The sequence below is a fragment of the Bos indicus genome, chromosome 17 (genome assembly GCF_029378745.1).
Source record: "Bos indicus isolate NIAB-ARS_2022 breed Sahiwal x Tharparkar chromosome 17, NIAB-ARS_B.indTharparkar_mat_pri_1.0, whole genome shotgun sequence".
NCBI classification, from domain to species: domain Eukaryota; kingdom Metazoa; phylum Chordata; class Mammalia; order Artiodactyla; family Bovidae; genus Bos; species Bos indicus.
Window position 1 is genome coordinate 13,031,677 of NC_091776.1, and position 60,948 is coordinate 13,092,624.

The 60,948-nt window shown below is 41.6% G+C and overlaps 1 protein-coding gene across 2 annotated transcripts; it reads left to right on the forward strand.

Annotated features, from left to right (window-relative positions):
* Positions 1-17,103: 17,103 nt before the first annotated feature.
* OTUD4 (OTU deubiquitinase 4) lies at positions 17,104-60,711 on the forward strand. Of its 2 annotated transcripts, none has more exons than XM_070769047.1 (21): positions 17,104-17,380; positions 21,810-21,893; positions 24,369-24,419; positions 29,271-29,317; positions 29,862-29,934; positions 30,999-31,080; positions 33,880-34,012; positions 37,392-37,449; positions 37,694-37,811; positions 37,906-37,970; positions 41,420-41,514; positions 42,545-42,645; positions 42,749-42,935; positions 48,105-48,267; positions 50,216-50,339; positions 50,639-50,694; positions 51,385-51,465; positions 52,339-52,477; positions 53,034-53,294; positions 54,323-54,363; positions 55,719-60,711. In XM_070769047.1, the coding sequence occupies exons 1-21, from the start codon at positions 17,222-17,224 to the stop codon at positions 56,928-56,930; spliced, it is 3,330 nt and encodes a 1,109-aa protein (XP_070625148.1). In that variant the 5' UTR covers positions 17,104-17,221; the 3' UTR covers positions 56,931-60,711. The 2 variants fall into 2 exon arrangements, with proteins under 2 accessions (XP_070625148.1, XP_019832720.2); XM_019977161.2 differs by lacking the exon at positions 17,104-17,380 and adding an exon at positions 17,567-18,898.
* Positions 60,712-60,948: the final 237 nt, after the last annotated feature.

Sequence of the window (60,948 nt, forward strand, 5' to 3'; positions counted from 1 at the left end):
CGCATGGAAATATATTACTAAGTGACCTTTAGCTCTACAGATGCAATGGAAATGACGTACTGCTAAAATAAATTTTAGTTTTATAAAAATGTGTGACATACTCTAAGGAAAAGAAGCTCAAATGTTTATATGGGAATTCATTCACTAGCAGTGGAAGCTGTTTAGGTGGTATACATGTTGAAAAAACATATAGGGCATGTTCAAACTGAGATGAATTCAAAATTGAAGGAGGAAAATGATGTAGGTTGAGCTACTGAAGGAACGAAACTTGCCAGTTTTCCTTTTCTTTTTCAGTTCAGTCTTTCCATATCTTTGTAAAGGAAGAGTTGGGTGGCTCTTCATGTTACAGCTAGCAGCGCTTGGTATTGTATCAGTCGGAGTCCAGTTAGGGAAAGAAAGATAAAAGAAAAACACTAGGAAATTTCACAGATGGAGATACCCAGAGCTGACAGTAGAGGCAGCAATTGCCTATGGGTCAGGGGAGACAGAAGGGAGGCTATTGGGATTACCATTCACCTCCCAGGAGAAAGGGTCCCTCTAGAACTGGGGATCCAGCATCTGAGAAGTGCATGATGCCTGGCTAGCTCTGTATATGTGTGTGTGTGTGCACGCACTCAGTCTCTCATGTGTCCAGCTCTCTGGGACCCCATGGACTGTAGCCCGCCAAGCTCCTCTGTCCATGGGATTCTCCAGGCAAGAACACTGGAGTAGGTTGCCATTTCCTTCTCTTCCCAACTCAGGGACTGAACCCACATCTCTTGTGTCTCCTGTGTTGGCAGGCAGCTTCTTTACCACTGAGCCATCTGGGAAGCCCGGCTACCTCTGAGGGGACCGGAAAGCTGAGGGTGCTGAAAGAAGCTAGGTTAGCACAGCCAAGAACAGGAAAAAAAGAAGTCAGGAAAGCAGTCTCCTTTTCTTTCTCCCACCTTCTAGTCTCATTCTAGCGCCTCCTACTGGCAGAATTTAGCAGCCGGCTGGCAAAGGAGTCTGGGAATTCACAAAGTTCTAGTTCTGGCATCGTTACAGAAGCTATGAAAGGGTCACTTTGGGATTGAGAGACTATGGGTAAATAATCAATCCAGTAAGGTAGCTAAAATGCATCATTTAAGAATTTTTTTTTCTTCTTTTTTATTTTGTCTTTTCAGGTGTTGGGAAAGGAAAGGGTAGCCATCACTACATGTCAGAGTAGAGCACGGAATGTGGCTTTTTCTTAAGCTAGCACCCTCATTACTCTGGGTGGTGGCCAAAGGCCCTACTGGGACCTTGACAAAGCTTATGCCATGGAGTGAAACCTCTGCATTCAGTTCGTAGTCAGCAGTCAAGCTGGGGCACTGCCAGCATGCCCGCCAAGGGAATCTGTGTGTGTAGGGGCCTGAAGTTTACCTCTTTGAAGGCTTGGGGAGCTGGCTGGCCATAGGGCCTCCCAGTAATCCTTAGTCCATTTATCTGGCATTTTGTGGGCACGAGAATCCTACTTTCTATGCCATTTTTTTCTATGTTTGTATCCCAAGAATCAGCCCCTATCTCACCTCTCCCCACATGTTTTCAGCTTTTATTTACATGTGCTTAGACACTCAGTCATGTCTGATTCTTTTCAACCCTATAGACTGTAGCCCACCAGGCTCCTCTGTCCATGGGATTCTCCAGGTGAGTATACTAGAAAGGATTGTCATTTCCTACTCCAGGGGATCTTCCTGACCCAGGGATTGAACCCACATCTCCTGTGTCTCCTGCATTGGCAGGTGGGGTCTTTACCCGCTGAGCCATCTGGGAAGCCCACATATATTTATTTATATAGTCACACAAATCAAATGTCCTATTCTTAAATTTCTTTCAACATAGACCTTGATGCCCTGTTAAAACCCAAGCTTAAGGACTTCTCTGGTGGTCCAGCAGCTAGGATTCCTCACTGCCAAGGCAGGGTGCCAGGGTTCAACCCCTGGTCAAGGAACTAGATTAGATCCCATGTGCCACAACTAAGATTCTGCCTGCCACAGGATGGACCCGGCACAGCCATATAAATAAATAAAATATTTAACAACAACAACAAAAAGCCCCATGCTTAGATCAATAGCCCATGGGTCTCTAGTGAGTTTTTTCACAGATTAGGGAAATACCGTGTTCATTTGTTCTCAGCAGTGGCAGTGAAAGTACCTTCTTCCTGGAATGTGTTTGTTGCAAAGAAAGAAAAGATATTAAAACAAATAGGAAGTTCATACACTGTTACATTTTTCTCATTCTATTAGCATTACGTTTTTAATTTTTCTTGGCACTCTATTTTCCTGTTCTGCGTCTTAGATTAACTGTGGATAAGATTTTCTTTAAAATGGCTAATTAGAAGACTGAACGTGTTATTAGTAAAGTTACAAATATTTTTCTGAGAGGAATAATACCCAATAAGCTTATTATATGACCTAACTTTTCAGTCTAAGTATTTCAACTGCTTTTGCTAATTGAGGAAAAGGAAACCGACACTAATTGAATTGACTGAACGCATAGTAGATTTTGGCCCAAGAAAATGTTCCTCCGTTTGTAGAATTGAACCTTGTAGCTGATGTGAAGGCAAAGAGTAAAATGCATTTGTTTTTATTTAAATAAAATGGAGTGCAATAGCTGAAATAAACTTAAAAACCCCCAAACAAATGCATTTTACTCTTTGCCTTCACATCAGCTACAAGGTTGAGTTGCATTGAAGTATAATTCACACGCCATAAAATTCACCCTTTTAAAGCGCACAATTTCATGATTTTTAGTATAGTCAGAGATCTCTGAAACCATTACCATGATCTAATTTTAGACACCTCCATCTCTCCTCAAGAACTGTACTATTTTTACTCCCATTTTTTCCCCACCACTGCAGCCTGTGGCACCAATAAATCTGCTCTCTGTCTCTATGGATTTGCTTATTCTGAACATTTCATATGAATGGAATTACACATGTGCATTTTGTGACAGACTCTTTTCATTTAGCGTGTTTTCAAGGTTCATTTATTTTGTAGTGTGTATCAGTATTTTTTTCATTTTTATTGCTGAATGATATTCCATTAAAGGACTCTACCATATTACTTACCCATCCATCATTTGAGTTATTTCCACCTTTTGTCTTGTTTTTGAACATTAGTTATACAAGATTTTGTGTGGGCATGTGTTTTTAATTTTCTTGAACATATACCTTTAGAGTAGAATTGAATTGCTAGATAATGTGGTAACTCTAAGCTTAACATTTTGAGAAACTGGCAAACTGTTTTTCTAAAGTGGCTGCACTATTTTACAGCCCCTTCAGCAGTGTGTGAGGGTCTCACTTTATTTATATCCTCACCAAAATTTGTTGTCTGTCTCTTTAATTGTAACCATCCTGTCTGGTTTGTACGGAGCATCTCATTGTTCTTCTGATTTATATTGTGGTTCAGTCACCAAGTTGTGTCCAACTCTTTGTGACCCAAAGGACTGCAGCACTCCAGGCTTCCCTGTTCTCCACTATCTTTAGGAGTTTGCTCAAGTTCATGTCCATTGAGTCAGGACATGATTGCATGGGTATGATTTACATACCCATGATTAATGAAGAACATTTTTTTTCATGTGCCTATTGGCCATTTGTATATCTTTTTGGAAAAACAAATAAGGTACGTTGAATGTGTAGATCAATTTGAGGAGAATTGCCATCTTAACAATATTAAGTTTTCTGATCCATAAATATGTGATGTTTTCCTGTGAATTTATGTATTTAATTTCTTTCAACAAACAATATAGTTTTGCACAAGTTCTTGAGCTTCTTTTGTTAATTTATTACTAAGATTTTACTTTTTGATGTAGTTTAAATAGAGTTGTTTACTTAATGTCATTTTTAGATTGTCCATTGCTAATGTGTAGAAATACAATTGATTTTTTTTTATTGATCTTGTATCCTGCAAACTTGCTGAATTGTTTCTTAATTCTTAAAGTTTTCTGGTGGATCCTGTTGTATTTTTTCAGAGTGAAAATGTATCTCTGGTATGTGTCACATATATACACTTCTTTTACTTTTAGAAAAGCTTTCTCTTCACTTACAATTATATTGTCAACTTTTGTTTAAACTCTTGCTCCTCTGATAGTACTGCTGCATTTGTGTAGCCTGTAAATTCAGCCACTGCACAGATTTGCTGAACAAATCTTCAAATAAAAGTATATCCACACAAGCAGATTAACAAACATAGATCAGTATGTAAAAGTGATGAGATAAACAATTTCTTAAAGTTATGCTATTTATGAAGAATGATCTTGGTGTATATCGGTTTGTGGTTGTCCTTTGCCGCATGGTGGGAAGAAGGCACAGGGCATCTTCTAAAAGATAGATCACAATTAGAACCAGACACGGAACAACAGACTTGTTCAAAATTGGGAAAGGAGTATGTCAAGGCTATATATTGTCACGCTGCTTATTTAATTTACATGCACGATACATCATATGAAATGTTGGACTAGATGAATCACAAGCTGGAATCAAGATTGCCAGAAGAAACATCAACAACCTCAGATATGCAGATGATACCACTCTAATGACAGACAGCAAAGAGGAACTAAAGAGCCTCTTGATGAAAGTGAAAGAGGAGAGTGAAAAAGCTGGCTTAAAACTCAACATTCAAAAAACCAATACTGTGGCATTCAGTCCTATCACTTCATGGCAAATAGAAGGGGAAAAAGTGGAAACAGTGAGAGACTATTTTCTTGGGCTCCAAAATCAGGCTGGATGGTGACTGCAGCCATGAAATTAAAAGATCTTGCTCCTTGGAAGAAAAGCTATGAAAAACGTAGATAGAGTAGTGAAAAGCAGAGACATTACTACTTTGTTGACAAAGATCCATCTAGTCAAAGACAAAGATCCATCTAGTCAAAGCTATGGTTTTTCCAGTAGTCATGTATGGATGTGAGATTGGTCCATAAAGAAGGGTTAGCGCTGTATAATTGATAATTTTGAATCGTGGTGCTGGAGAAGACTCTTGAGAATCCCTTGGACAGCAAGGAGATCAAACCAGTCAATCCTAAAGGAAATTACCTTGAATATTCATTGGAAGGACTGATGCTGAAGCTGAAGCTCCAATACTTTGGCCATCTGATGGGAAGAGCCAAGTGATTGGAAAAGCCCCTGATGCTGGGAAAGATGGAGGGCAGGAGGAGAAGGGGGCAGCAGAGGATGAGATGAATGGATGACCTCACCAACCCAATGGACATGAGTTTGAGAAAACTCTGGGAGGTAGTGAAGGACAGGGAAGCCTGGTGTGCTGCAGCCCATGGGGTTGTAAAGAGTCGGACATGACTTAGCGACTGAGCAACAACATCTCAGTAAGACAGGAGAGATAAAGATACAGAGTTGACTGGATCAAAGAATCTTCAGTAGGAGTCAAGATAGTACAGCAGCCCTGGAGGCAAAATCAGAGAAATTCAGACTTATTTTGTGATCCCTAATTGAAAAAAACCTGTGAAAACAATCATTATGTTGTTCTGAATTTATTTTTAAAGCATTACTTCAGACTTCTGTTATTCCACTCAAGAGGGAATAACAGGGAGTTTATTTACCTTCTTTCCTGAAATAACCAAAAGTCCAGGCGAAATATATGAAACAATGGTTTTCAAGACAATGGATGTTAGCAAACAAAGGACAGTAATGACTGAAGGTGAGAAACAGATGTTGTGAGTTCTACGCTCATCCCAGCTTAATGTCTGGAGAGAGGCTTTAGGCCGTGATTGCTTCCCAGGTAACTCAGTGGTAAAGAATTCGCTTGCCAACATAGGAGACTCAGGTTTGATCCCTGGGTCAGGAAGATCCCCTGGAGGAAGAAATGGCAATCTGCTCCAGTATTCTTGCCTGGGGAATGCCATGGACAGAGGAGCCAGGTGGGATACAGTCCATGGGGTCACCAGGAGTCAGACGTGACTGAGTACGCTTGCATGCACAGAGAGAACCCAGGCAAAGTCTTGCAAAAGCCAAGATATGGGGAGTGGAGCATGGAGTTCCGACCTCCTCTGAGTGCTCCACTCTCCCTGAATCTCCCAGTGTTAATCAACCCAGAAGCTCTCCACATTTTGTCCCTGTGGAATTTTATGGAGGCTTCAGTACATAGGCACAGTTGATTAAATCACTGGCCATCTGTGATTGAACTCAACCTTTATCTCTTCTCTCCTCCCAGGAAGTTGGGGTAGGACTAAAAGTCCCAACCCTTTATTCATTATTGGTTCCCCAGGCAACCAGCCCATCCTTAGGTTACTTAGGGATTTTCCAAAAGCTGCCTATTAACAAAGACGCCTCTATCAATCTCTTCATTTAGGAAATTCCAAGAGTTTAGGAGCTCTGTTCAGCAACTGAGAGGAAGAAAGACCATATATATATTTCTTATTATAAGTCTCAATTTCACTGGCAGTTTCTTATGAGGTTATATGCATGCCTAACAAATGACCTAGCCATTACATTCCTAGGTAATTTGCCCAAGAGAAATAAAGAGTTCACAGCAGCTTTATTTTTAATAGCTTCAAATTGGAAATAACCCAAATGCCCATCAACAGGTGAATGGATAAACAATGTGTAGTGTGTCCAGAGAATGGAATATTACTCAATAATGAAAAGAAATGAACTACTGATACATGAATGGATCAATCTCATGATGAATTTGCCCCACAAATGAAGTCAGGCAAAAAGAGGGTTCATTTTGAAAGAGTTTAATTCGTGTAAAATTGTAGAAACTCCCCAAAACTTACGTGTTGAAGTTCTAACACTCAGTACCTCAGGATATAACTATTTAAGGAGATAGTATTTTGATTTTCCCTGGTGGCTCAGATAGTCTGCCTGCAATGCAGGAGACCCAGGTTTGATCCTTGGGTTGGGAAGATCCCCTGGAGAAGGAAATGGCAACTCACTCCAGTATTCTTGCCTGGAGAACCCCACAGACAGGGGAGCCTGCTGGGCTGCAGTCTGTGGGGTCACCATAGTCTGTGCAGTTGCAAAAAGTCAGACATGACGGAGAGACTAACACTTTCAGTACTTTAAAGGGGTTGTTGTTGTTCAGTCTCAGTCGAGTCAACTCTTTGCGACCCCAGTTAAAATGAGACCATTTGAATTAGTTCTAATCCAATCTACCTGGCATCCTTTTAAGAGGACATTTTTAGTCAGATGGATGCAAAGAAAAAAATCATGTGAAGTCTCGTGGAAAAAATTTCCATCTACAAGCTGAGGAAACAGTACTCAAATCAACTCTGAGAACACTTTGATCTCAAACTTCTACCCTTCAGAATTGTGCTAAAATAAATTTCTGTTAAGTCAGCTGTGTGTGTGCTAAGTTGCTTCAGTCATGTCTGACTCTGTGAGACCCTGTGGAGTGCAGCCTGCCAGGCTCCTCTGTGCGTGGGATTCTCCAAGCAGGAATACTGGAGTGGGTTGCCATGCCCTGCTCCAGGGGATCTTTCCCACCCAGGGATTGAACCTGCATCTCTTGTGTCTAACTTGTATTGGTAGGTGGATTCTTTACCACTAGCACCACCTAGGAAACCCTGTATTAAGTCACCCAGTCTGTGGTATTTTATTATACAGTCCTAGAAAATCTGCTTGCAAAGCAGGAAACTGGGGTTCAATCCCTGGGTTGGGAAGATCCCTTGGAGAAGGGAATGGCTACTCCAGCATTCTTGCCTGGAGAATTCCATGGACAGAGAAGCTTGGTGGGCTAATGGGATTGCCAAGAGTCTGAAAGGCCTGAGTGGCTAACACTTTAACTTTTCACTTTCAGCAAACTAAGGCAGTGACAGAAAACAGAGTATGGAGAGCTGAGGATGGGGGAAGGCTGGGTCAAACCGATTACATAGAGGGACAGGAAACTCAGTGGGGTCATGGGTATGTTCATTATCTGGATTTTGGTGATGATTTCATAGACAGAGACATATATCAAGGCTTCTTAAATTGTATACTTTAAATATATATATATTTTATTGTGTGATCTGAATTCTCAAGAAAGCTATTAAAATGATTTAACTTTTACACTGCTTTTTGCAGTAGTATGTTCCATATCTTTGTTAGTTTTAATTATGATGGTACACTTTTGTATTTTTATTAATAATTCCTTATTATAACTTTAATTTTAAAATATTGGTATTTTTATGTTGTAATAATCTTAAGCAATACAATTTTATTTTTCTGTGTCTTTGTCTCATGGTGTGATAGGCATACCTCATTTTATTGTATTTTCCTTTATTGCATTTTACAGATACTGTGTTTCTTACAAATCGAAAACTCATGGCAATCCTATGTTGAACAAGTCTTTTGGCATCATTTTTCCAAGAACGATTGCTTACTTCATGTCTCCAGGTCACATTTTCACAATTCTCACAATATTGCAAACATTTTTGAGACATGGCCCTCCAGCAAAAAAGATTACAACTGACCGAAGGCTCAGATGATGGTTAACAGTTTTTAGCAATAAAGTAATTTTAAACTAAGGTACATACATTGAATTTTTTTAGACGTAATACTATTGCACATGTGATAAACTACTGTATCGTATAAGCATAACTTTTATATGCCCTGCTGCTGCTGCTAAGTTGCTTCAGTCGTGTCCGACTCTGTGTGACCCCATAGACAGCAGCCCACCAGGCTCCCCCGTCCCTGGGATTCTCCAGGCAAGAATACTGGAGTGGGTTGCCATTTCCTTCTCCAATGCATGAAAGTGGAAAATGAAAGTGAAGTTGCTCAGTCGCGATCCCATGGACTGCAGCCTACCAGCCTTCTCCATCCATGGGATTTTCCAGGCCAAAAAATTCATGTGACTTACTTTATGGTAAAGGTCTGGAAGCAAACCAGCAATATCTCTGAGGTGTACTTATGTACATAAATAGGCAGTACAACCTAAAGATTGGAATCTTTAAGAATTTTTTTGTGGTGATTTAGAACAGGGATTATGGGCTTGAATACAGGTCAGTTGTCTGTTTCCTCCTCTCTTGCTAATTTAAAGATCCATAATTTCCTTTCTCATGTGTAGTAGGCACTGCCTCTCTCCTGCCATCCGAATTTTCGGATGTTCCCAGATATGCTGGATGATCTTCAGAATCACCTGGGGAAATTCATAAAACATAGATTCCTCTGTCCTATCTGTTGCTATTCTGGTTCAAGAAACCTGGAGTAGGATTCACAAAATTAACCTTTTAAAAAATGTACTTATTTGGCTGGGCTAGTTCTAGTTGTGGCGTGCAGGATCTTCAATCTTCGTTGTAGCACGTGGGATCTTGTTTCCCGAACAGGGATTGAACCCAGGCCCCCTGCACTGCGAGTGGGAGTCTTAGCTACTGCACCACTAGGAAAGTCCCTAACCATTTTTTATTATAGAACATTTCAAACATGTACAGAGTGGAAGGAATAGTATAATGAACACTCATACACACGTCTTAATTTCAACAATAATTATCTCCACGACCCAGTCTTTATCCCCATCTTCTCCCTTTAATAAAGTCTGACACTGTTTCCACTGTTTCCCCATCTATTTCCCATGAAGTGATGGAACCAGATGCCATGATCTTCATTTTCTGAATGTTGACTGCAGTCATGAAATTAAAAGACGCTTACTCCTTGGAAGGAAAGTTATGACCAACCTAGATAGCATATTCAAAAGCAGAGACATTACTTTGCCAACAAAGGTCCATCTAGTCAAGGCTATGGTTTTTCCAGTGGTCATGTATGCATGTGAGAGTTGGACTGTGAAGAAGGCTGAGCGCTGAAGAATTGATGCTTTTGAACTGTGGTGTTGGAGAAGGCTCTTGAGAGTCCCTTGGACTGCAAAGAGATCCAACCAGTCCATTCTAAAGGAGATCAGCCCTGGGTGTTCTTTGGAAGGACTGATGCTAAAGCTGAAACTCCAGTACTTTGGCCACCTCTTGCGAAGAGTTGACTCATTGGAAAAGACTCTGATGCTGGGAGGGATTGGGGTCAGGAGGAGAAGGGGACGCCAGAGGATGAGATGGCTGGATGGCATCACTGACTCGATGGACGTGAGTCTGGGTGAACTCTGGGAGTTGGTGATGGACAGGGAGGCCTGGCGTGCTGCGATTCATGGGGTTGCAAAGAGTCGGACACGACTGAGCGACTGAACTAACTAACTCTCCCTTTAATACCATTGATCTGTTGTTTTTCAGAATTTCTCTGGGTGATTGTGATCAACACATAGACCCACACACATAGTTAAGAGGCTCGATAGTATTCTAATTGTGCATATTAAAATGTAGTCAATTTTCTATTAACATTTAGATTATCTTCAATTCTTTGTTTATAAAGAAAAATATGTACAACTAGACACACAGTCTTGGCAAAATACTTAGGTCTCAACTACAGGTTCAAGAATTACACATTTTCTTTTCTTTAAAAAAATTTATTTATTTGGCTGTACCCACCTTAATTGAGGCACTCGGGATCTTTGATCTTTATTGCAGCATGTGTGATTTTTAGTTGTGGCATGTGAGATCTAGTTCCCTGACCAGGGATTGAACCCAAGCCCTCTGCACTGGGAGCATGGAACCACTGGACCACCAGAGAAATCCCTACACTTTCATTTGAAATGTTTTTCTCATTGAGAGATTTATTGGAAACACAGGAAAATATTTAATGACTATTCATTAAACTGCTGATCTGAATATATAAAAGCGAATACACTCTTAGACACGTGGGAAATACAAAATAATCATAAATTCTGCAAGCCTACAAAGACTTTACAATCCCACACTGGGAGATATAGTAAATTCCTTGTAAGGTGACTTTGTAAATTTGCTTGGGTCAGAGTGAGAATTGAGAAGTGGTAGTGAAAGGAGGGCCTTCCCAGGTGGTACAGTGGTGAAGAATCCACCTGCCAATTCAGGAGACACAAGAGACTCAAGTACGATCCCTGGGTGGGGAAGATCCCCTGGAGGAGGGCATGGCAACCCATTCCAGTATCCTTGCCTAGAGAATCCCATGGACAGAGGAGCCTGGCAGCTACTGTCCGTGGAGTCACAGAGAGTCAGACACGACTAAGCGCGCACGCTGTGAGATGAGTTAGAGGTAAAAGCCTGAAAATAGGTGGGGTTTATTTACAGAGATGATGGATTCTGACTAGCTGTTTGTACAAGAGCCTCAGTCTATGTGAGGTTTTTTGTCTTTCCAACTTGAGCATAGCAATGTGCTGACCTCATAAGGAAGTGACAGCTGCTGAGAGAAACTAAACCATAGTTTGACTCCTCCAATCACACTGGGAATAGGGTGTCAGGACTACAGTCTGAGCTCTGGGGTTTAGAACTGACTCAGTTCATTCTGTTTCACAATGAGGAGGTAGCCAACAGTGGCAACGCGGCAGCTGAAGGCGAATGTGGGTTGGTGATGAAGAAATAACATCAGAAAACCTTTTTGGAAGTCCTTTAACATTTGGGATTCCCAAATTTTCAGAAAAAGAAAAAATTTCGAGCTTTCTAGGAAAAAAAAAATGTTCTGTGCAACTAAGGAAGTAACTCTTGTAAATTAAATTCTATTTGGCCCCAAATAGCTCAGCTGGTAAAGAATCTGCCTGCAATGCAGGAGACCTTGGGTTCAATTCCTGGGTCAGGAAGATTCACTGGAGAAGGGATAGGCTACCCACTCCAGTATTCTTGGGCTTCCCTGGTGGTTCAGCTGGTAAAGAATCGCCTGCAATATGGGAAACCTGGGTTTGATCCCTGGGTTGGGAAGATCCCCTGGAGAAGAAAAGGCTACCCACTCCCGTATTCTGGCCTGGAGAATTCCATGAACTGTATAGTCCATGGGGTCACAAAGAGTTGGACACGACTAAGCAACTTTCACTCACCATTATTTAATATTGAAAGAAAAATATGCCAGGATACATAGACTAAGTAGTTGTAACAAGAACAACAACAAAAAATGCTTGGTTAAGTAAGTTTATTTTTCTCTCATAAAACAGTCCACGCCTTCCGGCCTTGAAGCATTGAGGGACTCTGTTTTCTTTCAACTTCTTCATCTGTTCTCTTAAGAGTATTGTCTTTGTAGTTAGTATTGGCTTTGTTTCAACCATGTTTTCAAATGAGCAGAAGGAAAGCAGGAAAGACTGTCGAGGGCAGGAGGCTTCATCTTTAAGGAAATGAACTAGAAGTTAAGAGCTTCGCTGGTGGCTCAGATGGTAAAGAATCTGCCTGCAATGCAGAAGACCAGAGTTCAGTCCCTGGGTCAGGAAGATAACCCCGGAGAAGCGAATGGCTACCCACTCTGGTATTCTTGTCTAGAGAATCCCACGGACAGAGGAGCCTGGCGGGCTACAAATACATGGGGTCACAAACATGCTCAGACATGACTGAGCAACTAACACAAATAGACTGAAAGTTAAACTCATCTATTCTGTTCGCATCTCACTGGCCTACATTAGTGACATGGTCACATTTAATTCCAAGATAGGAAATATGTGCATGACCATGCAGGTAATATTCAGGAGCAATAAAGTATAAACTGGAGGACAGTTAGTAGTCTAGCATATAGAGTCTGAGAGAAATAGTTCTTTCTTTGAAAACAGGTTTTTTGTAGGATTTAATTACTTGATTTTTTATAGAAAACAAACCAAAATGTTATGTGGCAATAAAGCTCAGACGTTCTTAGGATTTTGTAATTTTGTAAAGGATTTTATGAATTAGGAAAAAAAAATCTGTTTACTGGCAACTTTGCTTAGCACAAAAGATATTAAATTAGTGATTATTTTCATGAATTATTGACATATATTCTATGTCTACCTAGTAAAGGGGCTTCCCAAGGTGGCTCAGTGGGTAAAGAATCTACCTGCAATGTGTTTGACCCCTGGGTTGGGAAGATCTCCTGGAGAAGGGAATGGCAACCCATTCCAGGATTCTTGCTGGGAAGTCCAATGAACAGAGGAGCCCGGCGAGCTACAGTCCATGGGGTCACAACTGAAGTGACATACACACCTAGGAAAGAGAAACAGTGGAGTGTTATGTTTGTCTTATTTACTTTTGGAACCTTATTCCAACGTTTAGGAGCTTAACACAAGAAAAAAGCATCAACTCACATAGCTTGTGAGATCAAGAATCTTAGAATTAAGCAGCTTAGCCCTGGGGAATTCCCCGGTGGCCCAGTGGTTAGGGCTCTGTGCCTTTCACTGGCAGGGCTTGGGTTGCATCCTTGGTAGGGGTGGGGGGCGGGGCGCGGGGGTTGAATTCAAAGAAAAAAATAATCTCAGACCTTGGCTGGATGAGGGGTTTCTCATGGAGTTGCAGTCATCTGAAAGCTTGATTTGGTTGGAGGACTCACTTCAAAGCTGACTTATGTGGCTGTTGGCTGAGGCTCCATTTCCCCACCAGGAGACGTCTAAGTTTTCCCCATAGCAACCAGCTTTCACTAGAGTGAGTCACCCACAAAAGAGGAAATATAAGAGAACAACCAAAAACATCTCTTATAACCTGATCTCAGCAGCAATATATTAAATTTGTACAATTTGCTCTATTCTATTGATCACAGAGACCAATCCTGCTATAAAGTGGAGGCAACTACACAGGAGAGTGAATACAGGAGGCAGGGATCACTGGGGGCCATCTTTGAGAATGCCTACGGTAAATGAATACTGGAGAATGCCTACTTGGAGAAGGAAACGTCAACCCACTGAAGCATTCTTACCTGGGAAATACCATGGACAAAGGAGCCTGGTGGGCTATAGTCTATGGGGTCACAGAATTGGATACAACTGAGTGACCAAACACCACCACCATAACACCTAACTTTTTCTTGGAAAAAAAGCTGCACAAAATCTATCATTTTTAAAACAAAAATGATTATTAGCTCCAAAGTTTGTCAGAGCAAGCAGACTTGAGGTATTTAACTGTGTACAAGAAAAACAGTTGACACATTTGCCTGGGATGACTAATTTCGTTAACTTCTCAGGAGCGTTGAATCCTTCAGATTATATTTGATTAAAATGTCTGCTCTTCACTTTTGCTGATCAGAAACGGCTTCCTCAGAGCGAACATGGTCAGTCAGATGTAGTTTTTGGAAAACTTTCAGAGGTTAAGGTTAGCAAGTGAATTTCTATAAGCATTGGTTCAGTTTAAAGTCACAGGATCCTTTAATGTTGTCTAAACAGGGAGCTATATTTGGGGATTTGGCATACAGAGGGTCTGTCTTGGATCAGGTCTCAAAATACCTAAAGGATTTCCTTAAACAGGCCCCTGGTCAGATACAACAGGTGTTTTACTTCTAATTTTGGAAGCAGAAGCAGGCAGTTTAGAGTGAGGCTGATCTGCACTCATTTAGCAGGAATGAGGATAATAAGTAATTTTGTCAGGACATCAAGTGTAGAGATGACTGGAAATGTGTTATTCTTCTAGTACTCTGATAACAAACCACATTTTTATAAGATTACATAGAATGGTGATGAAGTCTGATTAGAGCCTCTGTTTTCTTAGTATTTAATGATTCGTTTAAAAAATACTCTAAGTCAACTGTAGTGTCAACTAGAGTACTTATTTAAATGATTGTATTCATTTATTTGTACAATTGTGAGTGAATTACATTTTTGTAAATGGAAAATAAAGACATGGTAGTGTTAATGATGTATTTGGTTTCCTTTTCAAAGTGTTTCAAAGGAATCTGGAGGCTTTAAAAAATAGTGATATTCCATTAAAAAAATGTATGTATGTAAGCACATTCAAATAAGATTAAAATATAGATAAAGCTTAAGATAGAAAATATGCTTGAAACAGTATTAGCCACTCAAAATGGAATTATTGCACATATAAAAGGTGAGCAAAGCTTTTTAATGACTTCTAAAAATTAATGTAATCACGAACAATGTAGTCATAAACATTTCAATTACAAATAAGGCTTGATAAATTTTCAAACGTGAGGCCCCTGGAAATATGTTTCTAATATGTTCTCAAGATAATTAGCAATGCAGTTGTCTAGCATGCTAGACACAGTAGATTTTCCAAATACCTATTGATTTGGAGATTAGCTTCAGAACTCTTAATTCTAAATTACATAAATGTTAGGAAAGGCATGGTTTTCTTTTGGCATATATGAAAGTCTGTTGCTTATTAATACTACAGAATCTACTCATTTTAAGAATTCGATATTTAAGCTATTGTTTAGATATTACTTTACTTTCCATTCCTCTGTGGGTTTAAAAGGCAAGTCATATTTATAAAAAGAAAATGCCATATTGTAAGTAGTGGCAAAACTGGGCAGTTCTTTTTGAGTGGAATGAGTGCAATCATATATTTTAAATTATATATTTTTGAAGAAGGAAAAGCAACAGGTTTGATTTGAAACTAGATTTTTCTAAAAGGGATTCTGAAGTGTATTTCTCTACAAAATGTACAAAATTCAATAGTGGGACAAGAAAATTCATTTAGGTCAGAATCCTTTTTTTGCTTTCTCTAAAAACAGCACCATTGGATATTTGAATCTTTAAACCTTAAGAGATCAAATCTAAACGTTCCAAGGAGAGTGAACACACGAGTCATTGTTTGCACCAAGTACTGAAAACAGATTTCTCAAATAGAATTTTCAGTAATTTGCACTGGACTCTCACCATCTGGCCTGCCTTGCCCCCCTATTCCAAAGAGTCTGTTTGACCACATGTCTAAATCTACAGTAACTAACTCGTCAGTCTCCCCAGCCCCACCCTGCTGCACCATGGCTTCAAGAGTAGATTTTATGATTAACCGTGTATTTAAAAGACTGGGATACCAGATGCTGTTGTACTTGAATAAAAATAAAATTCTGGTGTCACAAAAACAAGCTGGATAAATTCTAGGTTGTAAAGGCATACAATGTCATTCAACTTCGCAGGGTGGGAAGTTGAACAGGAATCCTCCAGCAAACACCGCTGGAACCCAGGGCACGTCCAGCACGCTATCAAACAATTACAAGATGGTTTTTTAAAAAGGGAAAAAAAAAAAAATCTTAAGTTTTTCCGACTAGTGACACCCCTTTGTGCTGGGGTGGGCAGCTATAGTGGCAGGGTGAACCAAAATGTCTGTGGCAAAGACATCATCTTGCTATATACCGCCAGAGCTGTACTTCTAGTCTTGAATAGGAATCAGCAGTCCACGGCTGATTTATGGACAGCCTGTATCGCCCCGCACGATGCGAGTTCCAGGAGCCTTCGCCAATTAGGTCTATTTTCTGCTTAAGCCGTTAAAGCCACCTCCATGGAAACGTCAGGGGAAGAGGCCGCGGAGGGGGTGGGGGGGGTGGGGGAGGGGAGCAGACAGGTGCGCCCTCTGTTTGGAAATACACAAAGGGCCGACCCAGCGGCCTCCGTGTCCCTGGCAACTCCACGCATGCAGGGCGCGCGCACATCCCGCAGGCCCGCGGCGCAGAGGGCGGGCGGCCGGCCGGGCGGGGCGGCGCGCGCAGGTCTCCGCGCGTCTGCAGGCGGAGACCCTCGGCCTGCTGGAGGACGCGCGGTGCCCGGGAAGCCTGAAGCCGGCTCCGGGTGGCGGCGGCGGCGGCCGCGCTGTAGGGACTTGTAGTCCGCGCGCCTCCCGGGCGCCTCCCCCCACCGCGTAGGCCGGCCGCGCGTCCCCGCCCGCCGCAGGCCGACTTCCTGCCGCTGCCGAAACTACACCTCCCGCCGTCCTCTCCGCGGTCGGGGCCGAAAGCGAAAACACATTCTGGGCAGCGAGGGTGCTGCCCTCCCGCCGGGCGCCCCCGCCCACTCCCCGCCCCTCCGGCGCCCTCCTGCGAGGTGGGGAGACGATCAGGCCGCGCCTTTCTCTCTCGGCTTCTTCGGCTCCCGGTGTGGGGCCCGCAGGCCTCGCTTTCACCAAGAGTCTCGGCCGGCGCGTTCGGGTTGCGGGGATTTCCTCGCTTCCGCCGGGTCTGGCGAGGAAACTTGTGTGTGTGGGGGGGGCGGGACCCCGGGGCCCCAGTGGCTGAGCCGGGCGGCGAGGCCCGCGTCAAGTGACTGCTCGCTTGCGGGTTTTGGTGAATTCCCCGCCTCGTTTCCCCCGGGCGCGTGGCCCCGCGGGAGGCGGCCGCGTGCGCCCGGCCATGCACTAGGCAGGGCTCCCTATGCTCGCGGACCGCCGCCTCGGGCCGCCGCCGCCTGCCGCCGCCCGCCCAGCGCAAGCCCGAGCCCGAGCCCGAGCCCCAGCCGCTGCCCGCCCCCGGCCGGGGCGTCCAGGAGCCGGCGGCGCGGCCATGTGGGGCTAGCCCGCTCCGCGCCGGGCCTGCTGCGCGACCGGCAACATGGAGGCGGCCGTCGGCGTCCCCGACGGCGGCGACCGGGGCGGCGCGGCGCCCCGCGAGGACGCGACGCCCATGGACGCCTATCTGCGGACCTTGGGCTTGTATCGGAAACTGGTCGCCAAGGACGGGTCGTGCTTGTTCCGAGCCGTGGCGGAGCAGGTAACGGGGCGGGGGCCGGAGGGGACGATCGGCGGGGGCCCGGGTGGGAAGCGGCGGGCGGGCTGTCCTTCTTCCCCCCCCAACCCGGGCTGCGCGTGGCCCCGCAGGCGTCACAGCGGCCCATTGTCGCCCCGGAACCGGACGCTGCCCTGGGACTGGGAGCTCCGAATCGAAACTTAAAAACCTGTAAATGATCTGGGTGTCGTCCTTCCTGGCGAAGAGGTAATGAGTTGAAGCTAGCCCGTGAGGCCTGCCGGAGAGTCTGCACCCTTGCTGGAGGGGTGGGAACTTGGCAAAATGCTGTTTTTCGCCTCCCCTTTTGGCTTTACAAGCACAGCGTTCACACCAGTACGCAGAATGTTGACTAGAGGAGGTGGTGCACCAGACTCAACTCGTGGGATCATGATTTTTTTTTTCCCCCGTTACTGGACTTTGGAGCGTGGGGAAGCCAAGCCCGCGGATGTCCGTCTGAGTCAGGAGTGGGGGAAATGTGCAGTTTGGGAAAACCAGACTTTAGAAAATGTAGAATGTTTGCACAGAATTGTTTGTAGATTTCACCTTATTTTAATGCCCTGCAAGGCACTGTAGGTGAGCTAAAAAAAAATAATTGACTTAGAGAAAGTGTTTTAAAGTTGGTAGTGGGAAGGAAGACTGTATCTGGGGTCCTTTAGGTCCTTGGCCGAATTCTTCCCCCTTACTGATTAAAAGCACTTTGTAACACAGTTCTTGGGAGGATGTTTCTGATTTATTTTTTTGGTAAGAGAGCTTATTCCCTATTATGTAACACTGTAGTCGGTAGGTGTGCAGCCACCCAGATCCATCCTGTATTGAAAAATAGCTGTTGAATTAGTTGGACATACGTTTCACATTACCGTCCTGGTGGGTATTTCCTACCGTTCCCAGTCTGCTTCCCTTTGGCCTAAGATCTACCCCTTCACTCTCCTGCCCGCCTTTGGAGTTTTTCTGTTTGTCTTTCTCTCACCTTTTTTAATGCTAAGTAGCTTTTGAAATTTCTTATTGTGAGTAAATGTTTTCCTAAACATCTATAGACCAGTCTATTCTTGTTTTTTTTCAAAGTCCAAAGACCAGCCACTTATTTTCCAAAGGCCCTAGTTTTCACATCAGCAGCATAAGATCTTTTTTTTTTTTTTGGAAACTAGAAATTGGTGTAGCTGATCCAAACCTTTGCATTATGTGGCTGGCATTGTCATTCAAACATTCTTCGCAAAGCTCTCCAAACTGAGCTGTGTCTTTTCCAGTTCAATCGATTTCTCTTATTTTTAGAATTTTTAAAGATGTTCTAATGTTGCTTTGGGAGATGTTCATACAAACAGATCCCAGTCTTTACTATTAGTAGGTAAACAGTCTATCCCATTCGTGAGTTTTCCGGATCACCATCTGTCCTGCTTCGTCCGCCTCAGCCTCCTGAGTCTCCTCATCACCTCCAGAAGCAGAGGGAAGATGTGGAAGTGAATTCAATCCCTATTGAAACATATTATTGGCTCTAGCAAGAGTTTGGTAAGGAAAGAGGTGGAAGCAAATAGAAATACGAGAAGTGTAGTGCTTGTTTGGAGTTGGATTATCCACATCATAGTTTATATTGAAGCAGAAAGGTGTGGCTGGTTTCAGAACTACATACCATAGATAATTGGCAAACTTGATTGTATAGACTCTCTTTTTAAGTAGAAATGAACAATAATAGCTAGCTTGTTACACTAAGAGCTCATTGCTAACAGTAGTTAATGCATTTTATTATATCTCACTGTGATGGGATTTAAATTAGGCATGAGGGAATGTCCTTTCGGGAGGCTGACTTTTAGTATACTGAGCTTATAGAAAGTTTGCCACGGTGACTCTTGGGGCAAACTCTTTTCTTCAGTAGGCATGGACCACAGGTGTAGTCTTCATGGCCAAAGGTGGCGTGTGTGTTGGTGGTGCGGAGGGAAGTAACGGCATCCTCAGGCTACTCTTTAACGGTGTGCACAAAGGATTTACTTTTTGCCAACAATTTCTCCAGTAATATTAGAATAACTACCATTTCTACCAGGGAGTCGCAGTAAGTGATCTAAATGGCAGCCTTTGGCGGGAGAAATGTAGGGAGAAAGACTTGATTTAGCCAGAGTCTTCCCCTCCAAATTACCTGATTTAAATAACCCCTTCCCTTTTTACGCTTCTGGCCTAGGGCCTGCAGGAGGCCTGACCTGAATCAGCTCAGTGGCCCTGGAGCTAAAAATAGGGCCCTCTTAGAAGGCTTGGTGAAGCAGAGTGTCTCAGCCTTTCTCTGTGTTTATTATCTCTGTCTGCCCTAAGATTGGAAAGCCTCCTATTTCTAGGTTATTTTCATGTATATAATAATTTCCAAAGATATTTGTCATACCATTTGAATTCTTCCTGAGTGCCCTTGAACTTGCTTTTCAACAGTTGTGATTTAGCCTCCTTTCTCTTGACCTTGCTTTGCTCTATAAAGCCCCAGCACCCTGGGCACCTCGCACTGAGAATTTTGCTTCTGAGTAACGGGTTCAGATTTCATGTGCTAATGAAATGTTTGTTAAAAGAGAAAAAACATGCCTGTCATTGTGTTTGATGTAAAGTCATAAGCTTTATTCACTAATGTCTGCCACCTGTTGCTAGGTAAATGGCTATAAGACTAGCTTCACTCTGCAAATGGCAGAAATGCCCTATCGGATGACACTGGTTTACTCAGACTAATATGTTGATTGATAATAGCATCTAGCGTAGCTTCTGTGAAGGAAATGTTACTAAATGTCATTTGTTGAATGGGCAAAAAAATTGTGTGGTGGTGATTTTTGGATTTGGGTGTATAGTCCTTCCAGTACTGGAGGCTTAGAGTATATAAGGATGGATGCTTTTTTGTAGTTCCTAAAGACATCAGTGTTCGCATATTTGTTAAGCTGAAAGCCAGCTAGTATGCTGAAAACCAATGCACTGCTAACCTAAGTTAGTGCATCGTCAGAGTATCTGAATTGAATGTAAAGGGACCTGCTAGCTCTCCAGGCAGTTGCGCCTCTTGGTTCCGTGGATATAAATGAGCCTTGGCTGTTATCCAGAGAGACCTGTAACAGGTGCAACCGGAGCTTCCCTTTTCCTGAATTCTGTGCTCACCGTGAACATAAGGGACACTCACTCAGTTGAAACTGTAACTCTTAAAGCTACTTTATAATAATAGAAATTCTCAAGAGCCCTGGATAGTAGTTTTGAGATGTTATTTTAAATGTCAGTTTTTTTCCCTCCTACTTTGACCTTGTAGGGTAGCAGGAACACCTTCGTTTGGGACACCTAGTAGTAGAAAACAATCTTAATCTCCTTTTTTTAGCATGGAAAAGTATTAGAGACTGGCCAAAGACTTCCCCTGGGGGCTCAGATGGTAAAGTGTCTGTCTACAATGCAGGAGACCCGGGTTCGATCCCTGGGTTGGGAAGATCCCCTGGAGAAGGAAATGGCAATCCACTCCAGGACTATTGCCTGGAAAATCCCATGGACAGAGGAGCCTGGTAGGCTACAGTCTGTGGGGTCGCAGAGAGTCGGACACGACTGAGAGACTTCACTCACTCACTCACTCACTCAAAGGGTTTCAAACCAAAGCTTTAGACTTTTATTAAGAGGCAAAATGCCAGTAAGTTATTCTTTGGTTGAACTAGTTGTTTAACAGAAGACAACAGAGGCTGCAAAGTGAGAGGGTGTGGTTCATCTTCGTAGTATGGCTTATTTCCGTTGGTGCTTTAAGATTTGGGGCAGAAGAGTGCGTTTAAAAGCCATTGGGATGATAACACACAGAAACACGATTGCATCCTCTGTGCTGCTCCCTGGATGTTCTTTCCAGAATCGTGTAAGCCTGACAGCTGAGGATTTAAGAATGAGTGCCTTAATTTTTCTCAAACCATGGTGGACTTACATTTATACATAAGGCAAGTAATTCAAAGTTACTGGGAAAAAGTAATTTCCCTATTACGGGCAGAAAGCCTCAAAGACTTATTTTTTTGTTGAAGTCACCTCTTCATTCTCTTTTCCAACAAGCCGAGGATGAAGCGGAGCACTGCGTAGCGGGGATTCTGTCAGCTCTGCTTTGTGACGAGCAAAGTAATAGTAGAGGGGTGGCCAGGAGAGGAAAGTGTAAGTTTACAAAAATTTCCCCAAAGGCATGGTCTCAGTGACCTAAAGGAGAAATGGTAACAAGCTCTCCATCGAGTGACCTCTGGCTTAAGAAGTACTGTAGTTGGTATGTGGTATGTCAGCTCTCAGGTTAGTGGAAGAGGTGAGAGTGAATGCAGAGTTAGAAATGACAGAAAGGGAAATGGAGACTGACGTGTTGGTGGTGAGGTCACGTTGGGTGTGAAGGAAGGTGCTGGGTCATAGCTTCATAGCGTCTTCTAACGGAGGGCTTGAGAACGTGCTGCTCTTTCCTCCACAGGTGCTGCACTCCCAGTCTCGCCACGTTGAAGTCAGGATGGCCTGCATTCATTACCTTCGGGAGAACCGGGAGAAATTTGAAGAGGTGATTTATAATTTTAAACGTGTAATGGTGCCTTGACTTATAGGTACATGATAGCCGTTCTAGTGGTCTAGTGGGAATTTCACAGGTTGGATCTGATTGTAGGTTATGAAGATAAACCTTATAAAAACGAATTGCTTTTTTGAATTCAAATTCAAATCCATAGTCAGCTGTGATTCTTTTTTTTTTAAAGGCCATCGTGTGGTGTTCATTTATTCAGACATTTAGAAAGCTTCTGTGACAGATGGATCACAGAGCTGTGGAGGCTGGAAGGGTGACTTGGGCGGGACCTGAGCGTATTACTAGTGAGCCTTGTCTGACATGATCAGGGAGGCTAACAGGTTTCCATGATTGGTGACCCCCTGTGAACTGTAAAAAATCGCAGACCTTGGAGTATAAGAAATATACTGAGCATAGCTAATGTTGAGCCTCTGATTTTATCAGGAGGTATTTATAGATTTTTAATTTACAGGGTTCATCATTATGAACCACATATCAGAACATTGTAATTATATAAATAATGATTAGTAGTTAATAGAATGTAGTATAGTTAATTAGTACTTAACAGAATATCTTATCAACTGACTGTGATTTTCTTAGTAGTATGTAGTAGGCTGTGTTTTAAATAGATGCCACGGTGACCTATTTTCACTTTACATTGAAAGCCTTGTAAGATTTACTGGTTATTGATTTTATGACGTAGAATTATCATCTGACAATCTTTAGTGGTATTTTCTCTCCGTTGACTGCCAAAAGAACATTGACACTTGGCAAGTAACTCAATTCTAAGACTTAATAGATAAATAGTGTTTAAAGGTGCTCTTGGGTTGGAATTCCTATTTGTAAGCAAAATTTTATTACTGGTGACATTTTTCTGGATGCCGTGTTGTAAGATGAACGGTAATATATTCCAGGAAGGAGAGTTACCTGCTTGATCAGAAGATTTGAAAACTTGTCTTATTTTAAAAGGCTGGTGATGTGGAGGCTAGATAAGACAGTATTGATAGATACGGTGGAGAGGAATAGGGTAGAGAGGTGGTCTTCAACTATTTGAAGAAACTACAAGTGAACTAGTTAACATTGGCTCCAGAGGGGAAAGCTCTGTTGACAGTAGTAGAAATGGCCAGCATTTGTGTCAGCAGGCATTGAGTGCTTTGCATATATTTATTCAGCTCTTACAGTCTTAGGCGGTATGATCAGAGGGGGAAAGTTCTGAGGGGGAAAGTTTCACTTTCTTTACAGTGAATGCCTCTACCAGTTTCTATTGACCAGAAGTGGAAAAGACTGTCTAGGGTCGAGGGGTGTGCCTTTTTGTTGAAAATGTTTAGTCAGGGCCTAGGTAAGTACTTTCTGATTATTAAGAAGAATCAGTTGGATGCAGGCTTGTGTCAGACCACAGCTTACTTCAGTCTCTTGCAGCTTTAAATGGTTCTGTGGGGTTGTTTTATTTTTTTTTAAATTCTATAAACAATAAACTAATACAGAACAGTAGCCTCTGGTGGAATATTTCAAATATGTGGCTGTTTTAGTGCAAGTATGTATTTAAACTTAGGATACTTTTGGAAATTAGAGTATATCATCTATAAAAGAATTAATCTCTGTCTTAAAAAAAGGGCATTTAAAAGATTTTTATAGACCAAGCAGTATATTTTAATGTTTTTAAGTATACTACTTTGCTAAATTAACCAAGACTTTAATTGAAATAAAACTGAAATTGGTGTTTCAGATGAATGTCTTTTAGAGCTTTCTCAATTAAATTAGTGCAACTGCTATGAGAAAAGCAAAAAATGTAATCATATAGCTTAATTCAAATCAGATTTTTTGTGTGTGTTTTTGTTAAAATAACAATGAGACAAGCTGGATTAGAAAAATATTGTTGATTCCTCAAAGTATCTTTAGCATTATTAGTTCTTATCTTTGTTTTTAGGATAATTGATCTAAGACACAATGATTATTCACATCTGTTAGGAAACTAATATTTCTTAGCTCCTGCATCTGTCTTTAGCTCTCTTCTAAGCATTGGCCATTGCCCAGTTAGTCTTTGAGTGCTGCTGTGATCATGTAAGTTCTCTGTTGATGTCACGGGCGTGACCTTGCACCCCCCTCCCTCTGTCTGAGGGGCCTGCCTCTGCTCTGGTACAGGCAGGAGTGCTCCCCCACGGCGCGGCCCGCTCTTGCTGTGCAGGCGATTCCTCCCCACTGCCGCCGCCTCCCAGGGTGCCGCCCACCCTCCAGACCCTGTCCAGGAAGTGGTTCCCGGCAGTGTTTCCTCCTTTAAATTCTGCTGTATCTTTATGATGTTTTCTTAATATTTTGTACATATTTTCATATTTAGATTTTTTTCTGTGTGTTTGTGTGTGTGTGTATATATATATTACTATTACTGTTGTAGCCAAGGTTTTTGTAAAAATTCAGTAATTCACAGTGAAGAAATTAACTTTTGGTGGATTTCTAATAGGCCTTTTTCCCTTTTTGCAGTTTATAGAAGGGTCATTTGAAGAATATTTAAAACGTTTGGAAAATCCACAGGTATGTAGTAATCTTGTAATATATTTGTTTTTTTTTAATATATTAATAATGTATTCCAAATTCATTACAGTGTGAGATTAGCATTACAGTGTATGGAGGAGTTCCTGCTTTAGGTGCCTGTGTAATTGGAAGACAGCGGGTGCTGTGCACCTTGTCGTGAGCGTTGCCTCAGTCGGCACAGTCATGCTTTCTTGATCTTGATCTTTCTTTCGTGATGGCCCGCGAATGTAGTATAAAAGACCTGAAATGACACTGCCGAGGATTTCCAGAGTGTGGTGCTGGTGTGTGTGTCGGGCTTGGTGGACAGGGCGGTGTTTGATTGCTTCCTTATTAGGCAGCTGACGAGACAGGTTGCATCCATTCCCCTTAACGTGGTCACATGAGACGTAGGAAGAGGCTGTTGAGGGTTGAAGGACAGCGCCCCCCCACCGACTCCCCCAGCCAGCACTTTCTCAGTCACTTGGAAATTAAGAGAATTTTTCTGTTTGCTATTTTCTCCTCATGTTCTTTGTGTAAAAATCCAAATGTTAACAGAAGGCCATGTAGAATGTTCCCTCATCCCCAGCGATAATCACTGTTAGATTTAAAATGACAACAAAGAAGAGGCCAAGAGGAGTCAAATAGGGAGGAAAGGGTATACTAACAGGGGTAAGGTGTTTGATCATTGTGTGGGGTCTCTCCCATTCCCCGACTCTAATTTGAGTGCTTGTTGTGGGCTAGGAAGGGCCAGGCCCCGGGGATGCAGAAGTCACTGGGCTTTGGGTGCTGTTCTCAGGCGTGTCCCTGCAGTAGGGAAGGGTGTCTAGTACCAGTGAGAAGGCGTGTGTGTCCTGAGAAGTATAGGCATGATGCTGCAGTTGCTGCTGTTCCGTCACTTCAGTCATCATCTGGCTTTGTGTGACCCTGTGGACTGTAAGCCCGCTAGTCTCCTCTGTCCGTGGGATTTCCCAGTCAGGAACACTGGAGTGGGGTGCCATTCTCCTCTCCAGGGGATCTTCTTGACCCAGGGATTGAACCTGAGTCTCCTGCATTGGCAGGTGGATTCTTTACCACTCTGCCACCTGGGAAGCCTGTGTCACAGATAGAAAAGATTAAACACTGGAATGTTAACAGTTCTCGCCGGCTGTAGCTGGTGATTTTTATTTCCTTTGTAGAAGATGAAGGGAAGGACAAAGAACATTTATTAATTTTTAGTCAGAAAAAAGCCCACAATATCATTTTACGGTGATCTTTGTGAGCAGTTCTGGCTCTTGGGCTGAGAAAGGGTAGAAGAGACATCCCAGAGAGAAGGGGACAGGGAGGGGAGTGAGGCGGTGGAAGGGGACTGGAGACTGATTCGGGGCCCTGCAGGGGAGGGGGTGGCAGGTGCTGCCGTGTTGAGCGCCTGGGAACAGCTGTCTCCTTCCCAGGGTGCTGGCCGGCCAGGTGTGTCACTCCCAGGACACTCCCCTCCCCACGCTGGGCAGGCCTTCTCCAGATGTTGCAGGTATCTTCCAAACAGAACAAGTGTTTGTTCTTATTAGTGATAAATATTTCTGTCCGTTTCTCTTTCTCCCCGATACATGGAATGTATGAAAGGAAAAGAGAAATGTAGTCAACTGATAAGCTCCATTGCCTCACCCAGTTCTCAGAGAAAGAGAACTTCCTCCTTTTTTCTTAAAAGTATCAATGGAGCATTTTGAAAAATGCCTCAAAAAGAATATATTTTTGTCAGCTTTACAGAGGTAAAATGGACATGTAATAGGTGTTTTAAGTTTATGATTTGATGAACTCTGACAGATGCATACAGCTGTGTGATCTCCACCACAGACACCGCACAGGGCGGTTCCGTCACTCCAGAAGTCTCTCAGACCTTTTGGAGTAGAGACCCCTTACACCCACCCATGTGCGAAGTTTTGCCTTTTCGAGCCTCGAACAAATAGAATGGTATAGTTTGTAGTCTTAGGTGTCTGGCTTCTTTGACTGATGGACGCATTTTGAGATTCATCTGTGTTGTACTTTGTGTGATAGTTCATTTTTATTGCTGAGTGGCCATTCATTGGATGGATGTACTGCAACTTGTTTTAGCAATTTACAAGTTGATGGATACATGATTTCTTCCCAGTTTGCTGCTGTTATTAAAGCTGCTAAGACTATTTGGTTGCAAGTCTTTCTATGGGCATATGTTTTCTTTTCTCTTAATTAATATTGTTAATATCATTGAGAGTGGAATCCCTGGGTCATATGGTAAATGCATGTTTAACTTAATGAGAAATTGCTAATCTGTTTTCCAAAGTGGCTGTGCCGCTTTGCTTTGTCATTAGCAATAAGTGAGAATTCCAGCTGCTCTGCATCTTCATCAACACTCAGTATCGTCAGCCTTTTAAAATTGAGCTGTGGCTACGCAGTTAGTGGCTGTGTGGTGGTATCTCGTGATCTTAACTTGCATTTCTCTAGTAATGTTGAGAAACTTTTCATGTGCTTATTTGCCATCCGTATGTCTTTGTTGGTGAAATGTCTTGCTCATAGATTCTGTCCTTTATTATTTTGTTTTTGTTGAATTATAAGAGTATTTTATACCGAGTATAATAAATACTGTACTGGATATATATTTTCCAGTACTTTCTTCCTATTTGTATCTTGTCTTTAGTGTTCTTAATAGTGTCTTTTGAGGAACAAAAGTTTGCTTTTGATGACTATCTAAGAACATTTAATTAGTGTTTTTGATACAGTATGGTTCTTTACAACATTAAAAATAGATTTTGTAGAAATGCTGTGCTCTTACCCACAATGACAAAGTAGACTAACCATAGAGTGTTGTGTAAGTAAAATTATAGCGTTCAGGTAGAAGACAGAACATAAATTAAAAAAAAAAATCAAAATTGTTAGAGAAGGCAAGCTATAATGGCCATTGTCTACATAACCAGACTACAACAGAATTTATTCTGAAGATTAAGTAGTTACAAAATTGTGCCTTATTTGAGATGTAGTGTCTTGTTGACACCAGAAGTGATGCAATGCATTCCGCACAGAATGGAACAGCTTGGGTTTATGATCTCAGCAGATGGTTTCAGGGAAGGATCTCCTCTGTACCAGAAGGTATTGCTTGTGGAGTTTATGAGAGGCTGTGATTGTTAGGCAGAGGCTATTTTAATAAATCTGTTGTAATGTATGGCACCTATTTCATTTTGAAAAACAAAGCCAACTTTAAAGATTTATTGAAGTGCAAAGTCTGTGGGGAAAGATGATCCTCTTCTGAGAGGATTTCAAACCATCATCCCAAATCCTTTTCTTATCTCAAATCTCTCTTCTTTGAAGGTGAAAGTGCCAGCGTTCACTTACTATAGTTCTTATTTTTAGTAACTCTTGATATTAAGTCTTTACTAATTTCACAGGTGGTTTAGGAATACGTTCTCATGGTCAAAGATTTACTACAGAATGAAGAGTGAAAATCCTTACTTTTCCAGTCATCTTTAAATTCCTGTCTCCACTGTCTCTAGTTCTCTTTCTGTGTGTATGTGTCTATATATATTTATTTTGTTGTACACAATAGGATTATTTTACTGACTTACTTTTTCCACTTAATAGCCTGGAGTGATCTTTTGAGGTCATTTCATAGGAATATAGCTCATTCTTTTTGGTGATTGCATGGTATTTCCATACATAGTTTGGGTGAATGATAAATTATTTAATTCTTCCTTATCTGTTAGTGGAATCTTGGGGCTATCTTAAAAAAAATTTTTTTTAATTATTACAGATAACTGTAGTGGCCACCTTTGTTTATATACATTTTTGTGGACATATGAAATATTTCTTTAGGATAGTTTTATAGAAGTTGAATTGCTAGGTTAAATTAAAGAGTATTTAACTTTTTGATATATGCTGGCCATTTCCTTCTGAAAAGCTTAAGGACTTAAAGTGACTCCTTTAGTACTAAAGCTCCTGCCACACGTTAAAATGATTCCTGGCACACTGCTTTCTTTGTGCCTTCAATTATTCTGGAGAGAGCAGACCTGCCCTTTTTCACCCTTTCTGACCCTTGAGCTCTGCTTCTGGGCAGTGTCCTGTCTCCTGGGCACACACTCTGTGCTGGGCTCTGTCCTGAGTGCTCAGCTGCAGTCTTTGCCTTCTGCAGGTTCTCAACTTAGAGACACTACTCTGTCGTCCTGCCACATCAATAGGAATTCTCACTCCAGCCCTGTTACTAAGGATATTTGTTACCAAGACTTGGGCTGCTTTTTAGTGTATATTATAGCCCGTTTTATGAAAATATTTTTATAGTATTCTCAGTACTACTACTAATGAGCTCTTCGGGCCATTAAAGAGAATGCATTTGAGTCAGTTCCAGGATGAACCTAGAGCCAAGTAAGTTAGAGAGAAACAAACAGCATATATGAACACATATATGTGCAGTCCAGAAAAATGGTACAGGTGAACCTGTTTGCAGGGCAGCAGTGGAGATGCAGACAGACGCAAGATTTGTGGACACAGTGGGGAAAGGAGGGGTGGGGAGAGTTGAGAGTAGACTGGAAGGATATATTTATTACTGTATGTAAAATAGATAGCCAGTGGGAATTTGCTGTGTGATGCAGGGAGCTCACACTGGTGCTCTGTGACAACTTAGAAGGGTGGGCTGAGGTGTGAGGTGGGAGGGAGTTTCAAGAGGGAGGGACATAAATACACCTGTGATTGAGTCATGTTGACACACGGCAGAAAGCAACACAATATTGTAAAGCAATTATCCTGAAATTAAATAAATTAAAAAAAATATGAATGAGCTCCTCTAGCTAATTAGGTCTATCATATAAAGATGTGTATTAAGGTGCTATAAAAAGTAGACACTTATGGGCCAATGTTTTTTCTTCAATACAGGAGTGGGTTGGACAAGTGGAAATAAGTGCCCTTTCTCTTATGTACAGGTAAGCCCTGTAATCACATAGGTAAACAAAAATAAAGCCAGTGGGAAATTAACATGTTCCATTGTAATGGAGTTGTTAAATAGCAGAATCACTTAACAGACCTTCTAGAGAAATGATTTCCTGCTTTCTCAAGGCTGGTAGCACTGAATGGCAAAGCAAATTGAATGGCAAAGGCAGAGCACCGTATTGTCAGTTTTACAGTTTTTTGTCTGTTAGCAGATCAGGTGAATGCTGTATTTTTTCTTTTCAAAATGTCTTTATAAATTTCATCTCCACGCTTTCTGTGGTTTTGAGGTCTACTTTTAGAATTATATCTGAAGTTATATATAAAATTATATTTAAAATTTTACTTGTTTAAAAGGATACTTTTTGCTTAAGTATGTTGCAGCTTGGTTACCCATTACTGCCTTTTGTTTACTGCTGTTTCTAGGTGCCTAGAATGTTGCTTGGTGCACTTGACTCTTGAGTGAGTGAATGAATGAATGACTGAATCTCAATTTATGAAGTGTATTTCATCAGAAATAATTTCTAAATGTTTTTTCAGGAAAGATTTTATAATTTACCAGAAACCAAATGTTTCTCCTTCACAAGTAACTGAAAATAATTTTCCTGAAAAGGTAAGAATTGTTCCAAGTTTTTCTAAAGGATTTAAGTAAAGGAACCACTCACTTGCCATCTTGACTGCCTGAGCTATAATTTTTAAGTGACTTTTTTTTTTTTAAGTTCTTATTAATCATTCACAAGTTTTGTTATTTTGTATTTGTTTTTCCGTACAAATGTTGAACTCTGTTGTGACATTTTATTAGAGAAAAATAATTGAGATGCCAGTGTATGTGATTAACTAGACTGTACTGTTTTACATCAGTATATACATTAGATAGAAAAATAACTTGTGAAAATAGGTTCTACTGCATCCAGAAACACTTAACTGTGATATATTTCCCATTACAGAGATAGTTTACTGGCTACGGTGTTGTTATCTAGTCACAAAGCAGAAACAACTGAAAAATTATGTAAAGCCTAGAAAGGGGTGGCGGGGGGAACACCATGATTCATTACTAGAGAATTTTGTTTTCATGATCTGCATTGGGTTATCCAGCCCAAGTTGAAGTGTCTCGTCACCATGTTTATGGTGGCAGGGGGCAGGGAGCCGAGGTAAATACGCCTTTGTAAGGACTCGTGGGTGTCCAAGGTGCCTGGCTCTGGATCTGGCCTTTACAGTGTAATTTTTGGAACATGACGTAGTCTAAGCAAAGTCAATGTGTGTTGCTCTTTGCGTCAGTGATCGATTATTTAGAAGGTACATAAAGCTGTAAAGCAGAAAAAAAATGTACTTTTGATTCTGCTTCTTAGAGGTAAGCATCATTAAAGTTTTAGAATATTTTCTTACAGTCTTCTAACCCTTCTCTTGCAATAGTTGAAATCATTTGTTCTTACAGATTGTGTGTGATTTTTGTGATGCAGTAAGCGTTTCCCCAAGTCATTAGGAATTTCTGATTCCTTGGCTTTGTAACATTTCAACATACGGATGTACCATGACCACATTACAGCTTTAGGTTACTTCTAAAACATTCTACCTGGAAATTTGTTTACTAGTAACTCAGAGATATTAGAGATGGAAGTAGCTGTGTAAGTGTTGTATGTGAAGGGCTGAAAGGTGTATTCTGTTTTTCCCTTTCAGGTATTACTGTGTTTTTCAAATGGAAATCATTATGATATTGTCTATCCCATAAAGTATAAAGAGAGCTCGGCTATGTGTCAGTGTAAGTATCACCCTTGCATTGGTATAGAAATTTTCTTCCTAAGCTTTATTGTCTTACGCAAACAACTCAGGGCAGATACACTGTTTTGTTGTGTAAAAATATATTTCTGAGAACTTTAGGTTACCAAAAATTTTAATACTCTAGTAAAAACTTGTTTCCATAGGAAAAAGGTGCTAAGAGATTAGAGTTTGGCTTGTAAATGTGAAGTTATATTTTCCTGTGGTAATTAATATCATTAATAAAGATTTGAATGTTTATAAAGCTTTTAGTGCATAGCTTGAAAATCTCAATGATTCAGGAAATCAGTATTTGATTGTATTTGTCACTTGACCAGGGTTTCTTGACCTTTTACTATTAAAATATAGGGCACATAATTTTTTGTTTTGGGGGTTGTTGTGTGCCTTGTAGAATGTTTAGCATCTATTATGCCAATAGTGGGGCTTCCCTGGTGGCTCAGATGGTAAAGAATCTGCCTGCGATGCCAGAGACCCAAGTTTGGTCCCTGGGTCAGAAAGATCCCCTAGAGAAGGGAATGGCAATGCACTCCGTAGTCTTCCTGGAGAATTCTGTGGAAGGGGAGTCTGCGAAGTTGCAGAGTTGGACACAGCTAAGTGACTGACCTTCTGACATGCCAGTAGAGCGCTCTCTCCCGTGTGACAACCACAGATGTCTCCAGACTTTGCCAGGTGTTTCCTGGGAGGATAAAAGCCTCTCCACCTCTCGCAGTTGAGAATTACTGCTGTGGCAGTGCCTTCCTCCCCTCTTTATTTCCTTTATCATCTGTTCTGACAAGGTGCACATGACCCATACGAAGCACTGTGCCGGGCATATGACAGCCTCTTCTCCCCTGTTCTTTAGCTAAGGAGGACCAGTAAAGACAGCACATGACGCCTACCTTTTCAAAGCTGGAATGTCCAGCTTTTGATTGACTGGGAGAGGCAGAGAACATAGCCCAGGATCTCAAAACAGATCAATTTACAATTTTATATTACTTGTATTTAATGTATTGATGTATTTAAAGCTAACAGTAATACAAAAAGGTATCACAGCTGTGAGCCAGGGGTGATGAAATTCAACACGCCCAGTGAGCAGTGACTTAAGTGTGGTTGTACACACTGTGCTAAGCCTCTGCATCTGCTTTCATAGTTAATCCTAGCACGGTGAAGTGCTCTCATTCCAGCTGTTCACATCAAGAAACTGAGAACCAGAGAGACCGCACAGCCTACCCAACCTGAAGAAGCTCAGATGGAAAACTTAAGGAACACCAAGTTTGCTAGAAAGAAGATACCTTTTCATAATGGACTAAAAAGAAACCATTGTAAAATGTATTCTCAGCAACCACTGAAGCATATTGTGACAATGTTTCTGCTTTACAGAAAGAGGAAAACAAAAACAAACCCACACTCCAGAAAACAGAAATATCTTACCAAATGCTCAAAACCTCTGCATGGAGTTCAGGACTCGCATTTGCTTTAATTACAGCAAACCTTACCAAAACAAGTACACCAAGAATCCATCACAGTGGTGTCAATGCTCAAAACCTCTGCATGGAGTTCAGGACTCTCATTTGCTTTAATTACAGCAAACCTTACCAAAACAAGTACACCAAGAATCCATCACAGTGGTGTCAATGCTCAAAACCTCTGCATGGAGTTCAGGACTCGCATTTGCTTTAATTACAGCAAACCTTACCAAAACAAGTACACCAAGAATCCATCACAGTGGTGTCAATGCTCAAAACCTCTGCATGGAGTTCAGGACTCGCATTTGCTTTAATTACAGCAAACCTTACCAAAACAAGTACACCAAGAATCCATCACAGTGGTGTCAATGCTCAAAACCTCTGCATGGAGTTCAGGACTCGCATTTGCTTTAATTACAGCAAACCTTACCAAAACAAGTACACCAAGAATCCATCACAGTGGTGTCAATGCTCAAAACCTCTGCATGGAGTTCAGGACTCGCATTTGCTTTAATTACAGCAAACCTTACCAAAACAAGTACACCAAGAATCCATCACAGTGGTGTCAATGCTCAAAACCTCTGCATGGAGTTCAGGACTCGCATTTGCTTTAATTACAGCAAACCTTACCAAAACAAGTACACCAAGAATCCATCACAGTGGTGTCAATGCTCAAAACCTCTGCATGGAGTTCAGGACTCGCATTTGCTTTAATTACAGCAAACCTTACCAAAACAAGTACACCAAGAATCCATCACAGTGGTGTCAATGCTCAAAACCTCTGCATGGAGTTCAGGACTCGCATTTGCTTTAATTACAGCAAACCTTACCAAAACAAGTACACCAAGAATCCATCACAGTGGTGTCAATGCTCAAAACCTCTGCATGGAGTTCAGGACTCGCATTTGCTTTAATTACAGCAAACCTTACCAAAACAAGTACACCAAGAATCCATCACAGTGGTGTCAATGCTCAAAACCTCTGCATGGAGTTCAGGACTCGCATTTGCTTTAATTACAGCAAACCTTACCAACACAAGTACACCAAGAATCCATCACAGTGGTGTCTACCCCTCAAACGAGTCCCCAAGAGACCCCCTTTCTCACCATCTTGTATCTGCCTCAGTATCATCCAGACAACAGGCAGTGATAATTTTGAACTAACTAACTGCAAAGACGGGAGTCTAGTTGGTCTCTAGGTAATTTTCTGGTTGAATTGTGTTATTGGTCATAAGGTGTTAGAAGGTATTCAGTTAAGGTTTTAGGAGCCTGGGCGCCTCCGTTTTATGTTAGACGTAAAATTCATGCTGTGTAACATCTCTTTCTTGTTAACTTCAGCTCTGCTTTATGAATTGCTGTATGAGAAGGTATTTAAAACTGACGTCAGTAAAATCTTGATGGGCCTAGATAGCTCTGAAGTAGCGGATGAAGACAACAGTGAAATATCAGATTCAGAGGATGACAGTTGCAAGTAAGAGTGGCTTTGTCCTAAAGTACCTTTGTAGTGCCATACGAGGAAACAGTTCCGTAAACGTTTTTGTACGGCGTTGCCTCACTTAGTGAGGTATTATGGTATTTCTAAAGTACAGCAACGTGCAGCAGAAGTTTCTTTTTTCCTGCCACTGCTATTACTTCATTTCTATTATGGGACTGTTTCTTTCGGAATTTGGTTTTTTGTTTGTTTTTGTTAAGCATCTATTTTTATTTCTATGTAATCATGCATATATCTCTGAAATAGATTTGGTTCTACCTGTGTGTGTGTGTGGAGGGCGGGGGGCTTCTCTCATAGCTCAGTTGATAAAGAATCCACCTGCAATGTGGGAGACCTGGGTTCGATCCCTGGAGAAGGGAAAGGCTACCCACTCCAGTATTCTGGCCTGGAGATTTCCATGGTCGCAAAGAGTTGGAAACGACTGAGCGACTTTCACTTCATATGTGTGTATATCCTAAAGTTTTCAGGTTAGGCTGTCAATTGCTTACATAACCAGTGATGAAAAATGGCCATTTTGATTTCCTTGACTTTCTTTTATTGTTCTCTTTCTTAGATAATGCCTCCCCTTTTTATATAATACAAATCCAAAGTTGGAATATAAGTATATGTAAACAGCTCTGGATAATAATGTTATTTATTTATGTTTGTTTATGGTGTGATTACGGAGAAGGCAATGGCAACCCACTCCAGTACTCTTGCCTGGAAAATCCCACGGACGGAGGAGCCTGGTAGGCTGTAGTCCATGGGGTCGAGAAGAGTGAGACACTTGCTGAGCGACTTCACTTTCACTTTCATGCATTGGAGAAGAAAATGGCAACCCACTCCAGTGTTCTTGCCTGGAGAATCCCAGGGACGGCAGAGCCTGGTGGGCTGCCGTCTGTGGGGTCGCACAGAGTCGGACACAACTGAAGCGACTTAGCAGTAGCAGCAGCATGATGTGAATAAACACCTTTTAACTTAGAGTCTGAAACTTATTTTTCTTTTCCACTTAAGACATACAGGGTAGTGGCTAAGAGCTTGGGCTGTGGACATTCTGACCTGGTTTCATTCCTGGGTTCCTGCCAACTAACTGAACTTAGGGCAAGTTGCTTAAAGCCTCAGTCCTATAGATATAAATGAGGATATGTCAGTATTTCTTTAAAGTAGATAATTTATAAGAATGAAATGAGATGTACATGTGCAATGCACAGTCCAGTTCTAGGTATAGTGTCCAATGTGTATGAATTTTTATCAATGATACTAAGAAATGTACTTTGTATGTTCTAAGAACCAATTGGTTTCATCCTCAGTGAAGCTAAAAGTATATTATTCCTTTTGTATGAGAGTATGAAAGTATCCTATGATACGTACTGTGAAACTAGAGGAAGATGAAATTAAAGCCTCAGGATATCTAATTCTTTATTAAAGACTTATAAAATATATCCCCTTGTATCTGTAATTCCAGGCATTTCTTGAATTAAATGGTTGATCCTGATTGAAAGTTTGATTGACCACTGTTTCTACATAAGAAAGAAATGAGTCAGATTAAAATCTGGGTCTCCCATTGTAAATTAATCCTAGAATTGATTAAGGGGCTTTGCACAGATGGGAATTGTGCTACATGGTTTTCTCCAGGTGCCCAGTGTGATTAAGGCATGTTATGGAGCATACGAGAAGTTGGGATGGAGAATGATGATTGACTTGTTTAACTTATCACCATGAGTTGATGTGGGGGGACTTGAGCACATACCCTGTGCTTGGTGCTGCTGATGGCTTTAGCAAAACTGGGTCTGGGATGGCAGCTGGCAGGTGAAGTAGGTGAAGTATGGAGTAGAGGCTAGTAAGCTTGTAGAAGTTTGCCAGGGATGGTGTGTACATTGTCGTGATCAGTTTTCATTTTTATATTGCATTACTATAGCCCTGGGAGCATGGAAGCCTTTCTGATGGATTTTTTTGTTGCATTATTAGGGTTTCCTTTACTAGTGTCATGTCTGGCTTAGGGAAGACAAAGCTTCATCTAGGGGAGACTGCTCCATAATCATGGCAAGACAGATAGGCGCGGTATGGTCATGAGGAGAAAGCAAGGATGCCGCTGTACTTCTGTGCCTGGATTCTTTTCACATTCGTATTGATGAATCTGGAAGCATCAGCAATTGGGGTGCTTTTTTAATCCAGACTCTAGATAGTTGGAGTCTCTTAAATATTGCTGCATTTAGGGGTGTGACACCTAAAGACTAGAGATTGGTTTATGAAGGAGGAGGAATTATATGCCAGAAGAATACAGGTACCTTCTCACCCAGTCACCTGCCATCACTGCCCAGCCTCACCAGCCTCTTGGCTGCCCCAGGGTCTTTGCTCTTGCTTCCCGTCTGCTTGCAGTACTCAACAGCCATATGGTTTGCTCTCTTGTCACCTTTAATTCTTTATTCAAAAACATATCATTCTTTATCCCATTTTTTATTATTTGAGCTAGGCCTCAACACTGTAGTTTTTCCACCTTTTTCCCCCCAAAGCACTTAGCAGCATTAATGATGACTGATAACTTATTTAGCTTGTATCTACTTTCACCGGATTGTATATCTTGTAGTGGAGTATTTTGTTTGATGGAGCCTCATCTATTGATGGACTTTGCTGGTGGCTCATTAGGTAAAGAACCCACCTGCCAATGCAGGGGACACAAGAGATACAGGTTTGATCCCTGGGTCTGAAAGATCCTCTGGAGAAGGAAATGGCAACCCACCCCTGTATTCTTGCCTGGAAAATCCCATGGACAGAGAGTAGTCTGGCGGGCTACAGTCCCTGGGATCACAACGAGTCGGACACGGCTGAGTGCACACACATACATACACACATATCTACTGATATATTTCTGAAAGGAAGTTTTTACATTAAGTGTTTTTATAAACTCAGTTACTGTATCATCCCACATTTCATAGTTTATTTCTGTTCCTCTCTTCTTGTTGATTAAGTCAGTACAAATTAACAATAAAAATGTTTGACTGGAGAAGGAAATGGCAACCCACTCCAGTCTTTCTGCCTGGAAAAGTCCATGGGCAGAGGAGTCTGGTGGGCTGCAGTCCTTGGGGTTATATGACTGAGCACGCATGCATGAGGAGGGTGGAGGAGATGGGTTGGTAGCAATAAACTGGTAAACTTAAAGAAAAAAAAACTTTGCCTTATATGCATATACACATACACACATGTATACTCTGTATGTGCTTACATATACATATCCACACTTCCGTGTGTTTGAGCTCCTTGGGATACAGTTTTGACTTTGGACTGTAACTCTGAGATTTTTCTCTGAAGTTAGAGTAAGTGAAAAATGTGTGTGAACATTTTTGTACTCCTAATGATACCTGTATTTCTTCCTTTGTAGGAGTAAACCTACCACTATTAATGATGTGAATGGATTTAAAACTTTGTCAAGTGACCAGGTATTTTTATTTAATGGTTTTTAACTATCTCTTCAATATAAGAAAGCATACAAGTTTATAGCCTTAATTTTTTTTCTCTTTTCTGGCACATTTTCAATAGAGTCAGGATCATCTCGTAAGACATTTTTTCGGTGACTTCCTATTTTTTAAAGCTTTATTCTTTTGATTTTTCTCTTATACGTATCTCAAACACATTTTAAAAGCATTTCTTTGTTGATTGGGCTTCTTGACTTTGTTTACTTAGCATCCGAAAAGCAATGGAAACTCTCCTAGCCTTCCTTTGTCTAGAAAGGTTCTTAAGTCACTCAGTCCAGCAGTCTATAGAAATGTGGAATATGAAATTTGGCTAAAGTCTAAACAAGGTGAGTTAAAAAAAATCTGTATTTTCCAGAAATTTGCTTTGAGGTCCTTGAAAATGATTACATCAACTTGATATTATGCTGATATTCTTTACAGCTCAACAAAAACATGATTATTCCATTGCTGCTGGCTTACAGTATGAAGTTGGAGATAAATGCCAGGTAAGTGATTATGTAGAGGAAGAAAAGATTTTACTTGAAATCTTATTTATTCTAATAGGAACTAAAAAACAGCTTAAGTTTGGATGTGTTGTTAATTTGTGATTTCAGAATATATTTTATCATGTATACATTTTAACAGTTAAAAATATTTAGCTTTTGAATACATTACCAAAATCATGTATATCTAAAACTGTGTGACCCTTCACATGATCTTTAAAGCAGTTCAGTCTTTGATAGTACTTGCTTCAAAGATGTAGCAGTAACCTTTTAGATTTTTAGATATTTTCATTATAGCTGGCAGGTAATGTACTGACATTGATTCAGACTTGACACTACAGGTCAGTTTGGTTTATGAAAGTCATCCTGGAAAATTTTGATATAACACATAGTTCTTTTGTTGGATTGAGTAAAAGAAAGGGAACAGTTGGAGAAGTTTTGCCTTTTACCTTGAATAAGCTGCTGCTCTGGGCTTACTCAGCTGACCGGTAAAGGGGAAAATTGAGTTATGTCAGCGTTTCTTACATGGAGTGATCTGCACCCCTGCCTCCCCTCTAGCAATGTCTGCAGACATTTTTGGTCATTACACCTGGGAAAGTACTACTGATACCTAGTGGGTAGAGGCCAGGCATGGTGCCAGACATCCTAGAACGCACAGGACACCCCCCACCCCCACCCCCCCCACCCCCAACACACACACAGCAAGGAGTCGTCTGGTCCAAAGTATTACTAATGCCAAGACTGGAGAAACTTCTATGAAAAAATATGACTCTTTCTAAAACAAAAGCAACCCCCATACACCAAAAATATTGTTATTTGGAAGATAATTGTCATCAAGAATGGTTCTCATCAAAAAGTGTTACCTTTTAAAAACTATTTTGAAATAGCCATTGACAGACATTTCTTCTTGACTTGTGGAGGAAATAGTCATTCCTTCATGATAAAGTGGTTTGTGAAAAGTGTCTGGGGGACCAGGATTGTTTCTGGGTATCAGTGACAGACTTTACCTTAAGAACTTTGAGTAGTGTTGTGATTCGAGGGTATTTTGAAAGTAGAGGAAGAAGAGGATGTGATTCTTTCAGGGTTGTCAGAAATGTGCTCTAAGCATAGAACCGAATCTGGGAATCTTTTACTGTAGTGATTTGGGGAACTTGGCAGAGAACAAAACAGAAGAGGGCCCTCCTTCCCCACCCTTCTTAGTAGAGAAAAGAAAGTACTTTTTATTTTATTTTATTTTATTTTTTTTTAAGAAAGTACTTTTTATACTGTATCGCTAAAATTGTTTTATTCATTGTTGTAAACTGAGCATATTTCATTTGAGCTTTCAGTTCTTGATAAAGCAGAAGGTAAAGCAGGTACTTGTTTTAATTTTTTCTTTTTTAGAGTATTTTCCTTTTCTTCTACTTGACTATTTCACTTGGATAAAATTTAATTGAAATTTTATTATGGAAAGTGTGAAGGTGAAAGTGTTAGTCTTTCAGTTATGTCTGACTCTTTGCAACCCCGTGGACTGACTGTAGCCTGCCAGGCTCCTCTATCCATGGGATTCCCCAGGCAATAGTACTGGAGTGGGTTGCCATTTCCTCCTCCAGCGGATCTTTCCGACCCAGGGATCAAACCCAGGTCTCCTGCATTGGCAGGTAGACTCTCTACCGTCTTTATTCTATCCTGTCTACAGAGTCTCTGACTCAAAGATGACTTTTATTTACTCAGTTCAGTTCAGTCTCTCAGTTGTGTCCAGCTCTTTGCGACCCCATGAATCACAGCACGCCAGGCCTCCCTGTCCATCACCAACTCCTGGAGTTCACCCAAACCCATGTCCACTGAGTCGATGATACCATCCAGCCATCTCATCCTCTGTTGTCCCCTTCTGCTCCTGCCCTCAATCTTTCCCAGCATCAGGGTCTTTTCAGATGAGTCAGCTCTTCTCATCAGGTGGCCAAAGTATTGGAGTTTCAGCTTCAACATTAGTCCTTCCAATGAACACCCAGGACTGACTTCCTTTAGGATGGACTGGTTGGATCTCCTTGCAGTCCATGGGACTCTAAAGTCTTCTCCAACACCACAGTACAAAAACATCAATTCTAAAGCACTCAGCTTGCTTCACAGTCCAACTCTCACATCCATACATGACCACTGGAAAAACCAGAGCCTTGAGTAGAAAAACCTTTCTTGACAAAGTCATGTCTCTGCTTTTGAATATACTATCTAGGTTGATCATAACTTTCCTTCCAAGGAGTAAACATCTGTAATTTCATGGCTACAGTCACCATTGCAGTGATTTTGGAGCCCCCAAAATAGGCTGTCACTGTTTCCCCATCTATTGCCCATGAAGTGATGGGACCAGATGCCATGACCGTAGTTTTCTGAATGTTGAGCTTTAAGCCAACTTTTTCACTCTCGTTCATTTTCATCAAGAGGCTCTTTAGTTCTTCTTCACTTTCTGCCATAAGGGTGGTATCTTGTGCGTATCTGAGTAAGCATGTAAATGCAGTTTCAATTTTAAATAAACATTAGCTTCAGAAAATCTTTTTTATTGTTCAGCTCTTGAGGAGAGGGAAGCAGTGTCCTGCTGTGACCAAAGAATGGAATCTCAGCTTGAGGGCTTGGAATGGGCGGTGCATCCCTCCGCCTCTGGCTGGTGAGGGTGACTGCTGGTCCATATTAGTACCCGTCCCGGAGTTCTGGTGTTCTCGAGTTCTGGACCCAGTCCCCCTGTGGATGCTGAGGGCTGGCGGTACTGATAACGGGAGATGGCTTTGAGCAAGGCTGTGTCCATCTGGCTGCTAGAGCAGGGTTAGGGGTGCCCTTTGCCAGAAGGAAAGCAAAAGGCTGACTCTCCTGTCCTGATGTGCCGTTGTGTAATAACCAGCTGTGTGTTAGAGAGGAGACGATGCATCTATTTTTAGGGAGCAGAAAGGTCACATTTACATATTACAATGTTTGAAATATTGGAAAAGTGAGAAGATAATATAATTTTCATAGCAGGTGCTCGCCTTTGTTGAGCGGTTGCTGTGTGCAGGCTGGTGTCCTCTGTATGCCTCATGTGTGCCTTATCGTGCCTCTGGTGCCCGTGATGTAGAGACTCTAATCAGCCCCGTCTTGCGTATGAGCTCAGTGAAGCACCGGATAAGTTACTGGCCCGAGGTCATATTGCTGCTTGAGTAGAAAAGCGGGACCTGGAAGCCTGGTGTGTGGTGCCACAGCCCTGCCTTCAGAACCCAGACAGTTTAGAAAAAACATGGAAAAGTAAGCAAAGGAAAGTATTTTGGAAAGAGATACACAGGTCTGGAAGATCAGAGGCATTATGGTGTACTCTTTTGAACTTAGTTTTGTTTTTAACTACATAGGTTCCTCTACACTTTAGTTGAAAATGAAATGGCAGTTTAAAAATGAATCATTGATGCTAAAGCATCGGGTGACTGATTTTTCTTTGCGAATTTGTTTAACAGGTTAGGTTGGATCACGATGGAAAATTTTCTAATGCAGACTTTCAAGGGGTTCACGCTGAGAATGGGCCAGTTTTGGTCGCAGAACTTGGAAAGAAGTACGTACTGTTTTCAGCTAAGGTGTTAATTCACCTTCTCTTCCACTTAGCCTGATGTAATCACGAGCATTTCTAAATGTCCCTGTGTATTTGTGAATTCAGTTAAATGTGTTGCGGGTGTATACAGAAATATACTTTTTTAGATCTCTGAAAAATAGTTTGAGTTCAAATTTAGTGTTTATGTGTTAAGGTCTTTTAAATAAAAGGTACTTACTTCATTGCTTACTGTTTAAAATGTGCCATTCTTCACTAAAGCAGTTTAGAAAATTAACCTATTGTAACTGATCTTTGGAGGACAGGGGCAGTATTCATTTCTGATTCCATTCATTGCTGCCTTGCATGTAGTTTTCAGTAAATGATTATCTGGTGGAGTGAAATACTTGCCATGATACATTGTTACTTTAGAGCAGCTTTTGTTTCAGCTGCTGCAGCCTTTATTTGAGGGAAAGGTAGTAAGATCCACCTAGACTTTACCATGGAGAATTTCAAACATGCGCAACTGAGGGGGGTAGTCAAGATAACGTCACCCTAGTTTCATAGCTGACAGCAGGTTTGCCATCTTTTCTAATCTCTTCTCCCTAACCCCTTAAAGCAGAAGAAAGGAGCAGAATTGGAATATTTGAAAGTAAATCCCAGATGTCACACCATTTCTCATAGATGTTGTGCGTCTGTGTGTGTCTCTAACACAGTAAGGGCTTCTCCATTCCCCATCCTTAGCTACAGTACTGTCATCACACCTCACAGAATAGTTTTCTTTCCTTCCTTATCTAACCTTTTGCTTAGATTGTGATTAAGACCTCTCAATATTCTGTTCTTTTAGGTTAGAAAATAGGTTTTTGACCTTTGTCATTTGATTATAATTACATGTGGATTGCTGAATGCTTTGTATTTGATAGTGTGTTTTTACTATAAGAACTAAGACTGGAAATTCTTAGATAAATTGAACATAAAAGATTTATGTAGAATACTTAAGTGCACAGTCTCAGTAGAGTACTTTAGGTTACTTCAAGTCTTTTTCTTCTTTTTAAAGATACTCACCGAAGAACCTCAAACCGCCTGCCTCAGAAAGCTGGAACACAGTGTCAGGAAAGAAGATGAAAAAACCCCCTTCGGGACAGAATTTCCATCCTGGTAGGAGCTCATCAACTTAGTCTTCCTTTGGGGGAGGGGATGGTACTTGGAGTTGTTGACAATAGGAGGAGAGTTATGAAGTATTTTTGGCTTCGTGTCATAGACATGGATTACAGAGGGCCAAAGAACTCAAGCAAGCCAATAAAAGCCCCGTCAGCTCTACCTCCTCGCCTGCAGCACCCTTCAGGAGCGAGACAGCATGCATCCTCCGGTCATTCTGCTGCGCCACAGTCTCAGAAAACCTCCAGCGAGCACAAAAATCTTAGCAGAACACCCTCACAGATCATAAGGTAACCTTACTGAATGCAAGAGAGCTGGAAGTTAAGTGAGCCAGCATTTCTTATTTGCTGTGTTACATGCATTTAGAAAGTTACAATTTTTTGTTCATATACTTGTCTAAAGCCTTAATAGTAAGAGTATTGTTGATAAAATAATGTGAGGATTTCAGTTCTTCATAGTATACTCTCATCACACAAATCAAAGTAATTTTATAGTTTAAGACATTTTGATTTTTTTATTTTTCACACAACAGCAGGATACAAATTGTATTTGAGTTACCATAGATTCTAAACCAGGAGACACTGGAACATACCTAGGGACATACAGTGAGGTACAGAAATTTCATGGCCTAAAGGTATTGAAATCAATCATACAGAGTCTGTTCGCTTATCATGGTGGAATTCTACTGAAAATCAATATCAAAAGATGTTTGAAAATAACCCACATATTTTTAGAGAATGAGATGGTTGGATAGCATCATTGACACAGTGGACGTGAATTTGAGCAAGCTCTGGGAGACCGTGAAGAACAGGGAAGCCTGGTGTGCTGCAGTCCATGGGGTTGCAAAGTCGGACACGACTTAGTGACTGAACAACAGCACATACTTTGAAGTGCAGTGTGACATTTACTAAGATCTTTGACTTAGCCATTAGAAGCCTCAGTAAAAGCTAAAAGACTGAAAAACAGAGGGTGATTGCAGAGAAGAAAGCATTTTAAATGAAAAATTAATATCAAAATGAGAAATTAATTTCAATGATACTTTTATTTATTTATTTATTTTTTCAATGATACTTTTAAAACCCCATGTATTCGGAAACTAAATGTCCACTTTGAAGTGATGGGTGTGTCTAAGAAGCTAAAAGAAGGAAAATTAGAAAATATTTGTAGCAGAAAAAAAATGAAAAGAATTTATCAGAATTTTTTGCATGCAGCTGAAGCTGCTCAGTGCAGCTAAACACAGTGTGGAATCAAGTATGAAAACAAAATAATGGACACTAGCATAAAACTTTGTGAAATTTGAACAAAATCTGTAGTATAGTTAATAATACTGTATCACGTTAACTTTTTTTTTTAACAACATAGTATTTCTTTATATTCTCAGGATTGGATTACTAATTAGACATCTTTATTTTTGAATGGCTTTTTTCAGTGATTTAGATCTTACCCGAGACAGATCTTTTCCCGGCACCGTGTAGTTTTCGGGTAGTCTGTAATGTGTTAAATATTGAATTCCAGCTTGCACTGCTAGTTCCCTGCAGGGTAAGGTTAGTTTTCTTTCATATGTGAACTTAAATCAGCCAAAACGGCCAGTTTGCTCTGTTCTTGTAGGTTACGACTGTTTGCAGTCACATGTCTAATACTGAACAGGTTGTTGTGATCATGATCCGCATTCTGACTGAATGTGCAGAGGCTTGTGCTCCTGAATATGCTTCCGGGTCATGGTTTCCTGTGTTGTTGATTTTAAGGTTTCCCTAATCTGCTTTTCTTCCAAGTGGCTTATGGAGCTGTAGAGTGATTCATGTCCTTCAGAGGGACTTTGCTTGAGAAAGTGTGTCTGAAGCAGAGGCCGTCCTCTTCCTGCAGCCTTGTCCGTGTCTCCTGTGGGTGCTTGTGGCCGATACCTTCCCCATCCAAAGTCGACTTCCCCGGTTACCTGAACCGCTGTAGCACTGGCTTATGTTCTTGCCAAGCTCTGGTCTTCAGCTTCTTTATTTTTTGGCTTTTGGGCATTCCCCTTTCTTGGGAAAGTCTTTACACTTTGTCATTGAAGATGGTTCATGTACCATCTCCAGGACAGAGTTGTGGGTTTTAGGCTGGCATGATGCCCAGTACTATGTAGTTTTCTGGGGCTGTGGCAGCCTGCTACCCCAGACAGGCTTAAAACAACAGAAGTGAGTTACAGTTCTGGGGGCTGGAAGTCTGAAGTCACGGTGTGGTAGAGCCCTGCCTGCCCTCTCTGAAGGTTCTAGGGGAGAATCTGTCCCAGGGGTCTCCTGCTTTTGGTGTTGTCCACAGTCCTTGGCAATCCTTGGCTTGTGGATGTAAGTCTCTGCCGCCATCATCGCATGTTCTCCCTGGGTGTCTCGTCTAGTGAGGAACCACTTACAGTGGGTTTAGGGCCTACCCTACTCCATAGTGACTTCATTTTGATGTGATTACTCTTGCTTGCAGAGACCCTGTTTATAAAGTCACATGCACAGACCCCAAGGGGCAGGACTTGAACATACCTTTTTGGGAGACACAGTTCCAATTCATAACTCAAACCAATACCTCACATCCATTACATTTTTCTTTTTACTTGAACAAACTATTTAGGATAGAAAATTGATATCGTTCAAAATCCAAAACACTCAGAAATTTGTTCTGAGTATTCTCCTTGCCATCCCTGTTAATCCAAACTGTCTACCTTCCTTCTGCAGTTGTTGTTCAGTCACTAAGTTGTGTCCAACTCTTTGTGACCTCATGGACTGAGACACAAGGCTTGCCTGTCCTTCACCAGCTCCCAGAGTTTGCTCAAACTCATGTCAGTTGAGTCGGTGATGCCATCCAACCATCTCATCCTCTGTCGTCCCCTGCTCCTCCTCCTGTCCTCACTCTTGCCCAGCATCAGGGTCTTTGTCAGTGAGTCAGTTCTTCGAATCAGCTGGCGATAGTATTGGAGTTTCAGCTTCAACATCAGTCCTTCCAATAAATATTCAGGGTTGATTTCCTTTAGGATTGACTGGTTTGATCTTCTTGCTGTCCTAGGGACTCTCATGGAGAAGGCAGTGGCAACCCACTCTAGTACTCTTGCCTGGAAAATCCCATGGATGGAGGAGCCTGGTAGGCTGCACTCCATGGGGTCGCAAAGAGTCGGACACGACTGAGCGACTTCACTTTGTCTTTTCACTTTCATGCATTGGAGAAGGGAATGGCAACCCACTCCAGGGTTCTTGCCTGGAGAATCCCAGGGATGGCGGAGCCTGGTGGGCTGCCATCTATGGGGTCGCACAGAGTTGGACACGATGAAGTGACTTAGCAGCAGCAGCAGGGACTCTGAAGAGTCTTCTCCTTCTCTTTCTGCAGAGGCAGTGTTAACAGATTCTTGTGTATCCCAAGGGCAGGGATATTTTAACATGTGTAAAAAGTATGTATGTATTCATAAGCTAATTGTCCAGAAATTCTAATGAGAACAAATGATTAAAAATCAATCATAAAGAATTACCTCATGTCTCAAGGGTGGTCAGGACATACACAGCCCTGAGAAATGACCTGATTACAGAGTAATCAGGGCCTTGCATTCTTGGCATATCCAGTGATGCTGGGAAGGAGCAATGGGGGCCCGTGGTGGGTTACCTCCCCCAAAAGATGAAACTGATGCCCTTAATTGCCTAGTTGTGGCTTAGGTCTGACATGTGGACACTGACCAGACTCCACTAGCATCTGAAGTCTTCCTCACTACAGGCAGAATACCTAAGAGGAGTAAATACAGAGACTACCGAATGGCTGGCTTAAATGCACTTTTGTGTACCACAAACTGGATTTTTATCCAGTGTGTTTTCTAGTGGTTTATCCAGTCTGGTAGGACTTTGAGTGATCCTACAGGTGTTGTCCTTTTCTTGTTTATGTCAGGCATACATTACTTGGTGTATAAAAACACTTGATGGCAGCAGGCAGTGGATAGTGCGTAGATATGAAACGGGAGAATTTTTGACATTGTGATTGATGGTGTAGGAACCCACTTGTATTTGCAGTGAGTAAGCCTTCACGGATGTAGGTGTGAGAATGAATTTTGCTAATGTATTAAATTTAGAGACTGCAGATGATTGAATAAAGTAAGATTTTAAAAATTATAGTCAAAATTTAGAATTTTATAGCTAAATACTCGGTTTAATGTTCATTAGAATTCATCTTGACGTTATTTCTAATATTTAACAGTAATTTGGAATTCTCATTATAGAATAAAAGACGAGTGACGTTGGACATGAGACCTTGTGACCTCTCACTCTTTTAAAATTTGTTTCTCATTGATATTCTCTCTTCCTTTTGAGAAGAAAACAGAGTCTAACAGAAACCAGCGGGATTGCTTTGTGGGCTTTCAGTACGCAGGTGCAGGTGCTGAGCGTGATCGACACGCGGGCTGGGCGTTCCCCTCCAGCTCGGCCCTGGGGCGGGCTGGTGCTGTGGGCTGGTGGGCGGGGCGGCTGGCGCCTCGGGTGAGGAGGCGCGCACAGCGGTTAGCACGTGTTGATTGTGCGGAAGCTCCCGGCCGTCGCTGAGCCGTCTGCGGAGTCTTTCACCACGGGGGTTTGAGAAGGACCGGTCTAAGATGCCCCTGTTTTTTCCCCTAGGACCCTGGGGTTGACATCCGCTCCATTGGAGTTAGGATGTGGTTTTAAGTGGGACTGAGGACATGAAATGGCCTTTCTTTCTTTCAGAGGAAAAGAATCAGATGCTATCAGCTGTATCCTTCCCACTCTTTTTAGGGAGATGGTATCTCTTCACAGATTTTTCTTGTAGGCTTTGGATTTTCATTTCCCACTGTTGTGAAACCGTTAGACGTAGAAGAAATAGTACTCATATTGCCTGTAATAGTGAAATGTTAGAGTCATGTTATGGGCTACTCGACTCTATTCATGAACTTTGTCGTCTCCTCCTTTGACCAAAGTTATGTTGAAATGACAGCAGTACAATTAGTATCTCGCCTCGTTCATTTTTCCCCCAGCTTTCATCTTCTCTGGATAGTGTCATTAAGAAGCAGGAAGGTGGTCCTGGTGTTTCTTTTAATATTGTCCTTTACTTAGAATAGAAAATGAGAATGCTTTTGAGGTCTAAACTAGTAACTTTCCCTTTCCTTTGAAAGAGAAGTCTTATGAAAATATTGGAATATGGCATAAAGAAAAGATACAATGCTTATATTTATGTTCCATTGAGAAGAAAAATCTGTGATAATGTGTATCATTTGGAAGTGAGTTATATTTTTCTTTTCCTGCATTGTAAGTTTGTCATCTTGACTCTGAAATCCGAATAATTCAGGTGCTTCCTCTTGCTAAACATTTTTAATCAGGCAGCTAAGAGTTCTGTAATGTCACAGTGTAGCTAAGATAGCAAATATTTGTATTGCTAAAAATGTTATTTTAGATTATTTTAGGTACACAATACATTGTCTTTTTTTCATCCAAGAATGTCTTATTTGACAGAAAACCTGATCGTGAGAGAGCTGAGGATTTTGATGCCACGACTCGAGAACCTAACTATTTCGGCCTCTCTCCAGAAGAGCGCAGAGAGAAGCAAGCTATAGAAGAGTCTCGCTTACTCTATGAGATTCAGAACAGAGATGAACAGGCTTTCCCAGCCCTTTCTGTATGTATATAAAAAGGAATTGGAAAAGTTACACTTCAGAAGTCTCTCCTTAGTCCAGTTTTTGTACTCAACCATAGTTTCTAATGGTAGATGAATCATTTTTACACTGATGGTTACCTTGGAGATGACGTAGCCTCCCTTCCTTTTCATCTTCATGAGGCAAATGAGGTCTAAAGATATTTCTAGTTGGTGGCAGAGTTGAGATGAGTTGATTGTTTATCTGACTTCAAGTTGAGTATTTTGTTTTGAACTGAAGCTTGTTTGTTTTTGCTAGCCAAAGCCAGTGACTTACCCTAAGCCATGGAGGTGTATGATTTAGTCAACAGGATACTTCTGTAAATTTGGGACATTCTTTTCAGTGTTCCTTATTAAACATACCCAGGACCTATTAAGAAAAACCTGGTACATACAGATGAGAGCTGTGGTTCAGAGCAGTCAGTGCTAGAGATGGTGGTGGGTGCAACCCTGTGGCTTCGCCGTTGCTTCCTGTGTCAGATGCTGAGCTGTGACGGGTGCTTCTTGATGAGACAAGAGACAAACGTTCTCTGCCTTTAAGTGTCTTAATTCTTTTGAGGGAGTCAGAAGGGGAAACAGTAAATGCTGTGTGAGGAAGGTCATTGGCACACGGGGGCAGGGTAGCTGCTTGAGTGTGGGGGCACCGGGCTCCCTGAGCCTGTGGTCTGACATAGTGATGAGTGGCACTGAGTGACTTGTGACGCAGCTATGAGCACCTGGGAGGCACATGAGCTGTGGTTGGAACACTTCTTAACAGTGGAATAAACAAGCAAAATGGAATGTTATAGAAGCTACCTTATAGGATATGTATGTATGTGTATATGTGTATGTATATTATCTCTTGGTATGTATATTTATAGCAGTATAAAACAGTAAAGCGCCACACACTGTTTTCTGGCCTCTGGAATTCTTAAAGAGGTGGAGAGGCTGAGCTGAGACCAGCTCACCTGGAGTAGAATAGTTCAGGCTGGCACAGGGATTGGAGTTTAGGAATCGTTGGAAGACGTGCCCAAATTCACATTTGAATTAGGCATCGTCTCTATTCTGTGTAGTTTATCTCTGTGATATGTTATTTTCCATAATACTTAGATAATACAAAACTACCGATCTTTTAAGCTTCTACTCACAGCTTTTTGTCTTTTTTTCAGTTAGTGAATGGTGAGAACTACTATAATGTGGGAATAGATGGTGAAATGTTTTGATTGTTAAAATGAGGTCTTTATACTTACTGTGTTTAAACAGTCTTTTGATCCTGTCTTGGACTTGATAGTGACTCAGGTTTTCTTCTAGAAAACGCCTGCCACTGAAGGCTGAGATCTCTTCTCAGCTGTGTGTGGTATTTCCTCAGAGATCCTAGGAAAGCAGAGGCCTTCAGTGGTAACTGAGCTGAAAAGCCAGACTTACTCCAGTCCCTGTGCTTCACCAGTTAGAAGCTGGAGCTCATGCAGGGCTTGGAGGGGTTTGCTGACAGTCAGTGGCATTTTAGTGAGAAGAGTCCTAGTGACTGTATCTGCCCCTTGCCCTTGGGGTGCCCCCCTCCAACTTCCCCAAAGGACTGTGGCTCTGCAGTGCTGCTTTTGAAGGTTGGTGTGAAGGGTGCTATTCTTTGTGCAGAGAATGGAAATGTAAGTTGCATAGTAAAGGTTCGGTCCCAGTGGCTTCTTGAAATGTGGGCATATGAAGAAGTCTTAACTACTAGGCCAAGCGTCTGACTGCCTCAGCCTTTGGCTTATTAATAAGCCAGTTACTGTAGAGTATTTAATATGAACCCTAGGTTGTATTTTTTTTTTTGTGGGCTGGGAAGTTTACAGATATAAGGTGGTGAATTTTGAGATTTTTAGTCAGATGTGTGAACAGTAAGATTAATTACAAGACTTCTGTTTGTATACTTGTGAGTAAATCTTTTAACACAAAGTGTTGGGTTTTGTTTAAGAGTTCATCAGTCAGCCAGTCAGCTTCTCAGAGTAGCAACCCAGGCGTCCAGAGAAAATCGTCCCATGGAAGCGATCGAAAAGGAAGCAGGCGGAGAATGGACACCGAAGAACGGAAAGATAAAGGCATGTTATTTCATCATTGGAAAGCAGATGCTGGAGATCTGTTTCTGGCCTAAAGTCAGGCATGGGGAAAAGAACTCTTAGTTTTTAATGATTGAGCAATGTACTGTCGCATCTCACTGTTGCAGAGAAGCCTTGACTCAAGCTAGGTAAAGCATGGTGTATAATTGTGGAAACTATTACTCGCTGACTGATCATGGTTAACCTGGCACTTCCAGCTTTCTCTGTCTCCATGTTTTGTTGTTCTGTCTTCACACCTGACTAGTGGCTGATGCTGTCTCTTTTATCTTGATCTATTATAGACTCTGTCCATGGACATATTTCCTTGGATAAAAAACCTGAGCCAGGCACATTGGAGGTAAATGTTTTAAATACTGATTGCGTCTTTTTCTTCTTCCTTAACACTGTGGTAGTGCAGAAAAAGATGGAGATGATTTCATCATTTTATAACAAGTGGTGTTTAGTCACTAAGTCGTGTCCAGCTCTTTTGCGACCCCAAGGACTGTAGCCCATCAGGCTCCTCCGTCCATGGGATTTCCCAGGCAAGAATACTGGAGTGGGTTGCTATTTCCTTCTCTGGGGGATCTTCCAAATCCAGGGGGTTTGACATCAACAAGCAGATTCTCTACTACTGAGCCATCAGGGAAGCTGTAACAAAGTATTATGGAAGTAGAAAAAAAATTGGGAGAAAGTTACAATGCTTGAGGAAAATTGATGCACTCACAAATTATAACCATTTCTTCTATGGTACATTATGATGACCTTTACTTTCCATTACTCCATAGTATTACAGATTTTTGAGGGGAAAATGCTGTTTTGGAACCATGCCCAAGGTAAAAACTGCCATATAGTTTGATGTAATAAAGACATTCAGGCAAAATTAGCTACCTGTTGAAGACCAGATACAATTGAAAAAAATACTCAGTTGTTAGAGGATTCAGTCAGGTGCAGATAGGTGAGCTATAAAGGTGGCACAGTTATCCCAGAATGTGGGTGTTTGAAATAGATAATGATTCCCCTCCCCCCCCCTTTTTTTTTGCTTCCAAAGAATATTGGCAATGATAAGTGTGCAAGAATTTCATCACCATCAAAATCAAAGAAATTAGAGTGCCCACCTCCTACAGAGCAAGTAAGTACATTGTTGCATTTGACATTGAATGCTATTTAAAAATAGAAAATAATAGGAAATGGGAGAATTTATTAATAGATCATAATTGGAATCCAATTACAATTTTTCTCTAATTCTGTTCTTGGTTAGTCTGGAGTGGTCTCAATGGAATGTTTTCTGGACATAGAAACCATTCTTCTGAATTGAATTTGAATAAGTTTTTATCTGGTACTTTATGTTGTGATGAGCCTTTGTGATGAGTTGGCTTGAAAATAAGATTTTTGAAGGGAAATTTGTTTTCTTTCAGAACTTAAAGAGACATTTCTGCATGCTTACCAATTATGTCATAGAAGGGAAGGAATGTAATGATTGAAGAGATTAGAAAGGACATGTCTAAAGGGCAGTACTGCCAGCTTACAGATTTAATGGTGAAAGAACCTGAGTTCTAACAGATTGTTTTGGTTCTTGGTCTAATACAGGAGTAGAGAAAGTTCTTATTCTGTGTCTTTCAGTTAACATCCTTCATGTTGTGTAGAAAGCGTATGATTTTATGTTAGCTCTTTGTGTGAGGCGCTGTTCTAGACTCATGAATTGCAGGGTGATTTCAATGACTTTGCGTCTTTGCCTTAAAGCATTTGGTTCAAGTTGCTTTATAGTTTGTTTCTAACCCCACTGGTGACTTCTGTGACTTTTGGTGGGCAGTCACTGGATCAAATTTGTTAGTATGGAATTTTTAGCGCCTGTGTTTTTCCTTTCATTTCGAAGACCAGAAGAAAGACCATTTATGTAGAAACTGCAGCTGTGTAAGAGGCAGGCAACTCATGATGCATTCGGTGGATGAATTAGTGTTAAGCACAATGAACTCTTGTCTTTTTGCACCCCTTCTTCTTGAAGAAGCCAGCAGAACATGTGTCTCTGTCAAATCCAGCTCCCCTTCTAGTTTCTCCAGAGGTACATCTAACTCCTGCGGTGCCTTCCTTACCAGCCACTGTGCCCGCCTGGCCCAGCGAACCTACAACGTTTGGACCAACAGGTTAGATAACATTTTTAAAAGTTGATGGAACCAACCAACAAAAGTCCTCCAAGTCTTGACATTCTTGTGTGTGAGCTTGACCTCAGAGCAGGGTCAGGTGCACGGAGCCTCAGAACTTTCTGTGGTCCTCCGTGCTGCTCTGCTTCCCGTGGTGGAGGGCGGGGTTCATGTGGTGCTCATTGAAGACCCGCCCTCACGGTCTCGGGAGCAAGGCCTGTGAACTGTGGTTGCTGGCGCTGGCAGTGCAGTTCTCAGTCCCCTCCAACCCCCTCAGCTCCTTATGGCCCCACGAGACACAGGCTGTGTGTCTTACGTGTGTGTGTAAGAGCTGTTACTGGCCCAGAGCCGGTTTTTTGTCCTCATTTCCTCCTGCATGGCCAGGAGGGTGCTTGGTTGACATAAGTACTTCTTTAGATTGCTTAAGCGCATGCTGTTTTCCCAGCTGTGTAATGAGATGGCATTCCTTACCTTTTAGCCTAACGTTACCTTTTATTTGCAGAGGAGAATTATCTTTTACCTCTTCATAGCTTTTGATTCCTTTCCCTTTCTTTCGTAGGTGTCCCTGCCCAAATTCCTGTCTTGTCAGTGACACAGACTCTGACTACCGGACCTGATTCTGCTGTGTCCCAAGCTCATTTGACACCGTCTCCAGTTCCTGTGTCAATACAGGCCGTGAACCAGCCCTTGATGCCTTTGCCTCAGACATTGAGCCTTTACCAGGACCCACTGTATCCTGGGTTTCCTTGTAACGAAAAGGGAGATCGAGCCATCGCACCACCTTATTCACTGTGTCACACAGGGGAGGACCTGCCTAAAGGTGAGCGCCTCCTCCCAGGTTCAGGTTAATTTTATTTATCAAGTACTGCTGTGAGTTCAGTGAGAATTCTGAGGACAGAAGTCAGGTTGCCGAGTAAGCTGGAGGATTTGGCTTGGGGAGGACAGCAGAGGTGCGGCTGTCTGTCCGTCACTCATTCTTGTTTCAGCTTCTCTATGATGGGATATGTTTTTATACATTTAGTAACTGCAGCATCCCCCATCATGTTTGCAAAAAGCCTGAATCCGTTTTGAATTAAGCCTTAATAGTGTTACTAACTAGACAACTAAACATTACTGAGTTTTTCATATCAGTGGTTTGGTGTTTGGAACTATTCTTTTTATGTCCATGAAACAATTATAAGAAATGAGCATAACACATAATAGCTGTCATTATAGTACTGCATGCAATCATGTATATATATATATGTATATATATTTTACAGGAATTCTTTTTAAATTTGTTCTGTTCTCTAAAGAGATTAGTTTGTGAACTTTCCTAACTGCAAAACAGAGAGAGTAATGCAGTGACTGCTCTTTGCCTGGATAGTTGTAGATAATTTTATTAGTCAACGGTTTGATGTTTGACTCTGTGGGTAACTGGCTAATGTTAAATGAATACCCAAGCTAGTGTTATCCTACTAATCTTGTTAATGAGTTTTATGTTGATTTTTACTCTTATCCCCCAACATTTTTATTTCATGATGTTTTAAATCCCACAGAGAAGTTGAAAAAAAATGCAGTGAACATGTGGGTTTTCTTTGTACAGATTTGTTTTTAGTCATAAAAATCTCAGTTTAAGCCATTTTGGGACTTGCATGTTAGAGTAGAAAAAGTGTGTTGAACCCGGAATCACCCTACAGTAATGGAGCCTGGTTTTGGTTATAATTTTTAATTCATGTTTTGTATTACAGGTGAGAGAAAACAGTTCAAGTAGGCACCATTGTCCTTAGAACTATGTATCATTTGAGGATAATGAGAAAAAGCTTTTTGTGAATGTATAATTTTAGTGTTGATGTTGCTTATTTTCAGATAAGAACATTCTTCGATTCTTCTTCAATCTTGGTGTAAAGGTATTTACATTTTATCATTTTAAAGTTATTTTAAGTTAATACTGTCTTTTTTTTTTTTTAATACTGTTTTAAATTACTAATTCTAACCTGTTGGTCAATAACCTAAGGCTTCCTTAATCTTATTATTTTAAGAACTGGCATTTTCAGTGCCTTACAGTTTGTTTTTGGTGGTGATTGAGGCTCCGCCATTTGCCCGCTTTTCCTTTTGATTGACAGTGATTTAACCCTGAGAGTGTGTTTGGGAACCAGCCTAGCGGAAGCGCTTCTTGAGTTAGGTGAGAGGTCTGCACTTCCGGCCCTGGGCGAGTTCTGGAGTGCGTCGGAGCCTGCCTGTTTGCATTTGTGGAATGGGGTGGTGCTCTTTTTCCCTGCCTCAGTCGTTGAAAGGCTGAGAGGAAGCCAGCCGTGGAAGGCAGGGCTCCCTGGCAGAGCAGAGGTTCCTGCACGAGGTGGTCAGCCTGGAGATGGCTCGTCTTAGAAAGAGCTGGAGGGCTCTGTTCTTGTCAGTGTAGTGTTATCTCCTGTCCGGATTCGTTTCTGTGGGTTCTGGACGGTTAAAACATGAAGTGCTATCATGGCCTACAGACCAGTTCATAAAAACAGGCTTGATTAATTTCTCCATCTACTACATTCATTGCCTAGTTTATATTTCTCTAGTTAATGTTGGCTGTACAGCTAATTGATTAATTAGCCAGTAATCTGGTAAGTTTTTCTTTGTTTTGTTGTTTAGGCTGAACCTTTTGCCGGGCAACAATTTGGAGTATTTCATTTCATTATTTAGCCTTACCTGACTAGAGGTCTAAATTTAGTCCTTGCAGTTGGATTGCTCTGGGGGCTTCTATAACCATGGAGTCCAAATGTTGGGGATCACCTACTTCTGTACCAGCATTTTTAATGATAGAACCTGTCCAGTCTAGGTAGCTAGTTGGCTAATGGGGTCACATACTGAGTTAGTGGTAGGGCCAGAACATGAGTGGAGGTCATTCCAAAGATGTTGGAAATTGGAGGCTTGATTGCTGCTGGTGGTTTTTGAGATCTCTGTCACCCCAGATTCCTTCTGTGCAGTTAGGTCTACAGGGTGGAATTATTGATCACAGTAGTCTGTGGGTAGGCTCATTACTGTCTCCGGTCAAACCTCTGTATCAGGGCTGTGAGTTGATTTCAGGCCAGGAACAAGGAATGCAGTCTTTTGGCAGTGACTTATTTTGGTGATTCCTCTGCATGCTGTGTGTCAGAGGGGTCTCGTCTTTGGTCTTTGCAGACGTGAGAAACTTATCTTGAGCCCACTCAAACTTCTCCCCCTGCAAACCCCCTGCCATGTAGTTTATCTTACTGGTTTTTTTTGTCTCTTTCAGGCATATAGTTGTCCTATGTGGGCCCCACACTCTTACCTGTACCCTCTGCACCAGGCTTACCTGGCGGCCTGCAGGATGTACCCAAAGGTCCCTGTCCCTATGTATCCTCAAAACCCCTGGTTCCAAGAACCTCCTTCTGCTCAGAACGAGAGTGACTGTACGTGTCCAGATGCACACTTCCCCATGGAGCCCGAAGGCAGCGTGAACGGCCAGATGCCACAGGCAGAGATGGGGCCGCCCGCGTTTTCCTCTCCCCTGGTCATGCCTCCGTCTCAGGTGTCTGACAGTCACGGACAGCTGTCCTACCCGGCGGACCTAGAATCGGAGAATGCGGGGCAGCTCCTTCACGCCGACTATGAGGAGTCGCTGAGCAGCAAGAACATGTTCCCGCAGCCGTCCTTTGGCCCGAACCCATTCTTAGGCCCGGTCCCCATCGCACCGCCTTTCTTTCCTCACGTTTGGTATGGGTACCCTTTTCAGGGATTCATCGAGAATCCAGTCATGAGGCAGAATATCGTTCTGCCCTCCGATGAGAAAGGAGAATTGGATCTGCCCCTGGAAAACCTGGATCTCTCTAAAGAGTGTGCTTCCGTGTCAGCAGCAGAGGAGTTTCCCGAGGCCGGGGGCGAGGACCCCCATGCTCCTCCTGAAGCCGGCGCGAGCAAGTCAGACGGCCGGGCTGAGCGCTCCTCGCAGACGCCGAAGGCGGAGCCGGGCGCGGCTCCCGGCCCTCCTGCCGCCGAGGGCGAGGCGCACGTTCCTGCTCAGCTTCTAAACAGAGAGAGGGAAGCTGGGCCCGCGGGACTTGAGCCCAAAAGGACCATTCCAAGCCTGAAAGAAAAACCAGAAAAAGGGAAAGAGCCCAAGACTGCTGCTGATGTGGTCAGCGGGGCCAACTCTGTGGACAGCAGGGTGCAGAGACCAAAAGAAGAGAGCTCAGAGGATGAAAACGAGGTGTCTCACATTCTGAGGAGTGGTCGCTCCAAGCAGTTCTATAACCAGACTTTCGGGGGTAGGAAGTACAAGAGCGACTGGGGCTTTTCGGGCCGCGGCGGGTACCCGCACGCTCGAGGCGAGGAGTCCTGGAAGGGGCAGCCGAGCAGGAGCCGCGACGAGGGTTACCAGTACCACCGGAACGCCCGCGGCCGGCCCTACCGCGGGGACAGGAGGAGGTCGGGGATGGGGGACGGCCATCGGGGGCAGCACACCTGACGCCGCTGCTGCCGTTTTAGAGCGGAAGCCCTTGCTTGGGGGGGATGTCTCTGAAGGCTTTAAAACAAACAAAACCAATAAAAACCCAAATTGGAACTCTCTCCACCCCTCCCCCTTTACCTTCACTCTCATTCTGGACAGGAGATTTTGGATATGTGTTCACGGGGGCAGGTGAATTCCTGGTGTTGCCATTTTTCTGCGTACAAAACCTGTCTATTTATCGGGTGACTGCCCCTATAAAAAGTAGGAAATAAGTTTGTTAAAGTATTTTTTATAAACAGCTTAATATGAACCATTATAGATTTAGTGTTTGGTTTTTGTTTTTCCTTATATAAGTTTAATTTCAGATGTTGGAAATGTGTGCTTTGTAGTGTTTACTAAAGTGACAAAATACACCATTCGACACACTATAGAGTCCAAAACATAACATCGCACCAAATAGAAACGTATATTTTATTATGCAATGCCTTAGTCATAAACTGGGCTCAAACAGGTCTTAGCCTAAAACACTGTTGTCTTTTGAAACGCTTCCAACCCAAAGGCCTTTCATCTCAATATCTGTCAAACTTGAATGATGTCTTCTCTTTAATATTACACATAAGGCAGCCTATTAACCTGTGTCTTAGAAATGTTGTATATAGTTCTTTTAATATTCATAGGGTATATTTTTGAATTTTGGTGAGTATTTGTTGAACTTGAGATTGCATACAAGAATAGATGTTTAAGAAATCATAGGAAATCTAATGAAATGGCTGTTCCCACCAAGAATTCTTAGCACTGGTGTAAATATCATGGTGCCTACTCGAAAGAAATGTAGATGCTATGCATTTTGAAAATAATCTGCATCTGTTAAAACTGCAGAAGTTTTTTAATGCCACTTTAACACTAATGCACTGACAGATTTAAATATTTTGTGAGAAGAAATGTTAAATTTTTAGCCTGATAGGTTTCTATAGAGTTACTGTGTTTCGTTTTCCTTTTTTGCACCATCAGTTTATGTGTACCACTTGACACTTGCATGTTCGATTTGTCTCGGCTGGAACTATTGTACAAAAAAGGATGATTGTGACTTTGAGTTCTTTTTCTGGAGGATGCTGCTAGACTATGGATTTGCTTTGCATCGTGTAGCTTGTTGCCCTTTTGGTAATGTGTCTCTGATCCTGCTTCCTTCTGGTCTCTGCAGTATTCATTTAGAAGTTCCCTCTGCATGTTGCACTCTGTTCCCATTTCGAGGAGATTCCATTCTCTGAATTAACACAGTATTCATTCATCTGTGTTACTGTGGAAGAAAATTGCTGTAGCTTGTATTTCTTATTTGTACATATCAATGTGAAATCTATGCTTTTTTATGTTCTCCTTTGATCAGGAAGTTTGAGTGCTATGCAAATAATGTAGTAATTTCTCTCTGCATGCCATGTGTAGTACACCTAGCCAAAAGTAGATTTTTTTTTTTAGCAAATTACTTTAAAAGCAAATACAATTCACTTGAATTTGACAGACTGAAGCAGATGAGTTTTCTGGGTTCTCTGCTAACCTACGGGAATGTTTGGATGCCAGCTCGGCTCAGTGAATCTCCACTGTACTGTAATAATGGTTATTTACCTCTTTGTTTTAATTACCTGATGTCTGTGTAACTGCTGATTTGAGTAGTGATTAGTGTGTAGATGTTTTGTAACATAGGATTTTAGAGAGCACTTTGAAAGATAACATTTTATTATGATGGTGCTAGGTAGAAATTTGTAGACTGGGATTGTTGTGTGGAAAAGAAAAAGATTCTTGAGAGAACCTGTTGAAAGGAATTTCTGTTGTCACCTAAGCCAGATAACTGGGGAAGGTACTGCTTAAGAATTTTTTTTCTTAGTCACCATCAACAGTTGTTATAGAATGAGAAGATGAGAGGGTCCTCCACTTTCAGCTCATGCTTTTAAGATTAGCTTACCTGATCATTTTAAGGAAAATTACATTAGTTATAGTGACAAGATTGAAAAGTTCAGCAGTGTATGTTTGATCTCAGGAGTCCAAAAAAAAAAAAAAAATTCATTCTTTTCCTGTGTCCTTTGTTTTCTTGACTGGGATTTGATCTCTGTTTCTTCTGGAAATGTTTTAAAATTGGATAGGAAAGAATACTGTTTTGTCTCTTCACTGTCCCTCTGTCTTACCTCAGTTGAGTAACAGAATACTCTACAGTTCCCGAAGGAAATGCCGAGTTGCTTCCTGTTTCCCATACTTACCTCCAGGACATGGTGGAAACTGCTGAAGGAGAACTCGAGCAGTTGGTACTTTAGTCAGTGACCTCTGGAATAAGAAGAAAGAACTCTGACTTTTGATTATTAGGTTTTAAAATTATCAGTCTTTGCAGGAAGGTCTGTTTTGTTTTTCCTTTAGGTTTTCAGTGTATCAGTCCAGGGGTTTTGCCTTATGCTGAGGTCAAACTAGGGCCAAGAAAGTTTTGTCCTCCATTTTAACTGAGTTATATAGTATGTTGACATGAGATAAAAATGTTTCAGAGAAAAGCAAAAGCTTAGAAGTGAGAATCATTTGTATTTTGAGTTGGAAATTATGAAACTTACTCTCTTAACGATCATATACATTTTGAAGAACAAACGTTTAGCATGACCAAAGCTCACTTCTTCTCATTTTTGTTGGCTTTTGCTAAACTTGATTCCAGCCCCTTTCCTTTTAGTATTGTGTATATTTCATTTCCTCTCATATAGATTCAGTTCTTGTTCCACATACCCACTGGCGGCAGGATGCTAGCATCTGGGTAGTCCTCATCCTGTTGTTCCCTGTTAACCTGTGTGTGCGTTTTCACGGCTGACCTAAGCTCAGACCCTGCTGGGGCCTGGCCGGAGTAGGTTTTCCCTACTGGTATGTCATCATATTTGATGCCAACTCTATATTCTTGCAGTGTGTTTCCTTTGTGACTCAAGGTTGAATAATGCCTGTGAACTGCAAACTTGCTTATAATTGACTTGGTGCAATAAAGTTCCTTTCTAACCATTTCTGGTTTAGAAAACTTTCAGCCATCCTAGAACTAGCAATATTTATTTATGCCTCATTTATTTTACCTTAGTCTTTCACTTATGGGTACTAAGCAAGGTCCATTTTAGTGTAGCTGAAAAGAATGCATATTTGGCTACACTATTTCTGTTTACTGTATTTTGCTTCCTATTTAACGTCTAAATGCTATTGTGTTGTTTCACATCTTAATAATGGCTCAGTTCCAGTATGTCAGTTTCAAAGAACTAAGGTTTTGCTGTTAGTGTAAGCCACTTATTCTCCCACTGACTGGGAATTCCCACTAATTTAGGTTTTTTCTCCCCTGAAATACAAATTTTAGAAAATCCTACAAGAGGGGTGGGTGCATGTCTTAATGCTGGGAAACAGCAACTTTGGGGTTGAATTTACTTGAATGGATAAAAAATTGCATTGTTACAGAGCTAGAAAAAAATTTATGTATGAAAAATGATAATAGCCTTACACTGAGTACAAATAATACTTAAAGCATGTGAAGATGTGATTATTTGTGATGTTACTTGTAAAAAAAAAGTATATATACATCTTTTGAAGTGTTGAAAGGAAAATAGTACTTTATATTCTTTATCATATCACTTTTTGTAAGTGTTGAATATATTCCTGTTTATTTTTCTATGTTCTGTTTTGTAGCCTTAAGAAGTGTTTCAAACATATCTGAATGTATAAAATAAGAGTAAATGCCCTACATGGTGTGATGCTGCATTATATATAAAACCGTGTGCATATATTAAATTTTGTCTCTCGATTCTGCTTGTGATTCTTTGGCTCTAGGGTTTTAACCAGTAATATATAATATATAAATCTTTGGAGGAATTTAAGTGAAATTCTGAAGTTAAGAGTTTCCATGGCTTTTATCCAGTCAGGAAATAGTATGTGCATTTAAACACCACGTGGGATTTATGATCTGTGGGGGTACATTACATATATAATAAAGCTGGGATCATGTGACTAGTAAGTGGTAGAATTTAGGTTTGAACCTAGC

Excerpts from the sequence above, each read along its gene's own strand:
- OTUD4 (XM_070769047.1), top strand. The coding sequence starts at position 17,222 with ATGGAGGCGGCCGTCGGCGTCCCCGACGGCGGCGACCGGGGCGGCGCG. Across the intron at positions 17,381-21,809 it reads TCCGAGCCGTGGCGGAGCAG|GTGCTGCACTCCCAGTCTCG; the intron begins GTAACGGGGCGG and ends TTTCCTCCACAG. Across the intron at positions 52,478-53,033 it reads TACAACGTTTGGACCAACAG|GTGTCCCTGCCCAAATTCCT; the intron begins GTTAGATAACAT and ends TTTCTTTCGTAG.